The sequence below is a fragment of the Cyrtonyx montezumae genome, unplaced genomic scaffold (genome assembly GCF_038088225.1).
Source record: "Cyrtonyx montezumae isolate F1298 unplaced genomic scaffold, pur_monq_1.0 scaffold_8, whole genome shotgun sequence".
Lineage (NCBI taxonomy): Eukaryota > Metazoa > Chordata > Aves > Galliformes > Odontophoridae > Cyrtonyx > Cyrtonyx montezumae.
This window is the reverse complement of record NW_027072089.1, coordinates 13,144,648-13,216,736: the sequence shown is the minus strand read 5'-3', so window position 1 is coordinate 13,216,736 and position 72,089 is coordinate 13,144,648. Positions and strand designations below refer to the sequence as shown.

At 41.0% G+C, this 72,089-nt stretch overlaps 1 protein-coding gene across 1 annotated transcript; it reads left to right on the top strand.

Moving 5' to 3' along the window:
* Nucleotides 1-49,149: 49,149 nt before the first annotated feature.
* Nucleotides 49,150-68,677, top strand: SLC30A8 (solute carrier family 30 member 8). The gene is made up of 8 exons (XM_065752661.1): nucleotides 49,150-49,229; nucleotides 57,831-58,039; nucleotides 61,874-62,020; nucleotides 64,013-64,166; nucleotides 64,654-64,843; nucleotides 65,235-65,340; nucleotides 67,437-67,571; nucleotides 68,532-68,677. Exons 1-8 carry the CDS (start codon nucleotides 49,150-49,152, stop codon nucleotides 68,675-68,677), a joined length of 1,167 nt encoding a protein of 388 aa, XP_065608733.1.
* Nucleotides 68,678-72,089: the final 3,412 nt, after the last annotated feature.

The following is a 72,089-nucleotide window of genomic DNA, read 5'->3' as shown; positions in this document are numbered from 1 at the left end:
AACCTGCTCTAGCTGTAGGCGACTCTGTTCATTGCAGGGGAGTTGGACTAGCTGGCCTACGATGGTCTCTTCTAACTCAAAGGATTCCACGACTCCATGATTCTACCCTGTGGAGCTCATGGGGCAATCCAGAGAAAGCCTTGGACAAGGTGGACAAGAGTAGGATGACCAAGAAAGTAAGTACATATCTCATGGGTGGAGCGGTGGAGTGACTGCACAAAGTTGCTCCGTGGAGAGGAGTCTGCTCCCCAGCCTTTGAGAAGTGAGAGTGCACTCTTTGTGTTGCTATCGCATACATTTTTGCAGGTAGACAGAGTGGGAGCCAAAAAGGAGGTTACAGAACACATCAGCAATGGGAGATGGGAAGAGACTTGCTCCTGAGTGGGAGTCTATTGATTTTTATGTGCTGTGCTGACAGAATCCTAGGGCTCAAATGAGATACAAGAATGAATAATTCACATCAGACCTCAAAGATGAGGAATTTTTGGCTATGCATCTTACTTCCTCCCTCATTTATTTTTTCAATTATGTTAATGGAAGAGGGTGAAAAGTGATGTAGAGATAAAAAAAAAAAAAAAAAAAAGAGTAATGGGATTTTGTCTTCAGCAGCATCTTCCACAGATTATATTGGATTTACGTTCTTAAAGAATGAATTTCTGCAGCTCATGAGCAACAAAGTATGTCTCTGCAAGGGAACAGTGTCCAAAGAGATGACAGGAACCATTCTGACACCAGCTGTCAGCTATTCTGATGCCTTCCTGGGTGCAATGTTGGAAACTCCCAGAAATCTGCTGTCCATGCTGGTAGTATCCTCTGAACAACTCTGTCTTGTTGGGGTGTGCCCCTCTGGGAGCTTGAGCAGCTCCTGATGCCATAAAGCAGAAGATATAAGTCATAATCTTCTTGCTCATTCTGTGGCACAGAAGGCCATTCACTTCTACTGATGGGAATGTGATTAGTACTTAATTATGTGATGGTCCTAGGCTTCTTTAATTAACTTGGATTATTTAAAAGAATCAAAGTGTTCTGAAAGTGTAAATCACAGTGGGTCCAACCCTCACCTTTTGCTAGGGACTAAGTATAACCTAGTAAGAAATACAAATATCATTAATTCTTGATACCCGCTTCTTGTATAAATTGCATTAATTCAATTTTTTTACTCCATTATGTATATTTGGTGACGGACATCAGTGTCCTATGGGGACCTATACATATTCAATGATTCTATGCAGAGTTAATGCTCTGATGTATTGGCAAGCCATTGAAAATTCTGTCTTGTATTTCCTTTTTTAGCTTGTGCCTTTGTGAAGTATCTGTCTGCCACTATATGTCTAAAATAAGAGGAAGTTATAAATGTTGATTTTTAGTCTTCTGCAGCATTGTGGTTTGGAATGAGAATGTTATGCAACAGAGTGAGATTACTGACTTGAGATGTGCAGAACTACTACTGATGTGCTATTGTTTGTATATACCTCTGCATGTACATATTTGAACGACTATATATCTCACAGTGCTGAACTCCTGTAGGCAGTCTTATGGGAATGCAACTCCTGAAGGAGTGCTCCTGAAAACAGGAGGTTGGGACAGGTCTATTCAGGTTGGAGAGGTGCTGTGCTGTGTTACCCTGTCTGTCACTGAGCTCCTGCTTTGGGTCTTGGATGCCAGCATAAAGCTGTTTCACCAACTCTTAGTTCAGAAAGATTTTCAGATGTAGAGATAAGAGTGATCACTGCAGTGGTGCCAAAATAACTCATTGGTTGGATGAGTGTCATACACTATCTCAGAGTCTTTGACAGTAATGTGTGGAGGTGACTTAGTGAGTATGTAGAATTACTTTGTGTAGCCTTAGTATCAAGAATGAATAATCATCCCAAATTTTGGAAGTTCTGCTTCATTCTGTCAGAGGAGTACATTTATGTGAAAAATGTACCTGAATCACATTTGAAATCGGGAAGAGCTTGGAATTCAATCATCACTTTAGCTGTTATCTATATTTCACCGTATGTCTGGCATTGTGGTGCAGTTTTTAAACTCTTTTCTTAGATTTCTGCCTCTAAAAAGTACAACTTTTAGAATGGCACATTGTCTTTCCTACTGTAAAGGACAAGCGTGAAACAGAAGTTAGAAGCTATTGATGCAGTCAGTGATGCTGTGCTGATGTGCACCATTACAGGCCTGGGCAACTTTACTATAGACCTCCGTGGACAATACAGTTATAACTGCATGAGTGTCCTTGCCTTGAAGCTAAGGATTATTGGAAGGAAGCGAGGAGATGAAACAGGAGTCAAACTCCAAGAGCATCACAAGAGATTGTATTGGTGCTCCTTTGTTCCGTGTGGGCAGGATCAGACTCTCAGATCTCCTAAAGCAATTGCACTCTAAGAAACACACATTTAGGAGTTTGTCTGGACACACTGAATCTGCAAAATGGGACTGTGATGGGCAGTGGTGGGGTTGAGAGAAGAGCAGAAGTAGTAGACCATGGCTCAGAGTAGACCATGGCTCTGGATCAACTTTGTGAGACCAAAGTTGACTGTAATAAAGAAGACACTGCGTCCTTCTGAGTGAGCAATCTTATCAAGACCCATACAGTCTCAAAGAAGACAACCTGCCCTATCACTTGACAGCCATGGCAGACCTGGGACCAGGGGGCTGTAATATTACTTCCACTTCATCAGAGCTATAAAATTAACTCACAATTTATAGCGATGGTAAAATACTTCTGTCTTTTTTATGTTAGTTATTAACCAAGAATATTTTTCACAAGAGATTTATTTTGCTAAAAAGCTCTGAAATTACTTGCATCAGTGAACTGTAATATAGGTAAAGCTCCATATAAATTATTTGATAGGGAATTCTAAAATAACAAGACAGCAAAGTTTAGATAAATTACTCACTCTCTGATTGGATTTGAGACCCTGCAGGTGGCTTGGTTGATTTTCCAGGAAATGTGAATTTTAAAACCAGGCCAACAAGAAACAGAGGACACCCTCAATCTAAACCAAAAGCCATGACGGAAAGTGAACACACAAAGTTTTAGCATATTCTCAGCCATGACTGACTGAGATTTTTATTATTCCACACTGCCCAGGGGTCTCTCTTTTAATTAATATCAAACACTGCAGTACCAAAAGAAATACATTAAAAAGGAAATATTACTTTTTCCCCCAGCTGTTATTGCTAGATGTACCATATTTTTGACTAGTGGTTATTAATAGAACTCTAAACCATAATTGTGGTGCAGCTCAATTACATGTCTTAAAAGTCAAGAACAGCCTGGAAATGTGAACTCAGGACTGAGCTGTGAGATTATTATTTAATCTCTTCCACAGCATGACCTTAGGAGACTCCCTCAATTTCCCTTTCCCTCTGTTAAGTTAATAACCACTTGCTTCCCATGGCCAGTGTGAGATTCAATTAGTAATTCAGATTTATCTTAGATCTACAGTTCCTTTTTATCATGCTGTGGACTCAAGTTTCCAACACTTACAGTATGATGCCCAGGACTGGTGAAGAGAGGAGAGGGAGAGGGAGAGGATGATCGTAGGGTGAATTCAAAGGGACTTATAAGGATCATCAAGTCTCACTCCTGTCGTGCACACAGGACCCCCCAAAATCAAATAACTAAACACTGTCCAGACACTTCCAGGACTCTGGCAGCATGAGGCCATCACCACTGCCTTGGGGAGGCTATTCCAATGCCTGACCTCCCCCTGGTGAAGAACCTTTTCCTAACATCCATTATTACAAAACATCATTGAAAGTTACAGGTATTATATGCATCATATAACGAGATGTAAAGCATTGAAAAGAAGGCAAAAAAGGTGAGGAGTCTTTCTCAAATACAGGTAGGTAATCATCAGAATCATGCAATGTGTGCACAGAACCTGTGTCTGCTGGTGCACTGTGTGCCCACAATCATCTGAAAATGTGCCTCTGAAAGAAGTGCTGCCCTAGAACAGTAACTACAGTCTTTCTGAAAGACAGAAAGTGAGAATCAAGTTTCTGTGATCTGTTATCTAGTCGCGAGGACAGAACTACAGAGGAGACTGGAGTTATGGCCAGAATCCAATCACTTCATTGCTTTGTGCCTTTTCCTGAATAGCAGGCAATTGAAATGCGGCAACTTGTGCTGTTCCACTGCAGTGTAGCCATTAAGCTTCACTTTGCACTTTAGGGTCCTATTTGGCAAGCAGAATATTTGTGCTTGTTGTGCAAAAAGACACCACACGATCATAGACGTCCCTGAATGCCCAGTGAGACACTTTGGAAAATGTGAGTGTGATAAACTTAAGAGATCTGCTGAGTTGATGAAGGTTTCAAATACAATAAGCCAGTTTTATACTAGAAGCTCAATATCACTACTGGACTGTTAATATAAAAATAAAGCATTCATGATGTGGCCACCAGCAAAGCTTCCCCCAAAAATGAAAGAAAATTACAAGAAGATTTTTGCTGTAAAATCTAATTTTGCAGACAGATTTTTGTGCTAGCTCACCAGGGTGAGCTGGAAACGATGGTTCTCAGTGCCCTTGACAGAAAAAACTTCTGCAAGCTGAGATGTGTGGACTCAGTGAATGTGGCATCAGCACTTTGCTAACTGGGTCTCTATCTCCAGATTTAGGCTGGAAAGATTGACAAAAAAACCAGGGACTCTTAACCTGAATAACCTGAGATTGAAATGCAAGCACTGTAGAACTGTGAGAGAGATGCAGCACCTAAGAAATAGCAAGTCCCAAAAGTTTGCTTGTGTGAGAGAACATTAAAGCCAAGGAAAAATCCTAACTGAAAAGAAGGAATGAAGAAACTTTCTCTTGCTGTCCCAGAATTCGGATGAATGAGAGCACAGATGTCATTTGATCTAAAGAAGGTAAAGAGAAGTTGGAAAACTTCTCCAAAGAGGTGACAGGAACAGGAGAAACCCAACCTAGCAGTACATGGAAACAGGCACTAACAGATCTAACAAATGCTCAAGACAGGAGGAGATGCTGCGGCAGGGACATGCACAAGCACTCTGCAGGCAGATCTTATATTTCCTTTGCTGGCAAAAGCAGTTTGGAATTGTTTATTCTTTTCCTAGTCAAACAGCATCCTGGGATGGTTGGACTGGATGATCTCGCAGGTCTTTTCCAACCTTGGTGATTCTATGATTCTGTGAACAGAATAGAGTGCCGTTATCTCTGCTCTCTTCTTGACTGCACTCACTCCATTTTTTTCTCAGACACTCTCTGAACCTTGCAGCTTGCTGTCTTCACCTCATGAATATTCCTGAAGAGTTAGGTAACAAATGGAAGGATGCAGGGAGAAGAGCTTTAGGTGTTGAAGTAGCTGGGTATTTTGAGACAGCGATTTTAAGATGAATAGGCTTCAAGTTCTCACATCTCCTGCAGAAGACAGCAGATTAATGAGTTCTACTTGGAAAAGGTCCAAGTCTGCTTCTGGTTCCTGTTCCATATTAGGAGAACCTCAAAATCCTTAAGTTTTTTGGGTCATAGAATCATAGAATGATTTGGATTGGAACGGACCTTTAAGATCATCTAGTTCCAACCCCTCGCTGTAGGCAGGGACACCTCCCTCTAGACCAGGTTGCTCAAAGCCCCATTCAACCTTGAATGCTTCCAGGGAGGTGGCATCTACAACCCCACTGGGCAACCTGTTCCAGTGTCTCACCACCCTCACAGGAATGAATTTCTTCCTGATACCTATTCTAAATTCTCATCCAGTTTAAAAACACTACCCCTTGCCCTGTCTCTGTGTCCATGAGAAAGAAATAAGTCTAGACTGTAACATCCAACTTTTGAGATCCTTTATCTTGTAACAGGAGTGCAGAAGGAAAGCAGAGAATCATGAAGGTTGGAAAAGAACACTAAGATCATCTAGTCCAACCATCAGCTCATCATGGACAGGACTGGGATCTCTGTCTGACTTTGAACTTTCGAAACTTCACAGACCTGAGAGCAATCTGAAACAGGCTGGTTACTCTCTAAGTTTATGAGTTTCTTTATTAGATGGGGATAGAAGCTTTCCAGATAATCAGATCTATGATATATTGTACTGAAATGACCATGTGAAAAGCATTATTTTTTATACAGTGCTCATTATTTTTAATTCTTTATCTGTTCCTTCCTGACAAATATATAAAAATCTTATAGATAGTGTTTTATTTTCAGGCTGTACCAATATCTGCAACAAGCAGAGAAAAATGAAAAGACAGTTATGGATGTTATACCAGCAGGAATAACAACTCATATAATAAAAAGTCTTCCTCAAAAGGAGGAAACTATTTTAAGGCATATAAGAGCAGAAATCACGTCAGATCACAACACTTCTTAAAAGCTTGTAGTACTATTTAAAAATAGCTTCTGCATGCACAGAGGTGTTCAGGATCAGCAAGACGAAGGTGCAGGACTCTATTCACTCTTATATTAACCTCAGCAGAAAAGAAGTACATGACATGCAGGCTTTGGAAAGACAAGCTTCAGATCTGTCACTGATGTCTGCTCAAGGGGCTGGTGCTCTGTTCAGAACAGGAGATTACATGGCACGTGGAAGCAGCTGTCCCCATCCCAGTACAATACAATCAGAAAATGCCCATGGTGATACTTAGTCAGCTATTAAATTCAATTTAATTTTTATAGCACTGTGTATTTGTGAGCTGTCTGTGCCCAGGGACAGGAAAGATACTATGAGTATTGTGCATGGTTGTACAAGGACAAGGGGAAATGATTTTGAACCAAAAGAGGGGAGATTTAGATTGGATATAAGGAAAAAGTTTTCAACAATAAGGGCAGTGGGGTACTGAAACGGGCTGCTTAGAGAGGTGGTGGATACCCCATTCTTGGAGACACGCTGGGTCAGGCTGGATGGGACTCTTAGCACCCTGCTCTAGCTGTAGGTGTCCTTGTTCATTGCAGAGGACTTGGACTAGATAACCTTTACAGGTGCCCTCAAAATCAAATGATTCCACAATTCCACGATTCTGTGCTGCGGTCAAGGTGGCACTGGTGTGGATGATGACCTCTAACTTCAGAGGAAGGCGATGCTCCAAGGAGCAATGATGGAGGGGTCAAGAAGGCTGTTGCAGCTCCTGGCCTGGGCAGAACGTGCTGCCACCTGCTCAGTGCACAGCAGCTGTGTCCTCTATAGCTGGATGCGCAGCATCCTGTTGTATTTCTATCTCTAAATTAATTCAATTAAATGGGCATAATGTTGTACAAATTGATGTATAGTTCTATTTCTGTTTCTGTTCTCAGTCCAAGTGTTATGGTTTTATGATTTTTATTGTATTACTGATATTCTGATGTTATGATGCGGAATATCAGTAATACAACAAAAATCATAAAACCATAACACCAAGCAAAATATATTATTACATTTCAGGAGAGGATTTGACTTTAAGAACCTCTAGAAGGCATATTTGCAATGATTTTCAGCTATTGCATCCTTGCCTTTCACTGGAACCATACAAAACCTTCACTTTAGGATGGCTTTATGTGTCATCTCATTTAAGAGTGGTTGATGTGTGAGCACATGTGGGAATACAACACCATTGCTGGCACTGAAGAGTGGTGATGTCTGGGGACATGAGGAAGGCGACAACTACGACAAATACCTCTCATTGTGAAGACATCTCCACAGGGAAATCTCCTGAAACTCAGGGGCCTACTTAAAAAATGAATACATTTTGGAAAGTTCAGCCATGATCTGCCTGCTCAACAAGGCAAGGAAAGTTTTGTCATATCCCTATCATAATTTTCCATTATCTTATATTAGAAAAAATATAGTGCTCAAGCCAACCAGAAGGATATGAGTTTTGACTACACACTATTGGAGCACCTCTCATGTAAGAAAAGATTGAGGGAAGTGTGCTTACTTAGCTTAGAGAAGGTTCCCTGGAGACCTCATTGTGACCTTCCAGTACTAAAGGAGTGAGACTGACTTTTTGTGCTGTCTAATAATGATAGGACAAGAGGGAATTATTTCAATCTGAAAGTGGAGAGATGCAGGTTAGATGTCAAGAGGAAATTCTTCACTCAGAGGGTGGTGAGGTGCTGGTGCAGCTGCTCAGAGGAGCTGTGGGTGCCTCATCTCTGGACGTGTTCAAGGCCAGGTTGGATGAGCCCTGGGCAGCCTGAGCTGGTGGATGGCAGCCCTACCCATGGCAGGGGGTTGGAAGCAAATGATCTGTAAGGTCCCTTCCACCCTACGCCATCCTATGATATGTCTTGGAAAAAATGTTTGTGAAGATGTTCCTAGGTTACAGAGCAAATTAACGATCTGTACTACACTGAGCTTTATTATACTTTTCCTGTGGTGTTACTGTGATTCTTTGCAAGAACGACTGCTATATAAGAAGCATTATGTTTTAAGAAATTTTGAGAAATCCATCCGTTTTTGAAATCCCCAAGACAAACTCAGGGATGTTCATACAATCTCATGCCTGGTCCTATGACTCTCTTGTGCCTGAGTTGCTTAGTCCTGTCATTATGGAGTCCCTAAGGACTCAGCAGGCAACCTCCGCCTGGAAAATCTCCCTAAATTGCTTGCAAATTTATAAGTGAACTGCCAAAGGTTTTGGACTTCAAAAGGAATCTTTCATACAGCATAGTTAGAACACTTTGCTAAGCCCAGGAGAGATTAGAAACTCTGCATGTCATCAAGCTTACACAAAAATCCTCCAAAAATACCAAGATGTTTGCCACAGGTCTCATATTTCAGGAGTTTGAATACAGATCTATCCTGTCATTAGAAATAGTGACGTAAATCTGTTTACCTCCCAGCTAAGAAAATGTCTTCTCACTCCCCAGCTCCCTAGCTTCCAGAGCCTGCTGAAAGCCTTGTTCTACTGAGTTAAGCTTGTAAATGCTGTGTAATAGAAAATTATGCTTAGCTGAAAAGCAGTAGAAGCTGAAAGTGAAGGTTAAAATAATCTTATCTTTACTTGCATCTACCTACTCTAATTCATCTAATGTATGTCTGTCAAAACTGTCTTTCTCAGCTGTCAGTCTAAACATATCACTCATCTCCATGGATATTAACTTCCTCTGCACATTCTGTTACATTCCACTTTCTTCCTTTCGCTAGTGCAGCACAGCTTTTCCCTGTCCTTTTCTCCCATACCTGCAGATAATCTTTGTCAGTAATGACATGCTGGTCTTGCTCTGCAATTCCCTAACTACCATCACTCCTTTTTGTCCATTTTGATGGAAAAAGACCTCAGAACTCCAGGTCACAAAGTGCTGTTTGTGCCTTACTTAGTATTGTATAATGCCAAACAACGACAAAAAAACATTATAAATGTCAGGGGAAACATTTTTATGTCTATGCTCAGAGATACGTCTGTATCTAAACAGATAAAAATAGAACAAATATTCTTCACCTCAAAAGCTCCTCACAAGTATCTGATTTTTCTTTTTTTCAAAGACATAAGTCCTTTGAGGAAGAAACAGGCAACCAGAGAGTGCTATTGAGGGGGGAGAGAATTAATATGTAACATAGAAATGAAATGAACACCTGAAAAAGTCTTTTCTCCACCCAAAGAATGATCTTTGTTCCACATGGACTGTCTGTTGCTTTGGGGAAAGCAGGACAACTTATTTGAAGCTGAACAGTGAAACCAGAATATTGTTCCTCACAGAGCACCCATAAACTAGCTTGGAATAAAACACCTTACAACTGTATCATTCTGTTACAATACATGTGAAACATTCTAGTGGAAATCGTTTAAATCCAAATTGCAAACGTGCCTGGAAATCATCAATTTTCCTAGAACAAAGAGTGCTAGACACAAATATGACTGAAACCCTGCCTTCTTCCCTTTGTAATTAGAAACTTAACAAGATCACACTTTGCTGGGGGAATTGCTGGTTATGGCTGGAAGGATTATACAGCTCTCTTTTATTTGCTGGATCCAATGGGAACACAATAACTTCAGTATTTTCGCTCCCTGCTCCCTGCAATTTATGACATTTTTGGCAATCCAACCTCTGCTGTGTTAAGTGGTTCAGCTGAGTTAATAAACACTGTCTTCACTTCATGCAAACAACACGGTGAAATATACTTCCCCAAAACACATCAGGTGTGATCAACACCCATCTGCTGCTTCTAATGGCCTTATTTAAACAAATAAAACAAGTCTGAAGAAAATTATGTTTTCCATGCTAGATCCGTTGCCATGTACAGAAGACCTCAGCAATGGGTGGCAGCCAAGGCTTGGGGCACACCACAGTGGGGCACTCATCTCCATGGGGCTGAAGGATGAAATAGCCTCGACAAACTGGTGATTTATGAGACACATCTTAACAGTATTGGTTAGGGGGATCTTAAAAATCTCATCCCCTGGTGTGGCCACCAGAGCTGAAAAGACACCTTTAAGAGAAATTTAATAATGAAGGTGTTATGTGTGCACTGTTGGGCCATTCATTGCCCTTTTTTCCTCTTGTTACTTCCACAGGTATCCTAACCACTGTTGTATGAGCTTTGCTTTCAAGGTATGAAATAGCTTACTTGCATGACAACAGCCATGATGCCCCACTTGCTTTCTCCCCAAGATCCCATGTGGAACTGTTGGATCTACAAAATCTGAAATCATGTTGGTGTTGCTTTCTCACCATGACAAGGAGAGAGACGTCAAACAAAGAGTGATGATGTCTTCCTTTTGCCTCCCTCCCCACATGAGTTAGGAGAGCTGTTGAGGTATCAGCCCAGCCATACCCACATGCCAAGAACCTCCTGAAGATGCTGGAGGTCAGGTTGCTCCTCTCAAACTCCCACTGCTTCCCACAGCCTATGCCAGTGCTGTGGAGATCTCAGGAAGCAGTGGGTAAACTCTGCATGCTTGCAAACCTCTGCCCAGGGAGACACATGTGGAATGGGAGCAGGGAAGGATGGGATCCATCCGTTGCCTCCAGACATCACCCTTAGAAAATGGTGCATTTACCAGAGCCCACAAAAGCTGGCTTCTGTAATGAACTCCACCAAGACCAATGCTTTCCTCAGGGCCAGCTCTGCCCGATGAAGCTCTGTTCTATTCTGGGAGGAACTGGAGGAAATAAAGCAGAGATGTTGGCTTCATTTCCCATCCTTTCCCATTTTCTCCATACCCTCTGCTTCCAGTTCAGACTGTCCAATGCTAGATTAGTTAAACTGAGCAAAAAAACTTTCCTGGTCAGCTGGACAACTTTGAAAAAACTGGAAATGTATCTTCAAGTTCTCACCTCTGACGGGCGATGTATTCATCTCTGGGGCTGAAGCCTCATTTGCTCATTTGCTGCCAAGAAGAGGAGGAAGGGTTGGAGAGCAACCTGTCTCCTTAGCAGTGAGGAACAAGGTGTTCAACCAGTGAATCTTGTTGATTGAGCTCTACCGGATGGCTTTGGCAAACTTCAATTCTAATTAACCAGCGTACATTTGCTTGGTATTAGTGACTTGTCAGCATTTTTGAAGCTGGTGCTAGGAATTTTACATAACAACAGCATTTATTTTCTGCTTGGACACATTGCAGTTGGGGTGATGAAGTGAGGAGTTACAGAAGGTTTTACTAAGTTTGGGAGTGAAGGGTGAGAGAAGATTTTTTTTTTTAAATGTATGTAGTTGCAAGAATAATTTTATCTAGTGTTATTAGACAGAAAAGATCTAAGCTGCCTTCTCATAAGTCAGTATTATGAAATGAGTTTTCTATCCTGCTGACTTTTACAGGGTCAGTTCATGGCCTCAGCTGCCAACCAAACTCCTCATGCCTCCACACACAGAGCTGTAATATGGAAGGGAGGAATCTCAGCCCCCTTCCCGGGCAGCACTTCAGTCACTGCTGAACTTCATTCAAGGCCAAATTTACACCCATCTTCCCAGCAGGCAATAAAGGACTCTTAAATCCCACAGAGAGGGGCTTTAACCAGAAGGCAGATGAATTCAAATTAGAAACAAGGCACCCCTCATCCCCTGAAACATAAATAATAACAGCAATGGGGAGCAGCTGTCACCACAACGTGGGAGGAAGGACCAGGTTTTTCCCACATGAATCTTCCAGCTCGTGATGGAGCACCTTCTGGAAGTGAATGCGCTGTGCTCAGAGCAAGGCACCGTGAATCTCAAGGAGTCAGGCTGGAAAATCCAGTACTATGAGTCATCCAGCCTCAACACTTCCTATCCACAGCTGATCAACATTTGAGACTCCCTGTCAGAATTAGACAGAACCAGATCTGTGTAAATACGGAGCTAGGGTGCAGAGAAGCAAGTCATAACACCTTCAAATCTAGGTTGCATGTTCAACCTTTTTATTAGCTTTTATATAACTCTCACTAAATATACTGACACCTCCAAAAGACATGTATTTAAGTAGTTTCTCATTTTGGAATGGATATCAATGGATGGAATTTCTTTCTTTCTTTTTTTTTTTTCCTTAAATTGACAAATAGTTACAATTGTACTGTTGACCACAGAAGTGCAAAGGAAAAATACTGCTGCTCAGTACTTGTTTAAAGCCCTGTTAGGACACCAGGTTACTTGAAAATAACGATTGCTGTCTCACCCAAACAATGAAATGAAAGCACCACTCGCTCTTGTTTATTTGTGCTGTGGCAGCACCTAGAGGCTCCTGGCAGAGATGTTGCTGTGTTATAGCCCTGAGCATTGTCTGCAACATATGCACATAAATATAACTTAATGGCCACTGCCACCAGAACCTAAATTTTTAAACATTTGTATGCCATGAGCTAGTCTTTCTTAGGACTCCCCTGAAGAGAAATTTTTTCTGAAACTATTATTAATCTGTTTCATTGCTAATAGATGGTCATTAAATGGTTATTGTTATTTGAGATTAATGACTGGTAAGCGATAAGGAACTGAAACAATTACAGAATTCAAATAATCAACAGCCAGCGTGTGGCTTGAACAGGTGAATAATTAATAGTTTATAATGAAATCAACTGTGGACAGATATTTTCTGCCTGGCAGCAAGCACAGAAAGCTTATTGACTGCTTTGGATTTGACTTCTAAGGGATAGAACATGATTGAATCCCCACCAGAGGCACCTCCATTCAGTTGTGGCTCAAACATCCTGGTCAGTTCTTTCCTGTGTGAAGACAAAGCACTTTCAGTGTCTGGGCTTGGCTTAGCTTTGTCCATCTTCCTCCTGGTAATCTCTACAGGAAGAAACTTGCTGCAAGTTGGCTATTAAGTGTGGCAGATTTGGAAGAGAAATCTGTAAGCTGTGTAAAAGAAAGCTCCATTTTTCTAACTGTAAGTTCAGCACAGAAGGAATACAGCTTTGTCAAGGTTAACTTAGCCTTGCTCAGTGATTTGGATGGATTGGGATGTAAATCTTCAGGAGTGAGCAAAGCACCAAGCACAAACACGGCAGCAGTAGAACAGTCCATATGAGCAGTGCTGGTATTTGGTCTCCTGCCCTCACGTCTGCTGTGTGACCACTGATACAGGGAGGGCATCACACAGATCCCAGCTCTGTTAACTAACACTGAGGCCAATCTCTAATTTAAATGATGAAACGATGACAGAGCTAGTGCTGCTTATGAGAAGTATGCAGTATTCATCTGGTGCATATGTGACAAAGGGATTTATAGCATTTTCCCTCCAGCTGCTATTAGTAAGAAAATAAAGGGAAGATTGCCTAAATACAAAAGAGAAATTTAATCTCCAGCTAACCATAGTGATATATGATGGGGAGAAATACAATCCATCTGTGCTTTCTCTGACAATGCTTTCCACCATTTGTTTTAGAGAAAGACATAAAGTTCTCATAATGCATCTGGATGGTTATGAAATACTCCAGCTACTGGGAGAGAGGAGGAAGGCATTTCTCGCTGACTTCTGTCAGCAGCGCTTCCTGAGACATGAAGATGATCTCCTGTGATCATTATCCTGCCCAGAACAGCTGCAGAGTCCCTGTTGAGTCAGGGACTAAAGAGATGCACTGGGTAATAGAAGGAGTGGCTCCGGATTTTCCTAAAATGGGGAAAAAAAAGATGCCTTTTTTTTTTTGAGAATATAACTATGAATTACTCAACATGTTTAAATTTTGGATTTAACACAGGATAGACATGGGAGATCTCCCGTTGGGTTGCTTTTGCCTTTTGCTTTGAGGATAGATGTTTTCCCTCATTCGCTTTTTACACAAGAGGGTAAAATGCTGTGGCCCTCTCCTGTGCACACCCACGGTGATGCTCCTCTTACACATCTCACTTACATGTAAAGACAAACCCGGGAGCAGCCTTTGTGTGGCCATGACATACTATCTGCCCAGCGCAGGGCTGTGCCACCCAGCTGCAACTTCTGGCCTGGGTTCAAGCCCAAAGGGTCTGTGAAGGGAATTTACCAAGAGAAATACCAGCAGCATCCCTTGCAGTTTGTAGCTGAAGGGTTGGACACGTGCTGGGGCTGTGTCCCTTTCCATCAGGGCACCTCACAATAAGCATCCTTTGGGCTGAGCTTGGCCTGCCCCTTTACAAGTACTTCTAACACTGCAGTGGGAGTGAGGAGGCAGCTACCCTTCTCAGAGCTTTGCTCCAGGAGAGGTTATTCTCAGTGAGCACTCAGAGCTTCCCCTGTATGTGTTCCCAGAGTGTGGGCAGTTTCCCATCTGTGACTCTTAAATGCCCATTGTGCAGATGAACCCTCATAGAAGCATTCAAGAAACTTTACTTCTGAAAGGAGAACTCAGAAGCAAGGATTCTCTTAATAACCTTAAAAAAGAGAGTAACAATGAGAAGTAGATTTGGCTTAACACTGTCACATTTAATTGAAATTTCTGCCTCCTGAAGCATCTCAGGGCTGCCCCTTTGTAGGTTTAATCTCAGTCAGTCCCATAATGTTTGCACATAATTACTATTTTCTAGCCAAATAAGGTATGCAAACAAACTAGATTGTTTAAATTATTATTCTAACAAAGGCCTATCACCTAAACTTGCTATTTCAAATCAGAAAAGGAAATTAGAGGTAAGCACAAAAAATCTTCAAGAGATGATCAAAGAGAATCCTTTGTGTTTCTCTTCTGGCATTAATTAACGCTGCTTAGTGAGGTCTAGTTTGCACTGACAATTTCATTCTGGGGGACATTGAGGCTTGTATAAGATTAAAGGCTAATTTTAGACATACTTGGATTAAAGCACATACAGCCACTGCATAATTCAGAGGGCTAGATCTTCTAAATATTAGGAACGTCCACCCCACCGTGTAACAGGGGGGAATGATGCTGGCCGTGTTCAGATGGGAACCTCCTTTCCCACTTGGATGAGGGAAGGCAGGCAGGGCTGGAAAGGTGAGCCAGGGAAGGAGGAGTGCTGTGCAGTCTGCAGAGCCCTGAGGATGGAACTTTGGCCTTTTTTACACCTGTCAGCTCTCTTTCTGCATCTCATTTCTTAAGCAGCATCGGACTGACAGAGGTCCCGATCCAGTCTCACAGAGTGAGATTTGCTAGATGCAGGTGACAGTGGCAGAGTTGATCTTCAAAGGAATGGCAAAAGGGTCTTTAAAGTCCCTTTCTTAGATAAGAAGTTACCCAGGGAGAAAAAAGCAAAATCTAAGGGAAGTTAAAATCCCATAAAAGTAGCACTGGACTGGGTAGTCAAGATCCTTTCCTAAACCCAGGCTGGCTTATGGAGAAAGGACAGAGGGATGGAGTGGTTCTGAGGAGCAGATACCAGGTGGAAGATGCTGCTCCCTCTGCTTTGCTGACAGTGAGGCAGCCCTGCCAGAACAAATACCATGTATTTCATTTGGTGTCTTTGCTCTTTCTTTACTGTTTTCATTCAGTGAGCAGACAGCTGAAGTACTGCCAATGAAGGAAAATGGATTTTATGATGAATAGTCCTACACCATGAAAAACGAGATTAGAGGAACGCCTAAACTAATTTCAGGTTATTGCATTACAATCTTCATCTCGGCCTAATTCTCAGTAGCTTTATTCCAGGTTTATGGACAGAAATTTAAAGCCGGTACATTTTATCATCTGTATCTTTCGGTCCCCCTTTTTTTTACTGAAGCTTTGCAGTGTTCTCTTTAATTTCCAGGAGAATGAATTTCACCTTTTATAACATTCAAAGACAATTATGCTGTCTTCGTGATGAATGATGTCACCCTGATCCCAGCAATAAAAGACAATGTACTAATGCCAATAAATATATTAACTGTATCAATCATTCTCCTGTGGTTTTATTTTTTAATTATTTTTATTTTTTATTTTTTATTTTGTTGCTTGGAAGGAATAGCATGCAACCTTGAGCTTTTAATTGGTTAACACATCCATAAACACCATAATGGCTCTTTAAATCTTTCTTTTGTCATGAGAGTGGGGAAAACATCATGAATAAATAATCGAATCCCACAGCAGCGCTCGGCTCTGATCTATGGGTCATTCAGGAGGTGAACTTGATCCAAAGATTTATTCAAACTTTACCAGACAGTTGGGCTGTTTGTGCTGTAAATAGCTGTACAGTACAATGCATTTTCTCATGCCCTTCCAATTAGAAAAGTATTCTTTGCTGAAATGTAATATTGCAGTTGGACAGCGGTGTGAAAACATGAACTGAATTCCAGCACGCTCTGGTCGTGGCTCTGCTTGGGCACGACAATAAAACTGGGACTATTAACAAAGTGTAATTTGAATTGGAAGTTGAAATCAGAGGCACATGGGGGTGTCACGTTGGGAGCACACCCCTGGATTTCAGTTACAATTTCCTTGCCTGTGGCACTTGATAAGCATTGAGTCCCCGCAATAGTTGTGTCTCAAAGCTGAGCAGCTTCACGGAACGGAATGTTAATTTGATATTTAATAACATCACATGTAAGCGACATCGCTGACTCGAGCGGAGCTCTGAGCTCCGGCACAGCCCCTCTGTCCTCAGCCAGCACAACAGCTCAATACAGACAGAAAAAAAAAATAAAGAAAAAAAATAAAGAAAAAAAGAACTTTTTCTTCCCGCTTTATGCCGGCACTGATTTTTACAAAATGGCTGGAAAATGAGCTGAGGGCACCTCTCGAGCAGAGCAAGGCGGCACGGAGCCATCGTGCCATCCGCGGGGTGCTGCTGCCACCTCGCGTCGCGCGGCGCGCGGACGGAGGGACGCGGGGACCTTACACCGGGCTGCAAATCCGTAGGGAAACAAGGTAATACTCTTTGCGGGCGTCCCCTCTGCCAATCCCTCTTTGTTCTCTGCTGGCTGCAGAAATGAGCGAGCCTGTGCTCTGTGAGCAGGAGTTAGCTGCTGAGCAGCGGGATGGTGCGTGGCTAAGGATGCTGCGTGGCTAAGGATGGGCAGGAGGGGAATGGGGTCTTCCTCAGCCACGCACTGCCCCAGCAGCCCCGTGGGGGCTGTTTTGTTTCTCAGTGAGTTTTTTGTTCACCTGAGCTGTGCCTCAGGTGCAAATCCCACTATCGCAGAATCATGGGTGGAAGGGACCTTACAGATCATTTGCTCCCAACCCTGTGCTGCGGGCAGGGATGTCACCCAGCAGCTCAGCTGCCCAGGGCCCATCCAGCCTGGCCTTGAACCCCTCCAGGGATGGGCACCCATAGCAGCTGGGCAGCTGTGCCCATGCCTCACCATCCTCTGAGCAAAGAATGTCTTCCTAACATCTAAGCTACATTTCTCCTCTTTTAGTTTAAAGCCATTCCCCCTTGTCCTGTCACTATCAGATCATGTAAAAAGTCAGTCTCCCTCCTGCATGTAAGCTCCTTTAAAATACTGCTAGGATGCAATGGCATCTCCTCAGGGCCTTTCCTTCTCCAAGCCCAGCTCCTTCAGCCTTCCTTCATAGGAGAGGTGCTTCACCACTCTGATCAACTCCATGATGCTCCTCTGGACCCACTCCAACATCACTGGGTCCTCCCTGTGCTGGGGTCCCAGGCCTGGACTACAGATGGGGCCATGCAAAGGCAGAGTAGTGGGGGACAATCACCTCCCTCTCCTGGCTGGCCAGATCATCAGCTCCCTGCTTATACTACGGAGCTGTGCTTGAGAAGGAAGGCCTTGTGTTCTGCCTTCTGGCTGTGCTCCCAGAAGGTTGTGTGGTTTCCAGGTGCCATCTCATCCTGTGTCCTCCCTCCACTGGGCCTCTCACTACAAGAAAGACACTGAGACCCTGGTGAGTGTCCAGAGAAGGGCAGTGAAACTGTGTAGTGTCTGGAGCACAAATTTCATAGGGAGCAGCTGAGGGAATTAGGATTGTTTAGTCTGGATTAGGGGGGATCTTATCATTCTCTACAGCTGCCTGAAGGACGGTTCTCCCAGGTAACAGCACTAGGATGAGGGGAAATGACCTTAAGTTGTTCCAGGAAATGTTCAGATAGGATATTAGGAAAAATTTCTTCATAGAAAGAGTGGTAAGGTGTTGGCAGAGGCTGCACAGGGAGGTGGTGGAATCACCGTCCTTGGAGGTGTTCAAGAAACATGGACATGTGGCACTGAGTGACATGGTTTAGTGATCTAGATGATCAAAGTATTTTTTTCCATCTTTATGGTTCTATGATTCTATGATCTCCAGGAGATCTCTAGAACAGGCAGAGGTTCTGAGCATTCCCTTCTTGGGGCATCAGTCAGCTTTTCATGTGTGTCTCTGTGTGCCTGAAGACTCCTCACCCCACAGTCTCACTGTGCAACAGGAGGGTGACTGGATATCTCTGCCTTATTTGCCAGCAGTGTGCTGCTTGTTTGCTGTCTGTCCCCTGCAGGGCTGCAAAGTGCCACACAAATGCTGACTGTGTTGACAAAGTCTAAAATTACAAAGGATAATTGGCATGTGCAATAGGGTTAACCAGCTTAAATATAGCTGAAAACATACTGAATAATCTTTTAGCAGTAACATAGTCCTCATTTGTCAAAAGCTATCTCATCTCCTTTAAGTATGGGAAAACAATGATAAATAACCAAAACCCATGCTGAGTTTTTAATGGCAGTAAGTGTTTCTGTGGCAAGTGGCCCATACAGTCTTTCCTTAGACAAGATAACAGTCCCACGCAGCAGCAGTTATCTACTGGCAAAACCTAACAAATACACACAAAATAAACTGTCTGCTTGCCTAATCATCGGGCTCTGAAACAAGCTCACTATTGCTATAGATAACCACTTCATTACTGTCCTTGCAAGTTCAGACTCAGCACCTACAAGCTGTAGATTTTACAGTCTGCAAAGGAGTTTGTGGTAGTTTTTACAATAACGGTGATAAAGGAAGAAAAACATTTTTTTCCTTTCCTGGGGAGAAAAACAACACCCACAATATTGGAAAACAGCAGGAAATCAGAGAGCTGCAAACAGGGTACAGAGTGTTCTTGCCTGTGATTCTTGTTGCAGCAGAATAAGCTGTAAGGGAACACAAAGAAGGATGGAAACTACTGCAAAGCACGGAAGAAGGGCTGCGGATATCTTTCATTATTCTGGTCTTTCCTAACAGAAAACTTCTGCAAACATAGAAAGGAAATGGATAGGAAAGCATGAAGACAAAATATACACTGAATCCACATGCCTTTATGGTATTCAGGGATGTGTGAAAAGCTTTGGGCTTTGAGGTAAAGCCTGGTTTAAAAAAAAAAAAAAAAAAAAAAGACGAATGGGATAACATTTGTTTTCTGAAGAAAAATATGGCTTTCGATAGGTTTTGTGTGAAATCTCTCACTTTTTTTCTGTGAGCAGTTGAAGGTGAGTCACATATATTGATATCAGGCAATATGTAAATGGGAGGGAAGATGGCTATCACCTTGCACTTTCTGCTTAAATAAGAAATACTATTCAACTGCAGCAGATACAGCTTTCCCAGTCAGAGTGTACCGAGTGTGGGCGCCCTCTGTGCACAGCACTAACACAAATAAATGTGAGAAAGAAGAGCTGACCACTGAAAACCTGCTGATGTGGTTTGTAAACACCATCATGATGTGGCATGGGGCACTGTCCTCCAACCCACATTGCTGTCACTTTGGCACAAGCCCTTGAAGACCTCCTGGAGCCAATGGCTATGGGAACTGTGAGTTTGTGTCCATTCTGGACATGAGAATGAGACAATGCAGTAATGAGTTTAGGGACATGTGTGGGGCAGATTGGATCTTTCTTTGGAAACCTGTAAAGTAACAAACATCCCTGTGGGTATGAAAAGAGATTTGCGAGCTTATCTCAAAGGACTGGTCCATTAAGCATTAAAAACAACCTGCCCCTAGAAGTGCAAGTTGGGGCCCACATCAGGCTGGCTGGATTCTATCTGTGTCCTTTATTGTCATCATGCTGTGTGAGCATCTGAGTTCCCTGGTCCTGTGTTTTTGCTCAGTTTTTCTTTCCTCCAGTTTCCAGAATCTGAAGCTATAGAACATAGTCCACATCATGATTCAGTTCAATTGCTTTTCCTGAGCATTATTTCTGTGACTGTTTTATGTCTGGAGTTTGACCTCCATTTACAGACCAGTTTTTCAGCATCGGTGTTGCAGAGGAAGGCTGCCTTCAGCCTCCTTCATTTGTCTGTGCTGATTCCTGTTCATGTCTCTCTGTGGGGTCTCAGTGAACATCCCCTCATCCTCTCAGTTTCCCATCTCTTCAGTTTATCCATGTAGGCATCAAGTCTCCAGACTATTACAGACAAATACGTTAATGTTGTATGGATATCTCTGGGATGGTAACATCTGCACTGTGACTGAACTGACTGGGAATATTGTATCAAATATAACATCCCTGATAATTTCAGCTTCCCAACACGTGTTCTTCAGCTTGTGTTCTGCATTTGGTTCATTTTGCAGAAACAGCAGCAGTTCTTCACTGAAAATGGCACCTGTAAGTAACACTCCCTGGAAGATGGTGGAAAGGAAATGTATGAGGAGCCCACAGCCACCCAGCTCATGCCTTTATTCTGGTTCTGGGCTCATCCCTGGGAGTACAACCTGAATTTTCTGAGGCGCTGCAGGGATCGTATCGACGTGTCTTCAGGTTGCACACCAGTGTTTTTAATTCACTGAACAGTGGAACTGCCATGCACTAGCCATATAGGCATGACCCTTGGAAAGCAACAGCACTATCTCTTCCACACCATTACTTTTTATTGCATTCACTGTTATATCTCTGCAAAACAGGGAGACAAAATGCCTGCAGAGCTATTTCAATTTTTTGAAAGAACAAGTTTGCTGCACCTCATGTGTGTGACATGAGGAACATCAGTCATTTAGAGCCAAACTGCTGCTGAAAAGGTCACAGTCGCAGTGTCAGGTAAATGAAATGTTTAATTCAAGTAGAACATCAGTTACATTTGCAGTGGTGCTCAAAGTCACTCATGTTTCCCTTTCTTTTCTCTTCCCTAAAGCCCAGCAGAGAGTGGTGCAGCATCAGCTGAATGCACCGTCACATTACACAGCCCCTCCAGAAGGTACTTTGATTACTTTGGTTTTATTTTAAAGGCTGTTAAACCAAATGCTACTATCTGCAGGGTGCTGCCTATGCTCCGAGGTGACTGCAGAGGGGACAGCTCTGTTGCTCTCAGCTCCTCGATTTTCTCAGGCTGACTTTGCAGCTCAACATAAACTCATGCAATCTTGTCACTGGCTGGTGAGCTGTGCTGCTTTCTTTGACACTCTGAGGCTGTATGTTTCCTAGAAAAAAAAAAAAAGCAGAGCTAGGAAAGAACTGTGGCAGGGATTTGAAGGTTTAGTGATCCGCACACAAAAGTGCTCTTCTCCCAGGCATGCTTGCCAAGTTCCAAGTTTCAGCCTCTGATGCCTTTTACTATTAAATTACAGCCACTGGAGCGGATCCTAAATTGGTGCCCCCAAAGACAACAGCAGTTGCTTTGCAGAATGGCAGGAGTCCTAATAGCAGCCACAGCAATCACAGGAACAGTATGATCTCTCTGCTGTCTCTTTGTGGATGTCATCTTGATTTAGGCTCCAAATATCACTGCTGTGAAGGGTTCCTCCTTTGGTGTTTCTCCCTGCTAATGTACCCATAAAATCGGCTCCTTTCCTTTCCCTTCATACTTCATCTATTCCACAACTCTCCACTCGTAGTTCCATTTTGTGTCTGCAGTCTTTATGTGTGGCTGTTGCATAGGACCTGTGTTGGCTCAGGTAGAAAGAGAGCTCTGCCACAACTGTGAATGTTCAGTATGTGTTTTGCTTGGGAATGCTCAGAGCAGAGAATGTGCAGAAATTGAGGGCTTGAAGCTATGATGTAGGAGTGCTCAAGATGCCAGAAAGATCTTGCAATTAAAGAGCACAGGAGCAGAGGAGGGCAGACTTCAGCTGAGCACTTCTGGTGACCTGCAAGGCATTTCCATGTGAAATACGGCCGGTGGTCACAGACTCCTGTAGTGCAGGATGTATCCTGGTCAGCATCATATCAATGAAAACACTTTTGAAAGCCCTTATTGCTGGTTGGATGCTGTCGCTCCTTTTCCTGGACACTGTAAGAATCATTGAATAACAGAATGGCTTGGGTTGGAAGGGACCATAAAGCCCACCCAGTCGCAACCCCTGCCATGGGCAGGCTGCCACTCACCAGAACAGGCCACCCAGGGTCCCATCCAACATGGCCCTAAACATCTCCAGGACTGGGGCATCCACAGCTTCTCTAGGCAACATCTCTTTCAATAAATACTGGTGGGGTGCAGTGCCCAGCACCCCGGCCCTGTAGTGGAACAGATGATGCTTCAGCTCTCCTTCAGTTAGGAAAGCTGATATCACCTCCTCTACCAGCTTCTCACATATACTTACTTGCAGCTGATCATCTCAAGGAATGGTTTCTAGGGCTTTTATCATAAATACAAACTATAATAGATAAATCTGACTGAGCATTTATTTCTTTTGATGTGACACACTCGGAAATGTTCATCATCCTGCTGATCCTATACAACATAAAATGAAGTGGCTCCAAATTGGAGCTATAAATACAGCTGCAAGAAATGCCCTAGAGTGAAGGCCATGTTAAATGTTAACATGGCACACAGATTTGGAAGAAGGTTTTTTGACTGCCATTTAGCCTCTCTGAGCTGTTGTTTCACAGAAATGGTGTAAACCCCTCTTGTGCTATAGAAAATCACTGGCAATCCTGACCATACCAGCAACCTCACAGCCTTCAGTCTCTGTAAGGTGCATTATGAGTAGCAGTGACAGACAGAGCAGGAAGAAGTCTGTATGTGGTGGCTATGTGCAAGCAATCTGTCCCCGTCTTCCATCAGGAAAGTCCCTGACTCAGTAGAAGGCTGGAGCTTTGTAATAGTGAAAAAGATATGAGTGCTGAACCTAGAGCTCGAGAATCAGGCTCTGGGGGTCTGGTTTGTAGACTTAGGGAAGATGAGTGCAGTAGACAGAATTTTTTCATATCAGATAGCAAATCCGTAGTCTTGATGGTAATAGCCAGGAGGTAATGGCATTGCACTAACTATTGCATGAAGTTCCTGTCTTTTGGGATTAGATAAAATTTTCTTCCATAGAGCAGGAAAAAAGGTAAAACCTATCTTCACAGTGACAAGTAGTGACACTGTTTGGGAGCCTTCAGCAAAGTGTCATCCTGAAAAAGAGTTTTGAATTTGCTTAAAACTGGAAAGCTTCTCTGAAAGTAATGTCTCCTATTTTATTTTGTTGGCCCATGATGTCAGAGGTGGGTGTTGGTGATACGGAAGTAGGGGTTGAACCTTTCTACCAGTATTCCACTATGTGTTGTTGCTGCGTGACAGATGGCAGCAGGGGGGGCAGTCTGAGTATGGGGTCTAATGTGGAAGTGCAGATGAAGCAAAAGTGTGTCACTGAATTCATAATTGAATACCTAATTGCCTCAGTAAATTATTTACTCACATTCCTGGTTTCACCAAGAAATAAGATAAAATTGATTTTGACCATCTTCTTGCTGCAGCTTAGATCCATAGCAGACTGTAGCAGTGTTTGCTATAGGGCACCAGCACACTCTTATTGTCAGGTCAAGGAGCTGACATTAAGCAAACAAGTTGCATTAGTCCTGACATTACCACTGCAGGGCTCCAAGGCAGGTTACTCACCCCCACTAGTTTGGACCCTGGCCCATGCATTAATGACTCTACAAAAACTTAAGCCAACAAGGAAGTTTGACCAAACCTGCAACTCTAACCCAATTAGGTCTCTATCAGTTGTTACTGCTCCCATTGGCAGGGTCAGGCTCTGTAAGTAAGAGCCAGCTGATGGATCACTTCCTCAATTGGAAAATGCAGTTGTGTTAACTTTGAGGAGTATGGTTTGATTGCATTTTTCAAAAGGGAAAAAGTCCAGCTGGCCTGTTCTGACAGTGTCAAAATGCTCGTTATTTTCCAATTTTATGCAATAAATGAAAGATTGTGCACAGTAGGCAACACTTTTTTTCTTACGCATGACATTATCATAGTGAAAAGATTTTGTTATTTTCAGTCAGTCAATCTATCTGTACTTCCACTGAACAGCAAGTTTCATCATGCTTGCTCTAATATTTTGTTTAGAATTGGGGATAGTGACTGAAAAGTTACAATTTCTTAGAGAACAGCAACACATATGCTTATTTTCAGTCTGGGTCTACCATTGACAATGACTGGAGAAAAAATTGAGAGAAAATGGTAAAGAATTGGAAAACCTAGGTAATATTCTCTGACGAACAATATTTATGACATATTTCTATTAGTATGAAAGCTCATCCTGCTCTGTCTGTATTTAGGTTGATAATTTACTGGAAAGTTGCTGCCTAGTAATGAATAAATTTGTTTATCTAGTATATACAGATGTTTTCATCCTCATTTCTTATTTTAAGGTTTACATAAAATTTCAGAGCAACCTACGTACCTGAACTTATATCTGAGCAATAACCACACAAGTCAAACCTAAAGGTGAATTCCCTACTGGAATTCAGATTTGGTACTCTGTCCAACAGTATTTCTTTGTGAAGAGTTTGTTTTTTGTTCCACATTGGCTTTGGTATCCAAAAGTTAAACAACCGAGACCAACCTGGTTATTGCCAGTGGAGACAAAGAGGCTCAAAGGGTCTACCAAACAGAGACATTTAGTGCTGCCTTCTATCAGGAAGACTAAGTAAATGCCAATCCATAGTAAAAACAACACCTGAAATGTTCTGATTTCTTGAGGAAAAGACACAGGTTGCTCCGAAAGTAATGCCTCAAAATGGTAGCAAAATTTAATGGTGTATTGGAAAGGTTCAACCTCTACTGCTGTACCACCACCACTATCCTCTGACATTGTGGGTCAATATAATGAAATAGGGGGCATTGGATATGAGGATATGAGGACTATTGGAGCAGTCCTTAACCCTCCTTTCTTGGAGAATTCTTGCAGTTATTTTTGCTTTCTGCAACCTGATATGATTTACATCCACTGCTCATTTGATTTTGACCTCTTTTCTGCCTAACATTTTTGACAAATGAGAGAAAATCTTTGGAGAATGATGTTTTCCCCATAAAATGGTGTAAACCATTTTTACACCTTTTTCCAAGCCTAACATAGAGCCCCCTTTCCCTCGCCCCCCAAAAAGACCCACCCAAATTTTCCATGAACTCCACCACACTCAGTGCTCTCTGCCTTCCTACTATGAAGGAGGACTGAACCTCCCCTGCCCAGAATGCATAAAGAGCTCATTGCTCCTGGATCTCCACTCAGCAAGCTCCTCCTGCAAAGACATGACAGGTCAATGTCCTTGTGCTGTTAATCCATTGAACTAACAACTGAGACCTGGGAGGCTTTTATATAATTATAAATAAGCAAGTTATTAATGATTACAGTTACTCAGGCATGACTTTGCATTCCTCCCTTCCACCCCAGCCCTCTTTGGATAATGTCATCATCAGAAAAGAAAAATTCTGATCTTGAAATGTTCTTGTACTCACATACTTCAGCAGAAAGCTAACAGAAAATCTAATGCATGGTGACTCTCTCTTACAAAGAAATTGAATTGTTTTTAGAGCAACTTGGTACCTGATAAACAAAGCTCACCTGGAATAAGAGCAAAGCCTTGCTTTATTATTCTCCAGCATGCTGTCAGAGACAAAGGGAAAATGAAATTCAAGTCCTCAAAGGCGAATAAGCACACCAAGGTCAAGGGGTTTTACTTGAATTTCTCATCTGAAGAAATAATCTGCTATTCCCTGCACTGCTCTGAACACCTTCATACAGTGACCAGATCAACCCTGTCTAAGTGCTGGGTCATTCACAATATGATGTGACCTGAGCAATGCTTTCCTAACCTCTGAGCATGGTACACTGACCAGAAGGATGCACCATCGAGGGCCTGATGTTCTGCTAATCTCTTCAGGCATTTCATGGTTTTTCAAAGGTCACAAGGCCTGAACAGCTTCACAGTCATTTTACCTATCATTTAAGCACATGGTCTTATTTCATGGTGAATTAAGTTTTAGCTTTTCCTAGCAAAAGGGAAGCAGCAATCATATGTGATCTTCCAGCAGCAATTCCAGCATGTAATATCTGAAATATGCTAGAAAGGAGAGGTCTTGGGCAATGCAAGGAGTTTTCAGAAACCTTACCTAAGTTACAAGGTTAGCCTGTGTGCTCCTCAGGTGATCAAGAGATTGAGCATCCTGAGAGCAGTTCAGAGCAGGAACCTAAATTGGACCAAATTTAAGGTATCCATTCCTCTTACACTCCCACTGGCAGCCTAGTTCCTGAGTTGAAATTGCTTGAAATTGATAGCCTAGCTCTAACTTGAAAATCTTCCCATCAACATTTACTTATGGAGAGGCCAGTCCCTGCAGTTTTTTCTCACCTTTGTCCCTAACTCTGGGCAGATGAGAGAACTTGTGCTGCAAATAACTCCTCATATTCTGAGATACTGCTGTTGTGGATGAGGATACTATGTAAAGAAACCCAGGGACGCAGAAATCAGTACCAGCCACCTACCCATTCACTGGCATATTCTCCTTGTTGTTCAAGACAGAGGGTGGAATTGAGGAGCACAGTTTCTTTTTGCTTACTTCTTCACAGAATCACACAGAATCACAGAATTGTAGGGGTTGGAAGGGATCACCAGAGATCATCGAGTCCAACCCCTCTTCCAAGGCAGCTCCCTAGCCCAGGTTGCACAGGTAGGCGTCCAGTTGGTCTTGAATGTCTCCAGAGAAGGAGACTTCACCACCTCTCTGTGCAGCTGTGCCACTGCTCCGTCACTGCACTGTGAAGAAGTTCCCATGCACATTTGTGCAGAACTTCCTATGCCTCAGTTTGTGGCCATTTCCCTTCATCCTACCACCACACACTGCTGAGAAGAGTCCAGCCTTGTCCCTTTGCCTCATGCTTCTTGGATATTTGTAGACATGAATTGGATCACCCCAAGCCTTCTTTTTTCAAGGCTGAATAGACCCAGGTCTCTCATTCTTTCCTCATAAAGGAGTTGTTTCATGCCCTTTATCATCTTTGTAGTCCTCTGCTGGATTCTTTTGAGGAGATCCCTGTCTTTTTTGTACTGGGGATCTTATTGGCTCTGCAAAAATTTTCACAAAATCTATCCATGTCTTGAAGGAAATGGTGATCCTGGTGTTTCATTTCTGTGACAGAAATCAAAATCAACAGCAAGCTCAAACCTTTTATGTTGGATTTTATCAGTGGCACGTCCAAGTCTGGCAGAACCAAACCGAACAGTTCCCCAAGAACTGTGGGGAAGCACCTTCCTTCTTGGCCATAAATATAGTGATGTGTCACATAAGAAAATCTGCTAAGTAGCTTCTGCAAAAGCTTGTTTTAAATAAGGTATTTTAATGAAATGCCATAGAAAGTGGTAGAAGTAATTCTTAATGCATAGATCTCTTTTGTTCTATTATGCATTGATGAGGGAATTTGCATTATCATTAGGGGTTGACTGAAGTTTGCAATCTTTTTAATGAATATTACATTCTCATCTATTAATGGGAGGAATGACAGTAAATTTTTCTTGTAGCAAATTTCTGCCATCTGTGTAACTTTTCCCTAGAGCATTACTAGGAACTTAGTCAAAGAAGGCACCAAAAAGTGCGAAGGATGAAATTTCAGCAGAGTACAAAATGAAATCTAACCAGGTTTCGATGCATTTGAAATAACTGATATCTTCTCTCTTTTCCACTTTCCTTTTTCCTGTCTTTATTCTTTTCCTTTCTCTCTCTCTTTCTTCTTCTTTAATTGCCCTACACTCCATAAAGTTCAGCAGTTCAACTGACCCATGCTTCTTGTTCCCACCTTTGTGAAATGTCATCAAACATATAATCTTCTTCAGTTATATTCACTGAAGTATACTTGACAGAAAAGTTGGTATGGATAAGAAGGTAAAATAAACCCAGTCAATTCTGCTATAGTTTTTCTACCTCTTAAGCTCTACAACTTTCCAATTTTTTTATAGTTTAATTAAAGGAAGGCCAGATGGACTGTTCACCTCATTTTCAAGAGCACGATTATAGTTTCAACAATAATTCCACATATATGAGAGAAATACCAGTCTGTTTCTTAATTGAAATCCATATTTTAAAAAGGCAACTGGTCTTGATTGAGAAAGGAATGAGCACCAAGTACTTAATCATAGCAAGAACCAAATAGAACTGTTTAAAAAATGTTTCCCTCCCCTTTAATTACTTTGAATTCTGAAATCAGTGTAATCTCTTCTTAGAATGCTTCTGAAAGCAACTCTCAACACAGGAGTTATGATTTGCTTGAATTCACCATAATTAAATGTCCTTAATTTAAATCTCTCTTGCTATACTAGTCTCTCCCTTATTGAAAATCTGTACACAGTATGAGACCTTCTGTAAAGAGAAGCATAATGAAAGAAGTAATCTTCAGGGTAACAGGGCAACACAGTGGTAAGCAGAATCATAAAGGCATTGAACAGTATATATGAGCTAAAAATTATTAGTTTTCAGCTGAAAATTGAGGAACTTTTGGATTACCAGTATTAGATGATTCCTGTTAGAAAACATTACAGTTTCCACAGAGAAAACCCTTTTTTTCCCTGAATTCATTTATTTAGAAAACAAATGGAATTATTCTACTTTCAATTATTTTAACTGTCAGTTTAATTAATTATCCAATTTATTTTTAAACTTCACTCTCCAGTCATTTGATATTATTGTTACAGAGCTGCCTGCAATTTCTTTAGAAAGTTTATTATCTGGTATCTGTCTTTTGTAGATGTTTTTAACTATTCTGCAATATTCTTTGACTTTCAAATGTTGAATAGGATCATATCCTTCAGTTTCCTGTCTCTACATCACAAACCCTTCCTACAGCTTCCCTCTGGAATCTTTCTAACTTTCAAGCTTCTTTACAGACTGTTTTCTGTGGGGATTTTTTCAGACTTACTGTCCCTGTCAAGCACACTTCAACTCCACTCTTTCTTCGAGTTCAGGAGTATCTCTGACTACTTGCCTACAGTGGCTTACTATGTCCTTATACACTGGAAGCAACTCCCCTCCTCAGGTCTGATGTCAAAACTTCATAAATCCTGTCTGCATATTAAAATGGCTGAAATTCCAAATTCTCAAAGGATTTCTAGCTAAGCAGGTGTATGGTGTCTCAACAATTCATGCCCGTGGTGAGTTTGGTTGATTGGGGGGTGTTTAGCTGGGATGGAGAAAAGAGTGACCTGAATGACCTCTGCAACCACACTCAGGTCATGATTGGGAACTATGCTATTTTCAGAGACTTACCAAGGTTTGCAGTAGATCTAAAAATATAAACTAATCTAAAGATGAAAAGTAGGTAGTGTTAAGAATGATATAAGAATTCAGTAAATCCCTCATATTTCTCTGCCAATCTGAGCTATGACCTAGTAGAGGTTACATACTAAGTTGCACTGCCAGACTATTTGCTTATCATTACCTATCTTGCCACTTCCAGGAATCCCAGACATGGCTGCTTCTTGTTTCCATAGTAGCACATTTAATGGAAATGACTGAAGATAACAAAATATTTGATCTATGCTGAAGTGAAATACCTGAATCCATATGTAGCCCATCAAAATCATGAACTAATTTTCAGATGTGTTAATCATCTCCCAGTTCCTATGGGAAATGGGAGACTATGGTTTGGAATGTGAATAGAATTTTCCCATTTTATTTATCTTGCTCCAGTAAGCCTTTATTCATTAAGAATACTTGGGTTGTTATCTGTTAATTATTTTGCTAGCACTAGTCTGCTAAAAGTGGTCTGGAAAATTGTATTCCTACATACTGACTCATAAATTTCATTTTTTCCCCAATTTTTAAGACCATTTAATACAGTTATGACAATGATATTTTTATCTAATCTTAAGTATAACAGAAATGGTCAATATGCTCTTTTTGTATGAGCAGGTGACACAGTATATTGTCACTCTCATTCCCTAGTTCTGTAACCGTTTTTCTTTAGGAATTTAAGCTTAACAGCAGTGCTTTCTGCATGGAAAGATTAACTATCCATGAAGATTATCCCCATAATCTGGTGCTGCAGAGGGAGTTCCTACCTCCCTCTGAGGAGCATATGATGCTTGCAGGCTTTAATCAGTGATTAAAGTTAACGCAGATTCAAAAATCCTTTATATTCAGTACAGCCATTCAGATCGAGGCACCTAAATTAAGGTGTCTAAACATAAGAACTTGATCCAGATGCCTAAATATAGGCACCTAGTGCTTTTTGAGATGTCTTCGTGATCCTGTGGAAATGCTCATTTGGCCTTCATCTGTAAATCCAAAAAAGTCAGTTTTCATTATATGTCCTTTACTGTATCTTCCACCAATGTGGAAGATTTCCCAGATATCTTAGGTCACTTCAAATGACACTGGACACCTATGTTTGTGATCTGAAGAGAATCTTAATTGTTATTAGGTAGAAGAAAATCTAGTCCTTAGTCAGTAGAGAGATTCATCTGTCACCATGTTGTCAGCTGGATCACCCTAAGCTCCACTGAGAATACTGTAACAGCACTCTCAGCACCAACTTCATGAACAGAAGTTTACTTGCAGGTACCTAATTTTAGGCATCTTTTTCTTGAAATAAGACTGACCCATGGAATCCTTGCTGTAACAAAATATGAATTCCTAAATGCAAGGCATTATATATGAGAAACAGGTTGAAACCTCTTTGTTTAAGTCATAGTCAAAGACTTAAATGGTGCAAACACTTATCCCTCCCCAGATGGTTGCCATTTCTACAGTATAGGAGATCAGGAAATGGCAATTTTCTCTATTTTACCCTTGTGCTTTTCCTTTGGAAGTTCCCATGCTTGCATCAGTGAGCAGCTGTAGTACAGAAATGACCACATTTTTTCCTGTTCTCTTATTAACACAATTGGCTTAAGCACTCATCTCTGTATTAAAAATAATATGAACTTGATGGTGCCTTTCTGCTTCAATCAAGAATATCTTCCATATGCTTGACAGAAAAGGACAATATTTAGTGGTAGAATATTTGATATGCTTCCAAAATTCACCTTCGAGCTTCTTACACTATTAAAACAACTCTCTCCTGCTGCTCAATACAATTTACATGAGGTGCTTAGAGGAAAATAACCTTGAATTGTCTTATGACACTGACTTCCATTCTGATATATCTCAAGGTGAGAGCAAATAGGGATATAAGCCTCTCTTATAGCCATGTTTCTGAATGACATTACACTCAGAGATGTTCTTTATATTCTCCACTGCACAAAATACACAGAATTTTATTGGCAGCATCGCTTTGACAGATGTCACAACTGTCCTTGTTTAAACCAGCATTAAGACCTTAAATACAACATGAGAAAAAACAGCTGTTACCTCATTCTGTATTTAATGAAATACTAAAGTGAAGAAAATATCACCTAGAAAGCAAAAATGAGGCCTGAATTGATTAAAATACAAATTCTGCATTACGGATGTGTAGTGTGGAATAGTGAATTCTGGAGAGTAATGCAAATGGGTGTAAAACTGAATAGTTTACAAAATCAGTTAAGGATGTTCTAACTGTTTGAGCCAAGACCCTACTTTTTCTCCTAATATCTCACTGAGTTTAACTTGTTTAATGACTACTTTTAACACTGTTCTTTAGAAGAACAGAGAACTGTTTAGAAGCAGCTTTCCAGGCCAGCTTGAAATGTCACTAAATAACTCCTTCCTACAAATGACAGTGCCTGAAACTGAAGAGACTTACTTCTAAGAGCAGAGAATGGTGCCCTCTCTGACCTGTAATCTGTATGTTCATCAAGATAATTATCTCAAATTGTTCTGCACTCTAGAACAAGAATCCCAAATGTTCACAGGTACATGTAACCATTCAAGCATTATTCTTCGCCCCTCAGATTCTTCCTTTCTGCATTAATTCCTCCCATGATATCCTAAAGGAGAATTTTTGTAGCAGCATGTTGGGTCCTTCAGAAAGCAGTTCATAGCTTTCTGAAACATCATCCTGCAATCAAGACCTCCCACGCAGCTAATTGCACCAGCAGCAAGACTGTAAGCAAGTAGAGAGAAGTTTCCGAAATTTCTTTAGATCTGATGCTGTGAAACTTGCTTCTAAGAAAGATAACAGCCTTCTACAAATCAGCAGGTCAGTGACCTGAATGGAAATGGCTTTGGATATAACAGACCCAGTTCTTTCTTTATCTGATCTGATGGAGAATGCTCTGAGGGCAGTGGAGCTGTGCAGTCTGACAGGAGCCATGTGTGGTCATGAAGCTCGGTCTCTTAATTCATTTCTGCCATTTACAATGCTGTTAATAACATTGAATTCCAGCAGTGAACATCACAGGCATATGCTTACATAGCATACATTACAAGCTTATAGCACATTCAATATTGGAATGCTTAGCTGTTATTAACATGAACATATCAAATGAATGGTCCCGTCTAATCATTCAGGGAGGATGCTTTGGAGAATTTCTATTGTTGCTTCACAGACTGTGAAAAATGTCTGAAGTCTGAGCTTTGCAGGATGGAAAAAATGTTGCCTACACAAATCCAATTACTATCACTACAAAATCTCCTGTCTTAAAATTGTGTTTTATTACTTTTATCTCTAGGGACAGTAATGCCTATTTTTTCCTGCATGTTATCTGCACATGTCATCATTTGAATTAAAAGCCTACAGTAAGCATGAGCTTGCTTGTGGTTTGCCACTTTTTATTTTCATTTATTACTTATTTCACAGGTCATTCTCACTGATTTCATCTGAGCTTAGATGACTGTGATTTTTTTGCTTTTTTTTACTCTTTTTATTTTTCACTCTAAGCATTCTGGCCTCTGCCATCCCAGTAGGACGAAAGGGAATGGCTTCAAGTTGCACCACAGGAGGTTCAGGTTTGATATTAGGAAAAAATTCCTCTCTGAAAGGGTGGCTGGGCACTGGAGTGTGCTGCCCACGAAGGTGGTGAAGTCACCATCCCCAGAAGTGTTCAGGAAACTTGGAGATATTGTACTAAAGTACATGGTTTAGTGGTCAATAAGAGTGGTAGGTTGAAGCTGATGATCTTAGAGATCTTTTCCAACATTAATGATTGTGTTATTCTATGATTCTGTTAGGTATTCCCTAGGTCTGTACTAAAGAATAATTGAGAAAACAAAATCAGTCTAGCTCTCTCAAACAAGAAATATTTCTCCTGGTACTGCATTAAAGACTCATACATAAATACTTCCAAGATAATAAGAGTCAGAGAGCCACTGCTTTCATCAGTATGCCCTTAGCAGCAATTAGAACAAAATAAAAAGGGACATCTTGCCATTTCAGATTGAGACGGACGATAAGAATAAGTGTAAAAATTGGAGAAATGTGAAAGGTATTGGAAATCCATATTCAGGGCACTAATGCAAAGCAGTATGAGCACAAGCACTAAAAATCACTAAACTTTGACAAGCTTTGTGGAGCAACACAGCTCTGAAAGTAGAAAAACGTGTATGAAGTGTGAAATAGCCCATAAGTTAATAGCTGATATACTGCCTAATCTTTTCCAAGTTCCTTTACTAGGTCTAAACAGTCAGCAGCAGTGAGTGTAAATACAGCAGTTTCCTACTGCACCTGTGTTACTACCCTGATGTCAAGCGAGTGGAATTTTAGTAGGAAGAGTAAAATGTATTCTATAACGAGAAAGCGAGGCACAGAGGAAATGACATTTAACAAAATATGGCAGAGAAATAACACAGAGTGATTTTACTACAGCTCACAAATGTAGGCAGGAGGGAATTGCAGGGGAGTGGGACAGGCTCTTCTACATACCAGAATTCAGATAATCTTTATACTGAATTTGGATCCCTTCTTACTTGGAAACATTTGCAATGATTCAGGCTAATTTAGGCACTGAGCCGTAAGTATGTGGATCCCCTTGCATGTAATTTTCATGCATGAAGCAGCCAAAATCCTCTTTTGGAAATTCATTTGCTGTCCATGGAACAGTTAGCTCCCCTCTGAAAATCTGATAGCTGGGGAAAACAGCATAACTTTTTCTGCTATGAAAATATCAGCACTGGTATTTTGCACATTTTATTACAAAAATCTAGCAGTTGGTGCAGAAAAACTGGGCTTCTAAGCATGGAGTCCAAAATACTCTGAAATTCAGTCAGTAAAAGAGACAGCTGATGAATACAGCTCAGTAAGTCTGGCATTTCAGACTCTGTCCCTTTGCTGAGACCACCCATCAAGTGTTCACACAAGCCTGTGTGACTGGAGAAACATTATTACCTTCAAGCACTTTCATGAAGCTCATTAGCAAGTTACTCTGCCCGCTCTTTCTGGAATCATCATCATGTATCAGTCATGCATTGTGGCTATAGCATCAAACAAGTTGTATATACAGACTTTTTTATTCACAGTGCTATGTAGAACTGTGTAGATTCATTGTTTGCCAGAATAACAGTATAGCAAAAAAGAGCTCTGCTTCAGTTCTGTCTTTGTCCCTCTAGTCTGATTGAGAGGCCGCAGAGGTAGCTGGCATTGGTACAGTCATTTCCAGAGGGCTCTGGAGCTCTCTTCTGTCTGTGCCTGAGAAGCCCTGAGTGGGCAGTAAGTACTGCTTGTGGGGCTCTTTGTGTTTATGGTTATAAACATAATCCTTCTTTCAGATGCTCTGATGCTGAAAGCAGTATAAATCCCCTTGGCTCCTATAAAGAGTGAGGCTGTTCCGTAAAAAGGGTTTGCGGTTCTTTTCCTTCCTGAAGTACTGCAAAAAATGCTTTGTTTTAAAGCAGTTTTTCAGCATTTAATGGATATTTATATTGACAGATTATCCACCGAGTATTGCAACTTCATGATTCCCAATTGTTTTTTCTCCTGCAATGATGCTGAGTTCCTTTTATCTCAAAATGTTTTCCAGAAAAGGCTAGTGTCATTATTCTGCTTTAACAGCTAGAGAACCTGAAATCCTCAGAACTTCATCTCCATGGGCTGTCCCTGGTTCGTCTATATTTCAGTTTGAACAGGTCTTAGCTTACAGCCTTGTCTCACAGCACTTCCCAGTGGATGTATATTAAATGAATTCCTTTAGGTGCTTTATCTCTTCAGACAAGCTGCAGCAGATGTCCTAGGTGATGTGATATTCTACCTCCAAATCTTAATCTGTTCACTGCATAATGGAGGGGTGTAGTGTTTTCATTGGTAAGAGAAAAATAAATTCCAGGAAAGTCAGTTACTATTCACTTACTGTCTAAATAGGAGAAAACATTGCACAAAGTAGTTAGAAGTTTAGTTATTTTGTGTTCAAAGAGCTTTACTTGATCAAAGATCAATATTCTTGATGTGAATTTTCCTCAGTGTGAATCTCTTCCATCTCTTTAGAGCTTCCACTCTGTGTCTAGCCAAGAACTGGAAGAGAAGGTGATCACAGACCCAAAAATCTATCAGTTCCTGCAGAGTGAAAGTCCTTGGAATAGGCATTTTTATATTTGCTCATACAGTGGGAACATTTCTTTTCTCCTCCACCTGGAATATCTGCCATCTTATTTTTTCCCCATCAAAACCTTCAAAACAGTTTGGGATCATTTATTTCAAAACTCCCAGACACAATATGCAACCATTTCATGGATATGTGAATAAATGCATTTAGCTTAATGCTAAAAGAAGTATCAAAGTCTTGAGAAGACTGTTGGAGATTCGATGTTTGAACTGAATTTTGTACTATATTGTGTTCTCTACATTAAATATTTAGAAAAATTAATGAGGAAAAAGCCTACAGGAATGCAGAAAAATGTACAGTTTCCCATTCTGAGGGTTAAAAATATGCAGATCTGTGTATGTATTGGAGACAGCCATTACTGTTGGGTCAGGAAGTTTAGTTTACATTTCAGAGATGAAGAGTCTTATCTACCAACCCTGAAACAGTCATTTAAACTACATCTCAATTAGTGCCTGATGCAGTCAGGCCATAATTAATTTGCTATCTGAACAAGTTTATGTGCTTATAAATTAAGTCCAGCAAGTGAAGCTTTCAAAAGAGAGTTTCAGTTCTACAATGAAAAGCAGTGAAAGCCTAGAGAATGGAATCTTTTGAGAAGGAGTAAAATTACTACCATGGAAACTAATAGGGCAATAACTAGTACAGAGACTGCTCAGCTAATGGGGACTCCACACTGGAGCTTAGCAAAAGCTGTATATTTTCAATTGTGACATCAATGTTTGAAGCTCAAGTAGTTCTCCAGCTGTAGCTGTGGTGTAGCAGGCAGTGTGGGCTGTGCCTCGGTGCACACCCACCACAATTAGCTCTCAATTCCCATGAGTGCCAAAGAAGTAGTCTGGGGAATCCCATTGGGTCCAGATGAATCTCATCCGGTCCAGATGAAGATGCTGCTGAAGCACCCTCACAATAGAGACACCCACCAGCATGTGGGCAGTAACCCAGCATGTTGTTTAAAGAATTTGAGCATTACCTTATGCAAAGACCCTCAATCAATTTGTTTGTATTAAATCCTCTGTCTGTGAGTGTCTGTGCTGCTGGAGCAATGCTCCCAGGGCACTGGCAGTATGTGCACAGCAACCACCAAAAAAACAACTTCACCTGCACTGAAGCAGCCATCCTTCATTGTAGAGAGCAAACAAATCTCTCACCTACTTTTGAAACTCCTAATATGGACTTCAGCTCTTATGCTAATGCATTTTTTTATTATATAACTGAAAGTGCGGTGTCTTTAACAGATATCGTCTGCCACCTTCTAGATATATCTGGTGATTGACAGTGTCCTGACAGGAAGAACTGAATCAATTCTCTTGGATCCTTCACATCCTAGGGATCTATTGTAAGATCTTTGTTTTGAGCAAGACCTCCTGTGACCTCCTCTGCCCTCTTGCCTGGGACACTACTCTCCTACTTCTGGGGGTCTACCTAAGAGACTGTAACTCAAAGCTCCCTCTTCAGAGGGCGTTTTGAAGGACAAATACCTATCTATTTTAAACAGTTTCAAAGACCTTTGGTGACTGAGGTTACATGTTCCTGACAAATTGATTAACTGTTCTTCAAACTAGACACTTTTCTTTCCCAGCTTTCTCCTCTGTCACACATTTCCCTCATCCAATTCTTGTCCTTATCATCAACCCCTCTGTACAAACTCCATGATACCACCTTCCTTTTGCCTTCCTGTCAGTTTGCTTAGCTGAGTCAAACACACTTGATTTAGTCATCCCCTACAGAAAATGCCACTTTTCTTAATACCAAGGAAAGCATCTTCTTCTCTATGAATATGAAACATCTAAATGAGAACTCTTCATCAAACTTCAGAAGTACTGATGAAAGGAGAACTACTGAGCATTTTCCAGAATAAAAGCCACCTTTCTGGCAACAGTCTGACATCAGTTACATCATATTTAGATTTTGATTCCCTATAATTATCCCTTACACCTCTGTACAGCTCTTTTTCTTTTTTTTTAAAATATATATTCTTTTCAAGTGTAGCACTTGTGGTGTGCTCAACCTGTGGTATGTTTCAACTTCTTGATTTCAAATATATTCTCCAGTTTATTGTTTTAAATTCTAATGCTCCCCAATCCTTTCCGTCCCCCTTTGTTCATTATTTTCACATTTGAGGACCTCCATCCTGTTCCATTATTCAAGTCATTAACAGGGATATTGAACAGCACATGTAATTCTGTAGGACACAGCCTGTTATTGGTAATGGAGTGCAATCTTGAAACAATCTGTGCGTTCATCTTTTAATCCATTCGATTAATGCTTATTTCATAAACTTCATTAAAACACAGTGGCCAGGCAGTTAAAATCAAAATGTGGTTGTGAGGGTCTGGGCTGCCAAAGTACCCATTTAGTTGGATTTTCTGCAATAAAACAGTAATGGACCTTTTTCTAGAAATCTCCTAAAATCTTTGGCAGAACCTCAAGTCACATTGATGGAAAATCTATGGCAAAATAGGACTGACCTCCTCGGACTTTACTTAATGGTCTTTGTTCCCGAACATCCATTATTCGGAATCATTGCTAAGGTTTTAGTTTGAGCTCTCCAGAATGTCTTTTAATCTTTGTTTATTTTCATGAGATCTACTACAGATGAGCATCTCTCTAGGCATCAGTGTAATAGAATAGGATGTTAGGCACATACTTGTGGGAATAGTTCAGAAAAGTTGGCCTCAGTGAAATCTGGGGCTCTGGCTACTGTTAAAACTACTGCTGGCTCAAGTTACTCTATTTTTTAACTCCTTGATAAGTCATTCAAAACATAAGCTTCTCAGACTGTTTCAGTTTATTACTCTTTTCAAGTGAACTGATCTAAATTAGAATCTCCTGAGATCAATAGTTCATTTTTATCGCAGAGCATTTGAACTGTATCATATAGTCCAGATAAATCATCTTTCACTGCATTAGAAAGTTATAAAACTGCAGATCTGCAATATAAAGCTACTGTAGATTTGGTGCTAGGAAAATTATAAGTTATGACTATTTCTATTTTCTTACGGATATTTCTGATTAAGTGACATGTTCAAACACAGCAATTATTTTAATTGTAGATGTTTTCCCATACTGCATTACACATTTCTGTTTGGAACATACACTAAATAATGTATGTGAATCATAGAATCATAGAATAGCTTGGAATGGAAGGTACCCTAAGGATCCTCAAGTTCCAACTCCCCTGCCAGAGGCAGGGCCATCAACCTCCAAATCTGGTACTAGATCATGTTGCCCAGGGCCCCATCCAACCTGGTCTTGAACACCTCCAGGGATGGAGCATCCACAGCCTCTCTGGGCAGCCTGTTCCAGCACCTCACTGCTCACTCTTTAACTGACTTCCCCCTGACATCCAAGCTAAGCTTTCCTCCTTGAGCTTAAAACCACTCCCCTCGTCCTGTCACTGTCTACCCTTGTAATAAATTGATTCCCCTCTGGTTTATAATCCCCTTTTAAATACTGAAAGGCTGCAATGAAGTCTCCTCGCATCCTTCTCTTCTCCAGGCTGAACAAGCCCAGATCCCTCAGTGTTTCTTCGTAGGGAGATGCTACAATCCTCTGATCATCTTTGTGGCCCTCCAGTGGACCCTCTCCAACAGCTCTACATCTTTCCTGTACTGGGAGCCCCAGACCTGGGTGCAGTACTCTGTCTCACAAGGGCAGAGTAGAGGGGGACAATCACCTCCATGTCCCAGCTGTCCATCCCTCTTCTGATGGAGCCCAGGATACCATTGGCCTTCTGAGCTGCAAGAGCACACTGCTGGTTCATGTTCAGTTTTTCATCCACCAGATACCTGGGCCCTTCTCCACAGGGCTACTCTCAAGGAGTTATTCTCCCAGAACACATGAGATCCAGAGCTGAAGTTTTGAGTACCTTCAAAATGGAACTTGAAGTCATTGCAATGGGCTGATCAGTACAGGAATCCCAGGATCATAGGAAAAGTGGTGGTCAGAACCTCCAGAGGTCTGCACTCACCCTCCTACTCAAAGCAGGATCTGCATTGAGATCAGACCAGATTGCTCAGGGCTGTGTATAGATGGGATTTTAAACCCTTCCAGGATGGAGGTGGTACAACCCTGGCAACCTGCTCCAATGCCTATCTTCTTCCTATACCTAGCCTCAATTTCTCTTTTATTTTGCTGTCCCCTGGCCATGGCTGTGAAGAGCCTGGCTTCATCTGCGTGACAATCTTCTCTTGGCTGTGGGGCTGCTGTTAGGTCCTCCAAAGCTGTCCCTTCTCCATTCGAACCAGCCCAGCTCCCTCAGCCCCTCCTCACATGGCTGGCCTGAGCATCGCCGTGGCCCTCAGCTGAACTTGCTCCAGGTGACTGATGTCTTTCCAGTGACATTTTGCCTTCCAAAGATGATTGCTCTTTGATTTTCATCCTGCTTTAGTTCATGTATTAAGCCATTATATGCTGTAGGCTGATCAAGAACTGCCACAGTTAAGGTCATTACTGGAATTTCAGAAGCAGATGATATGACATTGAATAAAACCACTCCAATTTTTTCTCTGAAACATCCTTTTTCTTTTCTTTTTTTTTTTCCCTCGAAGAAAAATAACCTTGCAAACAAAATAGATGAGGTATTTGAGCAATTTTTTTTTTTGCTTTCACTGTTTTCAACAGAGAATATTCTTAAGCATGTAGGGTTTTTTTTTTCCTCATCTTGCCTAATTCACAGTAAGTAAAAATAAACAATGGGGTTTTAACATCTGTTTAAGGTATAATCCTTTTGCTGCAAATAAGTCTTACTGCAGGCCTGCAGAAGAGGTGAATTATGCTATGTTTCAGTGCAGAACACCTGATGTAGTGGGACATCTGCAGAGCCACACAAGCAGGAGCACGTGTAGGGTACTGGTGGGGGACTGCAGCCACCCAAACCTACAGTGACCCCTTTCCATAAGTCTTCTTCACATGGTGAATGTGAAGGGCAAGCTTTCAGAAAGGCATCAGATTCAGATTAGAAGTTATCGTTATGGTCTTGGGTATTGATGTTAAAGAAAACATTGAATATGATTTCCAGGATATTATCTATCATCCTATTCAAAGTGTGGTTCGAGAAAGCAGTTACACACCTGATGGAAAATAAGGACATGACAATAAATTTGTCATGAAAACTTCCATAGATTTTCTGACCGTTTTAGCATTGTTTCTGCCGGACTTGTGGCACTTCCATGTTTTAGATGCTGCCTTACAGGGCTGCATATTATCATCTCACTGCATTGCCAGAGCTGTAGGTAGGTAACCACGTCCGTGAGTTCAATGTTAATTGTTTAATACCCATTGCAAGTTGTATACTTTAAATCACTTTAATCCATTAGGTCAGTGCTCCACTGTGGTCTGCCTGCACCAGCATTATTCAGTATTTGTGTTATTGCTATAGACAGAGCCATACTGAATACGTTTATTAACTTTTTAGATGACTTCCATCTGGAAAATGTTACCTGGATGACTGCAAAATGAGATTAGAATTCAGAATGCTTTTGACAAATTGGATAAAATATTTAAACAGAAAAAGAATATGCAATTCAATCAAGCCAACTGAAAGGTTTTTATACACAGGCAGAGATAATAATCTACTCAAATATGCGACCACCAACATCAGGTAAGCACCAGTATAATAGGAGAAGATTTGACTTGGAAAGGGAGCACTTAGTAAATCACAAGGTGAACCAAAGTCAATAAGACTGTACTGTTTCCAGACAGGTATCTGCTGCTGCGAAATGTATGCACAGCATTTTGTCTGTAAGACACATGGTGGAAGCTTTTCTCCTTTCAGTGCTGGCATGGTCTCAGCTGGAGCATACTCCCAGCCCGGCGTGGTGCAGCTACTGGTGAGCGTCCAGGGGATGCAATGGGCCAAAACCACAGCCTGGAGGAACCGGAGCTGCCTGCTGAAAGGGAGAGAACACAGAAACATGATCAGCGCCTCCAGCACATAGAAAGTAGTTGTTGAGGCTGAAAGAATTAATTCTCCATTATGAAATCATGGCTTAAATTACAGTGAGCTTTAAGTTAGGCACTAGGAAAAGTTTTCTAATGGCAGGAGTAATTAAGCAAGGAAATAGACTGCATGAGGAATATCCAGCACTTGAGGCTTTTTAGAAGAGGCTAGAAAAGTACATGCGAGTTGTATAGGAATGGACAACCCAGCCATAGTATTGGGCAGCTCAGGTTTCAGTGCTAGTGAACAGAGAGGACTGGGTTTTTCTACATGTAGACACCATGGCTTTGTTAATCTGTGATCTGTGTAACACTAGCACACAGGTGGCCTGGAGCAAACTCTCCAATTATTGATGTTTGCAAACCCCAAGAAGAAGGCCTATTTTGACAGGTAACATAAAAACACTAGGAACATGGAGGGCAGGGCATTACAACAAACCTGACTGTCTCTTTGGGATGAGTTTAGCTCAGAGGCAATGCAGGATTCCAGGCCCAGCTGATGCCCCAGTGTGCTGGTGTGAACATATAAGAGGAAGCACTGTTCTAGTGAGTGAATGCACCCAAGTTTTGTAATAACCAGCATATTCAGGTGCCTTCCTGCTAGATTTTGCTTGGACAAAATTTCTCATTCATATTTGAAAACTGGGGGAAGGGAGGAGGGAGTTAGAGAAAGAATATTTTTATAGTAGGAACACTCTGGGCAATGGGGGAAGGGAGGAGGAAGGCTGGAGAAAGCATATTTTTATAGTAGGAACACCAATAAGTATTTTACCAAGTCAGCTCATACGTCGTTATCCTAAAGACAACTGCAGAACCCAGATCCTTTGCAAAGAGAAAACTAGCTCCAAATTTATCAACAGATTTTTATATCAGAGAAAGCAAGCACCAGACTCCTTACATGTCATATTAAACGCAAACTTATCAGTATTTACCATCCCTGGTATCATCAGGAAGCTCAGGGACTTGATTACAGTCATCATGACAATGCTATAATAAAAGATTATGAATAGTTTGTTGCTGACTTGGGAGCAATCTGGAAATCTTGTGTCATAAAATTAGCATTCAGTCTCTTTAACTTTATTATACTAAAAAAGTTATAAAAACTCTCAGTGTAATTTTTACTGTGTTCCATGCACAAGAGAGCCATTATTTAACTCTTCGTTTAATTTCCAGATGCTGTATATGCACCATAAAAAAGGTATCCAGAGAACCCAAGCAGGAAACAGGCTTATGGTAGGCAGCTCAGAGGTAAGTGTGTGTGGAAAATACCATTAAAATTATAGCTTATCTAGTGTGTTTTGCTTCCCTAAACTAGGAATATTTCAACAGTTTCCATGGGTTGAGGGCTTCAGGCTCTAGGGCTGACATCCCTGCATCCTGCCAAGTCGGCTGGGAATCCAGGACACTGCCCTTGGGGAACACATATGCGCTGCAATGTGAGGTGCTGAATCCAGGACCCTTGTCTGCCATGAAACTCAGCTGCTGTGTTCCACTGGGAGCCCCTGCAAGGATGCATCACTCCATGCCAGAGTACAGAGCAAGAGTGGCAGCCTTTGGTGTCACAGCTGGACTCACGCTGCTCTTGGCCTTTCATCCTCCACCAGAGGCAGAGGGAGGACCACATTTAGATCCTCCATTTGCTATCCAAAGTGTCGGAATCAAGTTCAAATGTTGCGTGACTGCCTTGGACATTGTCCTTTTGTCTGTGGACACAGCTGTCTGGTGCTCCTCGAGGCAAACGTGGCAACCTCTCTGTGACCTGGTGTGCTGCCAGCCTGGCTGTCACTTCAAGACAGACTGCGTGCCAGCTCTGCAGCTTAAATCCCTGTAAAACCCATTGGTTGCAGTGGTTCATACTGGATGTGGACAGGAGGAGCCTCTTGATCTCATGTTACATATTTTTTGCAAAGAAAAGTTTAGAAGTCCTCCAGGAAAGAAAAGTGCTGGAGTGATGGCCTGCATGGCACAGGCAGGCAGGATGTGGGCACTGCTTGAACAGAGGCAAGCTCAAGAATTCCTGGTTGCTTGGTGAGCCTTTATGTAAGATATCCCTTCAACTGCTTTTACCAAGTTGCTCTTGGTATATATATAAAAATATGTAGGCAATAGATGAGAAAAAAAAAACAAAAACAATTAGTTTTGCACTGGTGAGAAATAATGCAGATCTCATTATGTCTTTAACAAACTGATTTTCAATATATATTGTAATGTATGCTCGTGACCCAAATATACTTAGGAAGAGCATGACAACAAAATCTATATTTGCAAGTGTAATAAGAGAACTAGCACAGTAAAGTTCCTATATTTTATTAGCAGGATAAAAACAATTAAAATTATATCCAGGTAGTAACTTAGGAACCAAATGTCATAGCTCTCTCTTTTGCTGCCAAAATATGTGTACTCTGTTCCTAACAATCTCCTTCCCCAAGGAAAAATAAATGTATCTAAGAAATACTTGTTAGCAATGCAATTACAGGCTTAATTCCCCAACCAACTTCAGACATCATAAAAACAAAAACAAGCAGAAGCCCTTTGCAAGAGCAATGGAAAAGAGAGAGGAAAAACAGTGTTCAGCGAAAGATAATAATATATTTTGATAACAAAAGCTGACACACACTTTGACAATAACATTTGAGGAGTTATTAGTATTTGTTTTTTCCAATGTACTGTTCTTTTCTTTTAAACTGCAGCCTAGAGTGAAAAACCTTTTCTAAGGGCAGATTATTTGCTACTGCAGAACAGGAGTTTTGGGGCACTCCAGCACCAAAGTAGCTTGCCAGAGTCTCAGGAAAGCAAAGCAGTTGTATCAAAATAACATTTCTTGGCACTGCTTATTTCTCAAGGTCTGGTCTGCCTGAGGAACTTAATCAGAGCTGGGTTATTTGGGCAATGTGGATTCAGCCATGACAGATGATACACCGGGAAGCTTACCCAGAACATTTTTTAAATGCTGGCCCTAAGAAAATATGACAAAATAAATTGCTTAAATAATTAAAATGAAAGAGACAAAAGTGCTAAACCTGATTTTTTTCCGTGACTGTACAGGTTACACACATATTCATATCATACCTGGTAGAAGAAATGTCCTTCAAGAAGTCTGGTGCTGGCCATACAACATTTGCAAGATTTTATCTGTGGTATCCTTCAAGACACCCACACTGAGGTCTAGATTCATCACACATCTCCTCACACATTTATTACATGGTCCCTGCTGAGCCTGGGCACAAAGGGTCTCTCACTATCCAGAGCAAGGTCTTGAGCATCTTCAGAGATGCCTGCCTGAGCTCTGGAATGGGTGTCTCATACCATTTGCTTCACAAGGAGCCTAAGAGAATCTGAGCTTAGATACTTCTCAACATGGGAAGTAGGTTTCTGATACTCTTAACCTTCTGTAGAAGAATTCATATGTGGTTTGACAGCAGTATACACTTACTATCGCAGGTAATGGTGTATCATGCTATGCTCTTCTAGAGCTTCATTCACAATGAATGTCTTTCTTTGACATGGGCTTGAAAAGTTAAAAGTCTTTTTTTCTCCAAAAACTGTGTAATTGGAAATAACCTAAGACATTGTAGAGGACATCTGCCCCTCACTACTGGCATAGTCAGTGCCTATCGTAAGTGTCCCTTCTTCTGAAATATTGAGATCAAACCCAAGATAAAAACATTGATGTTTAAAAATTCAGTATTGTAAAATATTGAATGTTAACATCCTTTTAATGATTTTTAAATTGGCTCTAAATCAGGGCAGATATTTTCCTTTTGACAGTCATTTCCTGCATTACTAGCTTCACAAGAAGGGAGAAGTGCTTTTTCTCTCAATTTGTCATAAGAGAAGGCCTTAAGCCTTGGATCCCCAAATGACTTATCATAGAATTGTAGAATCCTTAGAGTTGGAAGGGATCTCTGAGGGCTATCTAGTCCAATTCCCCTTCAGTGAGCAGGGGCATCCATAGCTAGGTCAGGTTGCCCAGGGCCATATTCAGCCTCTCCTTGAAAGTCTCCAGGAATGGATCATCAACCACAACACTGGGTAACCTGTCCCAGTGCCTCACCACCCACACTGTAAAATATTTTTTCCTTATATCTAATCCAAATCTACCCTCCCTGAGCTTGAATCACTTCTGTGGCCCTCCTCTGGATGTCCCTCCCCTACTGAGGGCTCCACTGAGGGCGTAGTACTCCAGGTGAGACCTCAACAGCACAGAGCAGAGGGGCAGGATCATCTTCCTTGCCCTGCTGGCCACGTTTCTTTTGGTGCAGCTCAGGATACGGTTGGTTTTCTGGGCTGCAAAAGCACATTGCTGGCTCATGTCCAGCTTACCATCCACCAGGACCCCAGGTCTTTTTCAGCAGGACTGCTCTCAATCCTTTCTTCCCCTAGTTTGCATTGATAACGTGGGTTGCCTCAACCCTCGAGGTGCCTCAAGGTGCAAGACCTTGCATTTAGATTTGTTAAATCTCATGAGGTTCACCTGGTCCCACTGTTCAAGCCTGTCTAGGACCCTCTGGATGGCATCCTGTCCCTCTGCTGTGTTGACTGTACCCCATAGCTTTGTGTCATCAGCAAACTTGCTGAGGGTGCACTCAACCCACTGTAGATGTCTTATGCCTGGAAAAGTACCAGCCAAAGGCACTGGAGCTCCACATGGATGAAGAAGTATATTCTTACTATAAATGCAAACGTTCCAATAATCAGGCCCTGAAATCACAAGTACCTGGTGCCCCAAGTCACAGGCAATGAAGTACAGAGCTACTTAAGTTGATGCCAGAGAAAGGTGAAGAACTGTGTTGATGATCTGTAAGATATCTCATGCCTGGTAACACTGACTACTTTCACTGGCATTTTCAATTAAGATATGTTCAGAATTACCTTCTCTACGTTTAAGCTTTCAGTATCTACTGTCATAATGACAGCATGAGAGCTTTTATTTTTTCATTTTTAAAGTGTGGCTGATTAGAGTCGAAATGGGATCAAGGATATTCTTTTCTCACTGATGGAGATTGTGGGTAATAATGGTAAGAGACTTCCGTTTGTGAAAGCCAGTGTGATGTCTCACATGTCTGTATTGGATGCAAATCTGGAGAAATGTCCTTGACTGTTGCTGTTAGAACTGGCGTGATTGGATATGTGACATTTTAATGTAGATTCAGAAACAAACTGTATTATTACTGAAAGCAGAAGATGAATTTATCGAGATGGTCTGAATAATTCTACAGACAGCTGCTGTCTCTCTCTTAATGACTTTTAGTGTCTGCAAAAGGAGGAAACACAAGTCTTTGTGAAAGAGAAATCTCTGAAGAGATTTCATTCTATCCTGCCTCACAGCCTGTTTCCTGAGAAGCACAACCTTCAGCACTGACAGCAATAAACACAAAACAAAGGTGCTGGGAGTGATCTATGGCTTTGTTTCGCTGGTATGTAAAAGCTTAAGACCCCTTTGCAAAATGATGGAAGATCATCTATCTCACTAACAAAAGTTTCATGCTTCCAGTGATTGAAACAGAGATAGTCTTTATCTGCAGTCTTATGAGGTGGATTTTAAGTTTTCCTAAAATTGAGGCTGTTTATATTTGATACTTTGGCATAGGGTATTAGAAAGACTGGGATTTGGTGTAAACAAGGTCCCAGTCCAGATTTATTTTTTGGAAGTTTCTAATCAGTGACAGAATATTAGTGTTTGAAAATTTCTAAAGGAAAGGTGAGTTGGGAAGCACAGATTGACACTGCAGTAATGGTGGCATTTATGGGATGGGGAACCAGCAGAAGCCCTTACTGAGTATGAATTATGAGCCTGTTTTATATTCCAGGATGCACAGCTGGAAAAGCTGCATTCCTTGTCCTTCCTTCTCTCTTGGCTATAGAATGAAAATTGCTATTTAATGGCATTTCTGTGGTGGAATGTAATGTGGTAGGTGCCCTATGTTCATAGCTTGGTTATTAGGGAAATATACTTCTTGGAAAGAGTGATGAGATATTGGAACAGGCTGCCCAAGGAGGTGGTAGAGTCACCATGTCTGGAAGTTTTCAAGAAAAGGGTGGATGTGGCCCTGAGAGCCATAGTCTAGAGTGGTCACAGGCATGAGCTGATGGTTGGACTAGACAATCTTATTGATCTTTCCAACCTTAATGATTTTATGATTCTCTGATAACTGTGAGCTGAGGCTCTTCTCAAAGCTAGTCTTGCCAGCTATCTACATTGTCAGACCCCAGTAAGTGGCTGCATCATTAACAAAAAAAACCCAACATTAAAGAACAGCTTTGTAATGTCTAGGAGAAGTTATGAAGTCCCAGAAGTGAGATACAAAATCAATCTCTTCCATCAAGTTGGCTTTAAAGGTGTGTAGGTGTGTATAAGCATCTGGAAAAATGCTCTTGAGATAAGGACAGGAGAGGAGCAGAGATGATAGACATTGTGGAAAAAAACCCTTCATATTTCTGTCATATTCTGGTGGCTGTCGAGAAACACGTTTGAGATACTTGAGCTCACAGGCTCTGGGGAAGTGTTGGCACAGCTGACACATGGAAGGCAACATGTGGATGCCATAAAAATAATCTTTTGCATGGATGTGATGTACAAACGCCTTCTGCACAAATGAACCTCAGGCAGGGTACGTGTCCATATGTCCTGCAAGCTGGACAACAGGAGGGGAGATCCCAGCTCATTGCATACCAACTAAGCTACTCATGACAAAAAAAAATAGCTGCAGTGTTTAAATACAGCAGACAGCAATTGCTCACTGCTTATTTCTAGTCTGTGTTCTGTTATTTTCTATTAAGAAAAGATGCTGGCAGCACCAGTCCAAAATTCATCATCAGCTCCACAGCATGTGCCTGAGACCAGGATGCAGTAAGGCCTTCTCCTTCTGGGAGACTGTTCACATGGAGCTATGGAAGGAAGATTGTGCCGAGCAGAGTAAGGGAGGTGCGCTTCCCTTCCAAGCTGAGGAAGCAGATAGTCAAACAGTGTTTTGACTGTTTCCAAACAAACCAGGCTCTTAATCCCTTTTACTCTCCCTTTCAGTGCATTAAAATCAGTGTGCACAGAGCTGGGCCTGATCCTGAGTCAGCACTTATTTGCCACGTGACAGAAATCATGTCACAGCATCATACATGGCAGGAAAAAAAAAGAAAAAAGAAAAAAAAAGGTAGAGAGGCTTAAGCCCTCCAACCTTTCATCCTCAGCGAATTAGTGTTTGGCATGTTAGTGACGCCACTAGCAATAGGAAAGCAGCTTTCTCTTGCTGTGGGTTTATTGAGAAGATTATGAAAACTTTTTCATTGAAAAGCACTTGGCAGAGACTTCTGAATAAACTCTGAGGACGTTTTTGCCTGCATCCACTTCCAACGGAGCAAGTAGCATTTGGGGGAGGAAAAAAGCAAGCAAAACTTCACCAACAGACCTCATGGCTGCCAAAAAGGGCCTTGAGAGAGCGTGCCTTGTGGGTGAGAGGGACACCAAGAAGTACTCCTTAGCCTTAGACAGGTAATGCAGTTCTGTGCTTCCTTCTCTGCCATTGCTTTGTCTTTGCCAGCAACGTGAGATCACTCACCTGCAGATGGACTGCCAAAGCTGAAGTATGGGGACATTCACTGTATGTACAGGGAACAGCTTTTACCACTTTCCAAATGTTTTGTTTGATATTTTTTCATTTCCAAACTTTCTTAGTAAATATTTGGTGCACTTGACATACAGCAGCCTGGTGTATCTGCATCTGTGATGGATTGAACCAATCTGCTGCTGAAGCAAGTGTCTCCTGCTATGTATTTTATAAGATGAGTAGATTTATTGAAAGATGCAAAACCTCATAGATTATGTTACAGTTTTAGGCTGAATTATAATAGTGCTATTGACATCATGTTTGATTGAAGGCTTCTTCATGCTTGAATATCTAAATACTCTCTTTGCTGATAAAGAAATGTGATGCTACTAGGGACTTGATCCTGCAAAACCTTATTCACGTGGACAGGCTTAAAGCTGATGTGTCTCTTATGTACCAGAGGTCCTATGAGTAAATGCTTGCCTGAGTGAAGAAAGACCCTCTGAAAACATACAGTATCTTATAAGTTGGGTTCAAGATGAGTATAAATGTCAATCAGAAAATAGCTTTACAGTTAAACTTATTTTCATTCTTCTTCTTGACTCAGAGCAGCAAGTATTTTTTTAAGAAATATCTGTTCAGTTACAGCTTAGCACCTCTTGACATTTCCATTATCTCATTGGTTTTCAAGTTATTTATTGCTTGGCTCTCTTAAAATGCATGGGACAGAAACTTGGCATAAATGCTGTTGGTTCCAGTGGAAATCCATCTCTCCATGTTCTTATACTAGAGTCACTGCCATCATATTTCAGTCTTTCAAATGTCTGGATTATTATTTAAGTATTATTACATGGTTGCATAAATGTAAATAGCACTGTCCAAAGTGAATTCTATGGTAATATTTCTGTTAAAAAAAATCCCACTTGATTCTATAATTCGTTTTTGTTACTGACTTATCTCAGAGTCTTTTCAATAGCTTGCAATTGTCTGGGCACAGCTCCAGCAGCTGAAGTCCTTTGGCCCCTCTGGACACAGGGGACATCTCTGGACAAAACCTTCACAAAGGGGAGAGTGCCCAAAGAACAGATGATGGTTAGAAAAGGGAGGTCACCAAGGTGTGATGTTTTTGTATCTTCTATGATCTTTCTAACCGTGTGAAGTTTTATTAACTGCAAGCTCTATTACTCATTCACATAAATTAACATCAACACATTTCAAGAACCACTTGGATTTGTTATGTCCTGCTGTGTTGTCCCTCCAACAGATAGCAGGATGATTGAAGTCCTCTATCAGAACCAGGGCTTGTGAACCTAAGGCTGTACCTATCTTTCTATAGAGCACCCATCAGTTTGATCTTTCTGGTAAGGTAACCTATAGCAGATTGTCACTATAAGTCACCTAGCCCTATCTTCCCTTTAATCATAACTCATAAGCTCTCATCTGCTTCCTCATCCATCAATAGGGATGGAGCCCGCTGGGCTCAAGTTTGCACCTACCAGCAGTGGGCACAGCCTCAGGTGTCTTAAGCCGATCAGTAGCAATAAGCTCATTTTAGCCTTTGGTATAAATTACCATATTTTTCCATTCCCTGTGTGTAGGTTTAATGAACAGCTCCAGTGCTTTCAGCAGAATCTATTTTGCACACAGATTGCCTCTTTCTTTGCCAGCCCCCCTAGTCTCTTTCATTTTAATAAATGCCATTATTACAATACACAGGGAACAAAACTGTTTTTATCTCAATCATGTGAGTAGGAAATCTGAACACAAGCCCCATTCCCTGTGCACAGCCTGTGGGGGAGAGTGTTTTACACATGCCAAGACCGTCAGTAGTCACTAGTGGGTTTGGATGCTTTGAGGTTTCCCCTGCCAAACTTTAAATGCTTAAAAGGGGCCTGTCTTTAACTGAGCTCTCTGAAAATCAGGACAGCTGTAGGCTCACAGGATAATTCAGGCTGGAAGAGAGCTCAGGAGGTCTCTAGTCTGACCTCATGCTCTACGTAGGGACAGTTTAGACATCAAAAAGGGTTGCTTAGGGCTTTATCTGCTCTATTCTTGAAAATACCTCACAGAATATAGACTTCACAACCTCTCTGGACAATCTGCTCCAGTATTGAATTATTGTCACAGTCATTTTTTTCCCTTTGTATTCAGTCTTGATACCTCTTGTAACAATTTACGACCACTGTCCTCATCCCTCTTTCACACACCACCATCTTCTCGCCTCTTAATAAACATTGGCAGGCTGCTACTAGGTTCCCTTGACACCACCTCTTCTCTAGGCTGCAACGTCAGTTCCCTCATGGCAAGAACTCTACCCCCAACCATCCTGGTGGCCATCACTTGATTCCTTGCCATTTTATTGGTCTTTCCTGTATTGTTGACTTTAAAACTGTACACAGTATTCTATATGTAGACTCAAAAGTCTGCTCCAGATGTAGGATTTTGCACCATTCCTTGCTAATTTTCATATGTTATCTGTCAGCTCAGTTGCACCCCTGGGTTGGAATCATCTGCCAGTTTGATCAAGATTAGATTGATCAAACTGACTGATTAGATTAGGCCTATGATAGTTTTCTATTTTCTTTCAGCAGTTGAGACTATGGCTTGGGAAGATAAATTCTTCAGATAGTTAATCATTTGACATGTTGGTTACCTATCAAGTGATCTAGATAATGACTTTTAAAAGCCTAAGAAATGTCTTGACCAAATTCCTGACGTTTCTATGAATAAAGGCAGACTAGGATATTTTATTTCTTGCTAGCAGTAGATCAGTGTAATGTTGACAGTAAATATTCAATATCTCACTTCATAAACCAATGGATTTGTATCAGATTATACCTACTACACCATGAGCTAGATTTTGGCTTGATCCACATCTCAGATTATGTTCTTTGTATGTCATTACAGTGAGATTTGAATACTATCAAACAAGTGATACTCAAAGCTTCTTGTCTCAAGGTTTTCGATTTTATTATACTATAACTGAAATGCAGACTGTTATATACAAAGCTAGAAAGATTCAAAGCTTTAACTGACCTTAATTTAAACATGTAGAGTTACAGTGGCAAACCTACCTCTACATTTACTTCTGCTGTTGAACCTACACGATGGAAATAAAGTTTTATTGATCTCTGCTAAATCACTCTGACATCTATGCCACATTACTGCTGAGAGACTATGACATACAGAAGATCTGAGTCTTACCACGTTCAACTCAGCTGCATAACAGTAGCTCTCTGAGAAAAGAGGCACAAAAAGGGCGATGCTGGAAGTGGGAAAGGTGTGTAGAAACTTTAGAGCTTGTCTTCAAGCAGGAGCTTTTAACATGGTTTAGGCTCGACCAGTAGTTTTTCTTAACGATAGTGAAACCTTAAGCTTGCAATTGATTCCTGTCATCCAGGCTCGTACCACTAAATGAAAAATTTGAAGAGAGCTTAGAAGAGAGTGTCATCAGGTGAAGATTGATTTTCTATGGTGGCTGTGTAGGGAATATTTTCTTCTTCTGTCTTCCTGCAAGTGATATGAAAATTCTTATTGGGTCAAATAAAAGTTTTCCACCACTCTGAGTGCCTTGTGGAAGTCAGTGATTAAGAAAACTTTAGATGTTTCTTGTAACTTCTGGAAGAGGTTGGTTGCAGGCCCTGTGGTTATCTCCTTCACACTGGCTTGTCATCTGGACAAAGCAGTGCCATGGCAAACTCAGCAAAACCCACGTGATTGCCTTGGCTCCAGGTGAACTGATATGAGTAAACCATAGGACGAACTGTGTCTGCCATACACCATCTCCATAGTGCAGTTATTCCCATTTAATCTCAGAAAGACAATAAGAACCAAGATGATAAGTGCTATGAAACAAATTAAATAACAGTCTCGGGAAATTGGTGGTGGAGGTTTTATACCAATGATACATGAAAGCATGACTGATGTGATGAAGATAAACAGGGAATTATCATTCAGAATTTATAACAGTAGAACTAATTAAAACATCAGGCAGACAGCTTAAGACTAACAAAGATTGCATTATTTTTATACAAATCATAATTAAACTGTGGAACTAACCACTTTTAAATCAACCAGGTTCATAGAAATACAGAGTTAAAGAGTGGCTGAGTTTGGCAGGGACCTCTGAATCCATCTGCCTCATCCCCTGCTCAAGCAGGGATACCTGGAACAGGGGACCCAGGGCCATGTCCAATTGACATTTGAAGACCTCCAAGGTGGAGACCCCACAGCCTCTGGGGCAACCTGTGCCAGTGCTCTGTCACCTACAGACCACAGAAGTGCTTCCTGTTGTTCAGGGGAACCTTCTGTGTTCCATTTTGTGTCCATTGCCTCTTGTCTTGGCACTGGGCACCAGTGAAAAGAACCTGGCTCTGTCCTCTGCACCTTCCCTTAAGGCACTGATAGACACTGATAGATTCCCCTGATCCTCCCAGAACTCTCAGGCTCTCCTCACAGAAGAGGTGCTCCTGTTTCTTGGTGGCCTTCTGATAGACTCACTCCAGTATGTCCGTGTCTCTCTTGCTTATTGGGAGACCTAGAAAAAAGAACACATGCCAGGTGCTAAGTGTTAAGTAGAGGGGACAGGTCAGCTCCTTTGATCTGCGTTTTTTTGTTGGTGGTGGTGGTAGTTTTGTTTTTGTTTTTTGACATTTTGTCAAGAATACCGTTAGCCTTCATAGCAGCAAGGTCACATTGCTGGCTCATGTTCAGTTTGCTGTCCACCAGGATTTCCAGGTCCTTTTCTGCAGAGCTGCTTTCCAGCTGAATGACCCCCAGCATGTACAGCTGCCTTGGGTTGTTGCTGTTCCTGGGGAAAGGTCTGTGAAGGGCTGTTAGGAACAAGCTGTGGTTCAGTTAGCTCCCAGCCTCCAGATTTCTGCATCCTGGGAGAAGCATCAGGGAAACGTCACTCTGGATATCTTCCTTCCTTGTTTTGTCTTTGTGTGTCCCCTTGTTCTCACAGCAGAGTTTGGATACGTGGCTCTGTACACTTTTGCTTTAACTCTGTAGGGATGTTGTCATACTCCTATGCAGAAGGAAATTTGTTCACAATAGATTTATACATACATTCCCAGACTCAAAGTGAGACTAAATAAAATCATCATATGTACAATTGCAATCTAGTAGGTATCAAAACGTATGCAAATGTTGCTTTTGTTTTGTGCCCAGAATAACTGTGGGAGGAAAAGAATCTGGATGGACAAGCTATAAACAAAGTACTACATGACTTAGAAATGTTCAAGATGAATGAAATGTTCAGTTGAAATCAGAATCGTGTCAGCATAAGGGATGTGACTATGGCTTAGATAATTTTTTACCTCTGAAGGCCCTTTCAGGCACCAAAGATTACTCTTGTCCCTTGCGACAGAGGTGCTCTCCTATAGGATGTGCAGTAATTCCACATTTTGCTCTTTTCACTGGGGTTCTCATTGCAGTCTAGGATGGCAATTACTCTTGTTAGATCAAAGCACCCAACAGATCAAGTGAAAACAAACAAAGGGAAGTTGCAATCAAAAGCTCTTGCTAATGATTTGTGTGGAATTTACAATATGTATTAATATTTTCTTCCCTCCGTATATGCATGACTCAGTAGGTGCCTTTCTCTGATGTTTTCCCTGACTGTCTTTTTTAAAGAAAAGAGAATTTGAAATGGAGGAAAAAAAAATCTTTTAATCTGGAACTCTTGTTGCAGTGTGCTGAAGCAGAGAGCTGATGCTCAAAGGCTACATCTTGCTCTAAAGCACTCAGGAGGGGTTTACAGTTTGGCACAGCTGATCTCTGCACCTAAAGCTTTTGATTCACACTTTTACAAAACTGTCTCTTAGATTCTTTTAATTAGTGGCAGGCTGGTCTCAGAAGCAAAAAAAAAAATAAAATAAAATGAACGGTTATGCACCAGAGCCGGCAGGAACCTTCCTAACTCGTGGGGCCGGATGCCACTCTGTGAGTTCAAAGGGAGCAGCAATGCTCACAACCTCTGACAATGAGGCCACCTTTATTTAGGCACTTTTAGATAGAAAAATGTCACATTTGTGGGTTTATACTGCCTCCATTTGCTTTTCCATCTGCTCAGTGAGGTCTGTGGACAGTTTTCCCACCCCTCAGCAGAACTCTGAGGTTTTGTTTGCTGATGGTGAGACTTGAAGATTAAAAAAGGGAGAGAGGTCAGAAAGCGGCCCATTTTGTTAGCAGCAAGGAGAGGATTTGGTGGCTCAGAAGTTGGCAGGGGTAATTTTGGCATCCTTGCCCTGACAAGCTGTTGAGAGGATCATGACTCATGTCGTTAAGACGATTTTAACATTCAGTGCCAGCCGATGAAAATCGAGTTAAAGGGAAATTAATTTTACATGCAAACTGCAGAAGAACATTGGAAGTTAACTCCAGAGAGGGATCACGAGAAAGAAAACCTTGCATGCCCCAACCTCCTGGGGAGAGTGAGAAAACTACAGTATTTTATTTAGCCATCTGGAAGGAATCAGTTTGTGGTACCTTCTGAATCTAATTCATCAGAAAAACATTGTGTGCAAGTGACACAGCGCACACGAGGAGTCTGATGAATGCAAAAGTCAGGCACTGGAGGAGGACTGGCTGCAGGCACCCTGGCTGCCATATGGGCAGCCCATTCCCCAGATGGCTCAGCTCCCATTTGTTTGCTGTTGTGAGGGAAATAAAGAAAAACATGGAAAAAAAGGACAGAAAAGTAAGTGTCTCCCAGGCATCGGGCATTGCTCTTTCATGCAGGCTCCTGGAGTCAAGCACAGGGAATCAGTGGCCTCTGCTGAACAAACAGAGACCACATGCTAACCTGGCTGGGAAACAAGCTGACTCAGGGGAACAGGCTGAACCCTTGGAACATCTCAAAAATATTTACAAACCCAAATCCACACTGATCATGTGCAGTTGCAGGGTTTGGCTGCTATGGAAGCAGAGAAATTGCTGGTGATCAGATAGGGCAAGAGCCTCTGAGGAGCTGAGAAACTCAGTGGGCTGATTCTTACTCATCAGTGGATGAGGGCTGTGTGGTCCACTGGTGGGACCAGCGTAGCAGCTGCAGGTTACTCCAACTGCCCAAAATGCAGCTGGAAAACTCTGTGACTACAGTGCCTTTTTTTTTTTTCTTGACATTGACCATTGCTGATTGGAGGCCACTGGTGCTATTTCTTTCCAGTGAGATTTCAGGCAACTTTCCACCTCCATCAACATTACAGAAACACCACAGAAAGACACTAAGATGCTTGTACTTCCCAGAGCATGTGTCTCCTTCATGCAACTGATAAAACAGCTCTTCTTGGTCCTGAAGGAAAGTCTCTACTCTTTTGAATGAGGAAAAGAGGCTGTCATTACAAGGGGTGGTGAAACAAATAGCTGAAACATGATTATATGACCATTACAAATACCGAGCTGTGAAGAATTCACCTTCAGATACCACAGTGCACTCTCATGAGAATCAATACACACGAGGGCATGTTTTGCTCACAGAGGTATTACCTTAGGAGCAGCAGCAGCCACAATGCTGTAGCTGGATTGACATAATGATTTTCAGTTAATGGTTTTTTTTTTCTATTTGGTCTCTTCTCAGCTGGGAGATGCAGAGGAGGGATCATCCTTGTTTAGCCACCTTGAGACTTCCAAGAATAAACTCTGGGCTGCCCTAGTGCAAGCACCACATGTGATGGCTGTTCAGGAGCTCCTGCTGCCGCAGTACATCATACCTCCAGGTCTCCCTCCTTCCATCCCTTATTTCCCAGGAAAGCCCTGAGAAGGACAGCACTGAGGTTTTGTGATGTATCAGATTTGGATGGGAAATTACCTTGGGATAAGACGACGCTATGAGAGCTGATTCTGCTGAACTTTTCTCCCTTTTATGGCACAAAGGGTTCAGCATGCTTTGAAGAATTGATTTCTTTGATTTGTTAAATGCCTTTGAAACTTTTGAGCTAATATCTTCCATGCACAGGCCCTGCTGGAAGAGGTTAGTTTTTGTGCTTGAGTGAAAATTTGAGATAAAACAGTTCTGCATACAGAGAGAGGAGAGAAATATCTTTAGTCAATTATATTAACAAAATACAAGATTTAAAAAAATATGTTTTTAAACTGTCTTCATAATAAAGCTGTTGGAAATAGAAAACTAAAAATTCCCACAGAATTACCTCCATGCTATGCTCAGCTTGGTTGGTATTTGCCCGAGGTACGACTTCTTGAAATTCTCGTGCTGAGCAGTTGGAGTCCTTTCCATTCTGTCACCTTGTTCATTATGTGCACAATGTACACAAGCCTGAGAAAGTCACCCTCTGCTTCATAAACTAGTAAATGATGTAGGAGAGCCCGGAGAGCTTGGAAACACTGCCAGAGTTTCATTTCATGTGCAGCTCCCTCCCACAGAGTCCTGCTTGCATGAGCAAGCCTCCTCGATGAACCACTGTTCCCAGTGCTGCTTTTATCCTGCGGAAGCATTAATTACATACTTTCTGGGGCTGCAGGGTTAGATGCCAAAATAACTGGGCTTTTTCTTTTTTAACCTTCTCTTCCTTTCAATCCCAAAGGATGAGCTGGCATCAGAAGAATTTCAATGAAGAGAGGCAGCAGCATGAAGAAGAAAATGACAAACCTAATCAAGCCTATCACTGTCATGGCTACTCACATGCCTATGAGGACAGGAAAAAGGAACAGCACCAAGCATGGAGGAAGCTCTACACAGCATCAGTAGTTTGCATCATCTTCATGGTGGCCGAGATTACAGGGGAGTATCTTTGCTCAAAGGGAGCTTAGCTGTGTGCCCAGCACATCTGTATTCCTGACCTTTTACACTCTTCCTGCAGTAACCCCCACTGCACAGAGGTGAACCCACCTGGGATCCCCTCCAGTTTTTAAAAGAATAAATTTTTAGAATAAATTTAAAAAAAATAAATTAAATTTTCCAGTTAAATTAACAAAATAAACACTAGGGTAAGATTAGGACGATCAGTTAATAGCCTCAACTGTTCTCTCAGGTGTTTCAGCTCAGATAAAAGTGGCTACCATGTCTCAGTGTCATGTCACAAAAGGATTTTTAATAATTTAAGTTAGTTTTCTTGGAAAAGATTAAAGGATTTTACACGTTTATTCAGCACTGGTGAGGGCCACTAGCAGCAGGATCTGATATTAAATGCAACAGTCTTTAAAAAATCAGGGGAAATCCGCAGCCAGATTCACCATCTGCTATTCTTCAGTTAAGTCAATGTATTGATACCAGAGCACGTTTATCTATTAAATTGCCCTGCTGGTATGCCTCTGGATCAGTGGAAGATTATTCCCCTGTCTAATTAGCTTTCACTTCTGGACCATCTCTACAACATCCAAGATAAGCTTTTGGCTTGCTCCTAAAGCATTTGCTTTCATTTTGTCTCCCTGATCTGCTCTCTGCATGGCTTCTGTGATACTGATACACACCTGATAGTTGCTCGCTCTTTAATTTCCCCTTCTCTGTAGTGAGGTAAGGTAAGATATGAAGAACCGCACAGGCCTTTGCCACATGATGCCAGGGGTGTCAAAAAGTCAGCCAGGAAGGTCTTTGAAACCCACATTTTCCCAGAGCCTGCCTGTGGAGCCCCATGAAAATGAAATAGAAAGGCTTCGCTTTCCTATGGGTGAGAAGTGGGAACATTGATGGATTCACTGCATTTCTGCCTTCGCTCTCAGCTGCCAAACCCAGTGGAGATCTCCAGCACTTCCTTCCCACAGGCTTCATCTGTGTGAAGCCTGCTTGTTTGTAGGTCATGTGCATTCTGCCCATGACAATCGGTGCACACCACTAATCTCCATGCAATAATTTCCAGTGCCAGAAAAAATGCATTATTAGCAAAACCATATAATCAGCAGGCCTAAGTTTGGTGAATGCGGCAGTGCTAGAGGATAATTGGAAGGACAGATGATACGTTAACTAAATGTTTCATTTTGCTTAATGAATCATACAGCTTTTTTTGTAGTGACAGCTTAAGTAACGGGCTTGAAGACCATTTTGCTTCAGACCATTAAACTCTGACAAACCAGTTATTAACAGCAGTTACAGACAGCAGTCTATGGAGATTTTTGTAATTATGAACCACACATTTAATTTTTTTCATCATCAGACTAGACAGCATGGGCCTGATGATTGACCATAGAGTGAGTGACATTTTCTACTGCTTTGTGGTGCACAAAGCTATAAACAGCCATCGTGAGGAATAGTAATTCATAAAGGCTACTTGTTGGGAGTATGGTTACAGGGCAGTAAAAGCCTGCAAGTATTGCAATGGCTTTCCTCTTGAGAGTAAACAAGATGTTCCCCTTCCTTTTAGTCTTACAGACAATTTCTTAGGTGTTACTATGTTAAACAAGAAACAAAGCTACATCACTCTCAAAGATAGTGACAAACTGTGTTTCATTGAACCCCCAGACATTTCCTGTGATTATTTTTTTGCTCAAACCATATGTGCTGTCCCACATTGCTCTCCCAAAAGGGGCACTGCTGGCCAAGCCTGCTGCACAAACTATCTTGGAAAGACAACTTCCTTCTCTTCTTCCAATGCAATTCCATTGCAGTCTCCAGAGATCTGGAGATATCAGTCAAGCCAGTGACACCCCGTATACAGCCCTGATATCAAAGTGCTTTCTAAGGATTTTTAGTGGCTAATGACAAATATGAATTTCAAAGTACATTTTTGCCACTTGGACATAGAAACAAACCCAGCATGCGTTATCATGTCAAAAAGGAACAGGAAAACTTGACCAAGTTGCTAAGATAAATGGACTGAGATCTCAGAAACTCACCCAAGCCATCAGCTATGGCAGCAATACATAAAATCATTTTCCAACATTTTCCAAAGACAGCAGGCTAGAAGCAAGCTGTTGTAAGGTTCTCCCAAAGAACATGGAAATACATTATCCAAAATGAAAGAAGGCTTTGCACGCAGCTTGTGCTCTACGCATTTATTTACTGCAAGTAGCTGATACCCTGGCTGCTAACATCTGTGCACTGTCAGACAAGTCTGTTTCCCTCTGCTATGTAGAACTGTTTGCTACCTGTGAAAGAGCTGTCCTGCAAACAGTGGAAGTCTATAATCTATGTCATGACCAAAAAATTAATGTGCACCCGCTTATGTTCTGGGAAATCTTCATGCTGTTGCATTTACATTTTACTACTAGGAGGGGGAAAATTTCTACAGTCCTTCCTTTTCCCTTCTGGGGAGTGACTCACAGGCAGCTATAAGTGGGATGTATAGGGTGGCCACAGAAGAAACACTATATATATATTTATATATATAATATATAAATATATATCCTTATATGTGCAATATGCATCTCCCTGGGGTGTCAACCATACAGTATAGTGCACTCTAATGTAAAATCTGAATATGAGGAAACCAAACAAGTAGTGCAGCAGCTTGCTAACATGAAGACTTTACATTTATAAGGAAACAAGAGGCTTGTCTGCATGTCCATTTGGGAGTGGCATCTTGCTGAAGGTTTGAAAGAGACATTTTGGATTTTATGGTGTTTTTCAGAACTCGTTTATTCTCATGTGGGCTGCAGTCAAGAGAAATAAGTAAGCTCTAGTTAACTGAACAGCTGAAGAAGGATAGAAATACATTGTCAAATGCAGAAACTGGATGCTTTCTCTCTATCAATTTACATTCCTATTTTTTTTACATATCTTCTGTGATGAAAACATTCCCCTGCTACACCAAGTTGGCAGGACTGCTTTCTGCCTGTGGTCCATGTCTTTTCTTGCAGTCACCAGCAGCTGGGGTTTGTTTAGAATAATCTTCAGTTTCTTTGGATTTGCCTTTAGCCCCGAGACATGGTTACAAGGACTTGGCAAAATAGCACTTGGCTTGCTGGGTAAAAGAAATGCAATTTCAGACAGCCTATTTTTTTTCAAAGTTCATATGAAAATCACACTCCTCACCTCCAAAGCAAAATGACATTCTGCCACATTTTTTTGAGCTCCAACAGCAAAATTAGATCATGCTTTACAGCTGTGAAATGGTAGATCAGTCCTGCAAACAGGACATTTTTCTCTACTCCCTTACTAAGATGGCTGGTTGTTTATCACAGCTCTTATGCTGGAAAGTTCCCTTTTATTCCTATTTTAATGTTGCCTGTGACATACAAAAGGTTTGGCATACAGTCAGCAGGAAGAACATGCACCTTTGGGAATTAATTCCATAAACAAATTTTTGACTTTTTTTTTATATTATTTACATATAATTTTAGCAAACTGTAATACTATAGTGGAAGGATACTGAAAATGTGATGCCTAAACCTGGTTTTCACGAGAAAGATATTCAAGTCATTATAGTAAAATAGTCCACTAGGAATATAAACACAGAAGTTATGAATCATAGCTCTTATTATCCATAGGACGCTCAATTGTATATCTGGGACAACCATCTTTTTATTGATTTGTATCTTTCACTGAATGAATGAGGTACAAAATGAAGCAGTCTATGAAGAGTTTTGAGTCATGAATATGACCTCTGAAAACAAAATGTTCCCTAGACCCCACATTTAATCCAGTTGGGTCCAACATCTGACCAGAGCCATGACACAGATGTGCTTCCCACAGGTGGGCAGATTGCTGGTAGCCTGGCGGTGGTCACCGATGCTGTGCACATCCTGGTGGACCTGACGAGCTTCCTCATCAGTCTCTTCTCACTGTGGCTGGCCTCCAAGCCTCCCACCAAGCAGTTAACTTTTGGGTGGCACCGAGCAGGTAGCAAACGAGAGAACTGCATCCAATGTCAGTGGCTGCTTAATTTCATTCTGTGATAGATATCATGTTTCTTGCTCAATTTCCCAAGTGTATTTGCAGTTTAATACACGGGCGGGTGCCTCAACAGAGTAGCTGAGAGCAGTCAGGTGGGTGGCAGTCACTGCGTGCTGTCTGCTGTTCTTGCATCTCTCTGTGGCACTGGAGAAGCTGGAATTTTACTGCTTTTCTCAGACTGATAGATTGGCTTTGTCATGCAAAACTATATGACTGGGCTCGGATTTAGCAGGAGCCACACGAATGCCTCCGGTCTCCTAAGACAAGCAGCAGAATAAGTCAGGACAGCAGTCCTACACAATCCTTTGGGTATGCAACTACTTTCAACAGCATGGTTAGAAGCAGAGTGTTGAATGAGACTGATGTATGAGTCAGAATTACCTCCACATAGGAAAGTTCTCTTCAGCTGCAAGTTTTTCTCTTTTGAGAAAAACTTTTCAAAAGTTTCCCAAGTAATCCCTTAGTATCATATGCGGTACTCTGGTGATGCTAGTAACCTGAAGAAATTTAGCTGAGAATATTTAAAGTAAAATACTTTGTACTACTAAACTGGTCTGCAAGATTAGCTGGGATTTTGATAAGCTTATACATTGGAAAATAATGTAAAGATGGCCTCTAGCTCTTACAGTGGTGGAGTACATAAACGTGTATGGAGACATTATTGCAGGTGTTCACAAAGGCTGTTGGCTCCTTCATAGCTATCAGCACCTTTCTCAGGGCCAAGTTTGCAAGGTTTCATTCTGTAATTTGGAAAATAAAACACCACAAATGTTAAGCACCACTCTTAGCTTTTATCTATGTCCTTTTAAGCAAAACCAGACCTCCTGGACATTGCAGTTTCATTCATCACTCATCAATTTTAGACAAAGTAGTTATTTTGATAAGCATCTGAGGCCTAGAGTGATGCAAAATTTGTGACAGTCATGAAAGTATATTCAAAACTGTACACTGAGCTTTAGCTGCTTTCACAGATGAGCAGTGGAGGTCTGTGCAAGTGGTTTGTTCTTTCTGGCTTTCTACTTCTTTAACTCTACTGTGAATTATCATTTTCCTTGGAATTTTGTCAGTTGTGCTCATAAAGTGGTGCATTTACCCATTCCAGTCACATGGCAATTACTAGTTCCACATCCTGTTAAAAACATTCTGCACGTTCGTACAAACATCCCCAGACCTTGCCTATGGCAGTTTAATAAAAGTTGGCCTTGGGGATGTCGGATTTACTTGAGCACAACTCAGAGCCAATAGAGACAAAATTGAATTTTGCTGCCCCAGGGACAAAATAACTTCTTTTGTCCTTATCACCACTGGTGGCGTTGGTAGGAACAAGTCCCAGGAGAGAGGAAGGAGGGGTTTTGCTGGCCTCGTTGGGGGCTCTCATTGACTTTCTGAATCATGAAACGATAGAGGTGAGCAGAAATAATGAAGGCTGTTGGAGGGGGTTATGTCTTCTAGCAGGTGGGGGTGAGCCATGTCTCTCTACTTTCCTCCCACCTCTATTCCTCTGACTAAGATAATCTCACTGTGGGAGGAAGGCTGGTTCCAGGGCCCTCACACCACATCAGCTGGGCCAGGCAAGAATTAAAAGAATTGCTCTTTTATTCCTCCTTCCCATTCCTGTTCCTTTCACGCCTCCCGGAACTCCTGAAAGTCTTTTTCTTCTCTCCAGTTTCTCCAAATGCTCCATGAACTCCACACTGGGAAGCAGACAAAAGAAGAAGGTAGAATAGGGTTAGGCCACATGTCCATTGGGGTTGTCCAGGACAGCCACTTCACTTACCTATGACCAAAATATGACTTGGCCGATTCTTTATGTGCACCTATCTGCTCACACACAAGTAAAACCCTTGGCTATATGATTCACAAACTTGAAACAACTAGCATCAAACTTTTGTGCTTCTGTTATTATTTCTGTTAAAATTAGATTTTTAAAATTCATAGAAATTCTGGGAGCTTTGATGTCTATGATAATCATTTGGATGGTGACCGGTGTGCTGACGTATTTGGCTAGCGTGAGACTGCTACACCCTGATTATGATATTGATGCTACAGCAATGCTCATCACCTCTGCTTGTGCTGTGCTCGCCAATATCCTGTAAGTTACCTTGTTTTCCATTCCAAATAACTTTCGAACAGTGAATCTGCTGGTGTATTTCAGTAAAAGATGATGGAGAGATATTAACCTCCAAAATATCAAGTGCATAATGAGTTTTATGAAGATATGGATTGGGGTAAGAGAAGAGTGATCCCATTGCTACTTTCTCTTTGCTGCCAAAATGGGGAGGGAAATCATGTACGTGCAAACTCTACGAAAAACAATTATTTCCATCTCACATTTTAGTAGACAGAAGATTCAAGACCTCTGTAGAAAATGAGTTCTCAATTAACTCCCCTGCTCAAAGACTTTCCTGTTTGTATGCAAAACACTGAAATACTTAGCAATTATCTGCTTAGCCACTCAGTATTATTGCCTAGTGTGTCTGATTGTATTGCTCAGCATTCAGAAATGAGAGAGGTAATGACGTGTGTGATGTCACTGCTTTCAAAGACACAGTAACCTCAGAGTTGTACATCTCTTGCAGACTAAGCCTGATTCTGCACCAGACTGGACACGGGCATAGCCCTGGGACACGAGCTGGGGAAACCATGCTGGCCCCCCTGGAAAAGCCAGCTCTGAGCAATGCCAGCCTGCGGGCAGCCTTTGTGCATGCTGTTGGGGATTTATTCCAGAGTATTAGTGTGCTAATTAGTGCACTTATCATCTTCTTTAAGGTTAGTTTCATTAGTTCACTTGCTCTCCTTGCAATTAAGGGTAACGATTTTTTTCACAGCACTGTAAAACTAGGTTCCGTGTAAATATTTTCTGTTTTAATGATATGCATTGTAATTTAGTCGTGGACAATTATACTCATTCTTGGGAATTGAAAAGGCTATTGGGAGTGTCACAATTTCTTCTTGGTGTTTCAACTGAAAGAAGGATATTTACATGTCTCTCCCTTTATTCACTCGTAGCACCTTTGCCCCCTGTGCTAACTGGCAAATAAGGTTGATATTGATTCTGTACTAGAAGAATGGAATGTATTATTCTTTCAGATTAACTAATTAAGAATAGCAATAACCAACAATAATGAAATTAACAAAGTGTTGTGTTCGTATTTTTTAGCCAGAATACAAAATAGCTGACCCAATCTGCACATTTGTGTTTTCCATCTTTGTTTTGGCAACCACCATCACCATTTTAAGGGATATTTTGATTGTGTTAATGGAAGGTAGGACTTGATTCCAGAATCAATGGTTATATTTTGTTCTTTCTGTCACTCCAGATTGCTTGCACTTGCTGACCAATGTATAATAGGACACCTCTCTATCAATTTCCAACACTCATGTAACTATGATCATGCTTTAATACCAATTAAAATTTTAATCAAAACTCTTTTCTACCATTGCACCAGAACACTTATACACATTCCAATCTTTGTAAAAATCTGTGTGTAGGTGTTTTATTGAAAAAAAAAACCAACCCAATGTATTCCTAAAGCTTTAGTTTGTCATAACATTATTTTATTTTTTTTTTTATTTTTTATTTTTATTTATTATTTATTATTTTTATTTATTTTTATTTCAGCAGAAGAGGTGTCTACTTGCTTTGTTCATCATATAATTCCTTTACCCATGTGAAATACAAGTCTTTGCCAAAAAGACTAAAGAAAAGAGAAAGGCTGTGCTTTGAACCGTGTCTGTAAAACAGACAGAGTGCAAGAGGCAGAAGTTTCAAACATTTTCAGTTATGCCCATCCAGAATAGCAAGCTGGTGGAGCTTTCCAGTCACGTTCTGGCAGAAGGAAATAGACAATTCCCAGCACATCAACATGAAGGCAACAAGAACTATACTCAGTAATATTTAATCCTGCCAGCTATAGGTCTGAACATTTGATGTGGAAGGCCAAACGTCTGGATCAAGTCACAGATGCATGTTTTTGCCTTCCTTACACACTGAATAATGCAATGCAACCTCATTCTCAGCTATGAAGATTTAGGTTGAAAAGGAAAAGTAGCTGTAACAACGCAGGTTTTGAATGTACACAAGTTACTCAGTGTGACTGACTGTGTGGCTGTTTAATTCTCATTCATTTTTCCCCTAATGCTGCTTCAAGAAAGGAAATTTTCAACATTGTTTTACAGTAGAGCTTCATTATAGTATTGATCTTCTTTCAGTGATTGTGAGATAGCAATACATTTGTGTGTAGAAGTGTACCTGGATAGAAGGCAGCAGCTGGCTGTATCTTGGCTGCTGACAAATTGGAAGATCTCTTGATTACTGAAAAACCAGACTACCAAGGAGGCCTGGCAGCCCTGAGGTACAGGGATTTCTTTCTCAGAGCAGTGACTGCCAGCAGCTGTAAGCAGTGCTCACATGCAAATGCTCTGCTCCCCTGTGCCACAAGCCTCTTCAAGCTTGAACTCTAGGGAGTTCTCTGAATTCAGTTTCCTGCCTCCTAAGCAGCATATTTCTGCCCAGAATTTTCTGAAGAGAAATTGGGATATTGGAATTGGTGTCTTGTTAGCATCAACTATGGTATGAAAGACCCAATTAATCAGTACTATACTTACCATTATTATACTTCATAATTGGTGTCATTAAAAATACTTTGTCCATTTACTGATCAAAGCAAAGCATGATAAACACAGTTGTTCAAGTAGACATAAAGGTGCACTTTTAAACTCCCATCTCTCAAAACAAGAAGACCCATAATTAAATTTGTTGGGTAAATTTTGACAGAACTCTGAATTTCATTTTGCAGCTAGCCCTGTCACAGGAGTCCTCATTCTGAATAAGGGTTGTTATCATCTATTGTACAAAGGCTCATCTAAGAAAAAATCACTTCTCTACTAATTAACTAGACCTGAAGTCTTGTTTTATTTTATTTAAAATTCCTGGGGCAAACCATTTTAATCTTTGATTGTATTTCCTTCTCCATTAAACTAATGAAGTCTCTGTCATGTGTGGAGGTCAAAATCCCCCACAGATGCCCATATGAGGCCGTAAAATCAGCACTCATAAAATAAATCTGTGCTGAATCAAGACATGATCTGATTAAAAAGTTTATCTCCATATGCAAATGGCAGCAGCAGAATGTATCCTAATATGTGGATGAGTTTCATTCCATAGAGAAGTATAAAACAAAGGATAGGATTGAAGTTTACAGTGAACTCCAAAATAAATGGGCTTTCCAAGACAGAATATTTCAATAAATATTTTACATCTAACTGAATAAAAGTTCATGTTGTGTTTTCCTTTAATGATCATATTTCTTCTCTCTTAAAATTTGTTGTTTTTTTTCCCCCCACAATTTCTCTTTCTAAGGAACAGAGAAAGGACTTACTTATGATGCAGTGAAAGCAAGAATTTTAGCAGTTGAGAAAGTGGAGTCTGTTCACAACCTTCATCTTTGGTCTCTGACAATGAATCAAACGATTCTATCTGCTCATGTGGCCACAGGTCAGTAAATTTCTGTAAACAGGGAGGAAGTATACAGCAGCTGCCTGGGAAGGTCAGGTACTTCTGATTGGTATACAACTGGCTGTATATCTGTTGCTTGTTAAAATAAATGTCATCATTTTACTGGAAAAATAAGAAAGTAAAATGAAAAGCTTTCAAATCCTCCTCTCAGAAATCCTGCCAAAACAACAGGAACTTGTAGTTAGCAAAAAAAAATTTGGAACTGCAAAGGCTGTGGAACAAGGGAGTAAACTACAGCATGCTTTAAATAAATTAAAAGAATTAAACCCAGACCAGACTCTTCTCACAATATCAAATTGATTTTGGAGTTGTTTTGTCAAATGTGAAAACTGTCAATTGCTATAACAAAAACTTAGAGGGCAAGTCTGCATTCCTGATTCCTTTCCAACTGTAAAACAACCTTTAATACATAGTTTGTAGAATAGAAGTAACTCCAGGGCAAACATTTCATCTTAAAAATATATTTTAATAGTGTCCTTATCCCTGTGGACAAATTGCCCATTACCCAAATTAATTTTCTAGTTTATCTGTTTGCTTTTTGCAACCTGTACACTTGTAACCTGTAAACTAATGTTTCACAGGCAAAGTCTCCCATGAAGTCCCACCTAACCCTAGACCTAAAAGAGTAGGTCTATTCCCAATCAGTTGGCACTGTTATTGCTTGCTGACTGGATGAACAACTCTTTATTAAGTATTCTTGCTTTCCTCCAGAACTTATCCTCTGCCAAATCAGATTTCTTGGTTCGTGCCAAAGTAGCATATTCTAACCATGTTCAGATGAACAAACCTTCGCTGCCATGTCAGACAGAAAAGACAAGGACACTGCTCAAAATCAACTACTTCATAGAAATTCCAGGCTGTTTGTGAACGGTTTCTGTCACCCTTCTTTAAATTATTAAACTTTATTCATTTTTATTGTTTTCTTCTTGATGTCTATAGCAGACACTGTGGACAGTCAGAAGACTCTGAAAGACATCACCCAAGCCCTGTTTGAGCACTACAGCTTCCACTCCATCACCATTCAGATTGAATCAGGAGAGGATCAGAAACAAAACTGTGTCTTCTGTCAGGAGCCAAGGGATTAAAGGAAGCATTATGTTATGCAAAATAATGACCACTCTTACAGGTCAATGGAGACTATATGTGCTGGTTATTTGTAATTGATTAACAACAAATGGTAATTAACTGAACTAAAAAGCCCTGCCACTGAGAGCAGTGCATGGACTATTATTTGTTGGTATTAGGTCCATCCATCAGCTAGATTACCTGTCCATCAGGAGCTACCTTCAATTACAAGAGATTCTAAATTATTCCTCACTGCCATGACAGACTGGCACTAAAGCAACATTAAAAAGTCCTTGTTTGTAATCACAGGTAACGAAAAACTAATCAACCTTCAAATTACCCACAGACTAATTATCAAAAAAGGTAATGAAATGTAAATTTGGTATTAACAAAGCTCAACACTGTTACTTGGATAAAGGAGAAAATTTAAGCTAGTATGAGGGATGAAGACATCTGGAAAACAAAAGCATGGTGATGTGTGCTTTCCTTGCCTTCTGATGGATACTCTTCTTCCTTGGATATGTACCACATTCTGCAGCATGTTTCACAAGAGGGCTCATTCCATTCAAATTTGGCTAATAGTTCTTCATTTCATGATGAGCTCTATTTATTATTTCACCTAGCCCTCAGCCAAACTCTTTTCTACCAGACACAGGCAATACTGAGATAACCCACAACTCATGTTGCCCAACACAATGACATACTGTGATGGAACATTTGTAGCAGATTTTTGGAAGCACACAAAGTGCTGCTGGGTTGAGACAATAAAAAAAGACCAAGTGCTCCTAAGAAATGAAAATGTAATGAGGACAAGAAAAGACTCAGGGGACATTGTGAACACGAAATTCCCAGCAAATTCCCAGATTTCCTGACATAGTATGTGTTAAATCTTCCTCTTCAACATGGTCTGTGGTCACTATAGAAATGGAAACCAGAATTAGTCTTGATGCAGTCTCTCTACTTTTGTCCAACTGTCTTAAACTCTCACTTGTTCGTAAAAATAATGTTTGCACTTGAAAATGCATGCTCAAGTGTTTCTTCACAAAACAATTTCAATTCTGCTCTTGAATATTTCCAAGCAGAACTAGACTTAATGTTTTCCCACTCCACACTTCTTGCTTCCACAGCTGTAGGGCTCATTTTATTAACAAGTTACTTCAAACATAAAGTATGTGAAACCAGGTGATACTGAATTTCTAAGATGGCAGCTGGAAAGAGCACTGAAGTATTAAGCACTAAGGTATAAAAACATCTTCCTTTTTAGGGAATTCAAGTTTTATTTGCAATAGGTTCACATTAATTTTCTACTCTATCATCCTAAAAAGATTAGAACTTATTATTAGGGTCTTTTGTCTGTGAATAATTCATAACTATGTGAGGAGAGACCAGTGCGTTAACATGGCAATGTTAAGAGGAAAAATAAATTACCCAGCTTTGTGGAAGCTTCTCAGAAGATCTTGTTAGGTAAACCTTTCAATGAAAGCAGACAAGGTATTAAAATGCAACACTCATTCAGATTTTCATGAGTATCTCATTATTTAGTGGCTCGTAAGAACAGAGAACACAGCAGTGGTATTCAATACAATGCTAAAGACAATTCTTGCCCTTAACAATTGAAACACCCAAAGATACAGACAAATAAGGTAACAGTAAAAAACTTGAAATGAAGAAATGAATTTCAATTTTATCCAGTTTTTCTGCTGCTACAATTTAGCATGCCTGCACCCTTCCAGAGGCAGCACAGCTGTGATTGTTAGGTAACATGAATGTCCTTTTCATTAGAAGGGGAGAACAAGGTAATAGTATGGCCTTTAGAAGAATGTTTTAAATGAGATAAGGATGCAGACCTGGACATGATGGAGAATTTGAGGGGCACAGTTTTATTGTCAAGGACAGAACAAAAGTTAATGAGTTGGTGAAAGAAGCATCCCCATGAGATACAGACTCAGTTCTGAGATTGAAGTTGTGGTAGAGATGAAAATAAGAAATTTAAAAGCAAGTGTTTATCTTGGGAAAAGTTTTAACCAAAAAAAAAATGACAGAGTTCACCGAGAAGGTAAAGCTGGGTAGCAGATATGTGGAAAAGCTGAATGGAAGCAAAAAATGAAGTTTCAGCTGCCAAAACAAGAACTGAAGAGGATATTGTCCAAACGAATTGAAAGGACAGGGAAGACCTACATTAAAACTTGGGAAAAAAAGTGAGGAAACATAAAGACGTGAGGAAAGAAAATATTAGCCCAAAATATTGATCCTTAGGGAAAGCGAGTAGGGGAAAGCTGTAAAAAAAGAAGGTGTAAGAAAGAAATGTGAAGGCAGCTGTCATCCAGGTATAATGTTGTTTACAGAATACTATCTGACTGGCTGCAATTTCTGCAAAAAATGCTGCTGTGGTACAGAAAGGCCAGGACTATGAAATTCAGAGACGATTTTCAGACTTCTCTGCTTTTACTAAATTTACATTCTTTTGATCATCTGCAGAGTAATTGTAAGAAAATTGATAAAAATTAGCTTTCTCAAAATCCATCCTTGGAACTGTTGTGAAAAAGAGACGTATTTGTCAAGAAAGTAGTCTGCTTCCACATCTATGTGTATTTTGGTGAAATTCACTTCGCATAGACAAGTACACAGCTTACTGACAACACTGAAATTTTAAGAATGTTATCTCTCTAAATGTTAATGTAGCCATTTTACAGCTTGTAAGTTATACAGTTCTTTAACCTTCAAGCAACCCTCTCTATCTTTCCCTGTCTACAACCAAAATCTTACACTGAGCTTGGAGGATAAGGAGTTTGTAGGAGATCAAGTTTTGAGTAGAAGCCATGTATCTGACCAATATAAAGCTGGACTATCCTCATTCAGCACTGACAACAGGCCTAGGTGCCAATATCACACTGAGATGCTCTCCACAAAATGACAGAAATACTTATAGTGACTCGAAATGGAAACATGTAAGGTGCAAAACTGTCCTTAGCATGCAGGAATAGTCCCTTTCTGTAATCGTCATCATAGCCATGAGTGTTTTCCTTCCTGCTGTAAAGCTGGCATGCTACACCAGACCTTCTTCAGTGCCTTATTCTCAGTAATAGTACACATATACATGCACTCCTCCCTCCCTCCTTTTTCATCCCATTGTATTATTGTCCCCCTCTCTATTTTTTCCCATTTGCCTTTTTTTCCTGCACGGCCTCAACTGGGTGCCTGTTCAAATTCCAAGACAAAAATGATATTTTTTCACTTTTCTGCTTTCAGCATATCCCATCCCTCTTCACCCTGTGTGGTTAGATTAAAAGCTCCTTAGAAAGAAGTTCCCTTTTGCTACATGCCTGCTGAAAACATGGTATAATGAATAATCTTCTTTTCTTTTGACATTATTTTAAGCACAATTAAAATGGAGTCCTAATAAAAATCTTCCAGGCACTGAACGTTTGTTCA

What these genes read in the sequence shown, in the direction of transcription:
- SLC30A8 (XM_065752661.1), top strand. Translation starts at nt 49,150, where the DNA reads ATGGCTGCCAAAAAGGGCCTTGAGAGAGCGTGCCTTGTGGGTGAGAGG. An exon ending in CACTTATCATCTTCTTTAAG is followed by an intron (nt 64,844 to 65,234) that starts GTTAGTTTCATT and finishes CGTATTTTTTAG; the next exon opens with CCAGAATACAAAATAGCTGA. An exon ending in TTTGATTGTGTTAATGGAAG is followed by an intron (nt 65,341 to 67,436) that starts GTAGGACTTGAT and finishes TCTCTTTCTAAG; the next exon opens with GAACAGAGAAAGGACTTACT.